The sequence below is a fragment of the Macaca thibetana genome, chromosome 1 (assembly GCF_024542745.1).
Source record: "Macaca thibetana thibetana isolate TM-01 chromosome 1, ASM2454274v1, whole genome shotgun sequence".
NCBI classification, from domain to species: domain Eukaryota; kingdom Metazoa; phylum Chordata; class Mammalia; order Primates; family Cercopithecidae; genus Macaca; species Macaca thibetana.
In genome coordinates, this window is record NC_065578.1 from 19,389,744 (window position 1) to 19,451,132 (window position 61,389).

A 61,389-nucleotide genomic window follows, 5' to 3' on the forward strand; every position below is an offset into this window, starting at 1 on the left:
GCTAACAAATAAAAATTCCTCCAACCAACAACGAGGCAGCTGCAGTTGCCAGGGAGATGATGAGGAAAGCAGACAGTGCTGCCTCCCACTTGGCACAGCCCCTGCCTCCACCCCAGCCCAGGAGAGCATTCTCCTGGTGTCATCCTGGGGGCAAGAGGCCAGGCCAGGAAATAGGAGCCCGAAGATCACATTTCTCCATTGTCACCCATTGTCCCCAGAGCAGAGGGCATGGACCAAACAATGGGCTGATGAACAATAGGGAACAGCAGATGGTCTCTCCCCCAACCTGCTCACCCCCCACCCGGAACCCCACCCCCCTCTCCCCAGCTGGTGCCGCTGGGCTTGCCAGGCCTGCCTGGGATGTCGGGGTGGGGGGCCCAGGCTCAGCTGGCTGCAGACCCCAGCATTGCACCTGCCCACAGTGGGTTTTCGGAAAGAGGCTCTGACTGGGAATTAAGACCCCTGAATGATGGAAAATCAAAGGAAGAATAATAAAAACTAACATTCATTTGTGTCTAAAATAAATCTGCTCTTTGTATAAAATCCGAACTCCTAAAAGGCACAGCACAAGCCAACCCCAGCCCACCGCTCTCTATGACTCTCCCTAGATGGCTGTCGCAGGGTGGCACTGCCCTTCTTTCTGCCCTGAAATACAGTAAGTCCTTTCCAACCTCCTCACCTTTGCAGGTCCTGTTCTCCCACACCTGGAAATGCCTCTCCACGTGGTCAGCTCCTCCTCATCAACCAGGCCCCCTTCCAATATCACCTCTTCAGAGAGACTCTCCGAACACCCTGTCTAAAGTAAAGGGCAACTTGGCCCCTTCAAATGGCGCTTGTCACCAGTTATAATTGTTGATTGCATTTGTTTTCTTCTTTGTAATCTGCCTCCTCCACTGTGGATAGGCGCCACGAGCACAGGGACTGTGTTTATCTGTTTATCTTCTTCTCCTCTGTCTTCTCAGCACCAAGAACAGTGCCGGGCACACAGTAGGTGCTCGGTAAATATTTTAACTTCTGGACAAGCTCTGGACACTTAATCCTCCCAATGCACCCTTTGAGATTGTTTTTGTCTTCCTTTTATAGAAGGAGCAATGGTGGCTCAGAGAGAGGTTAGGAACTGGGCAAGCCAAGACTGATGGTAACAAGGATTTGGAGGGAACTTGGACTCTGCTGGTGTGGACGCAAAATAGTTGAGCCATTTTGCAAAACGTGTGCATGTATTTACCAATGACACAGCGATTTCATTCCTAGGCATTCACTCAAGATAAATGAAAACACATGTCCACACAAAGACTCATGAGTGACTGGTGACGCAGCTTTATTTGTAATAGCCAAAAACTGGAAGGAAGCCAAATGTCTATCAACTGGTGAGTGGATAACATGTGATACCTGTTACCGCTTTACAATGGAATACTATTTAGCAACGAAAAGAAATGAACTACTGATACAAGAGACAACATGGATGAATCTCAAAATGACTATGCGTGAAAGAAGCCAGACGTGAAAGACATAAACCACACAATTCCACTTATGTGAAATTCTAGAAAGGGCAAAATTATAGCGACAGAGATGGTGGAGAGGATTCACCACAAAGGTGCAGGAGGGGCAGGAGGGGGTTCCGTGAGCCGATGGACATGTTCTATATGATTGCAAGATTGTGATATGATAAGAAATATATATTTAGTTCTCCTCCCAGTTTCCTGGTGTAAAAGTTTTTTTAAATTCTTGCAATTTCCTAGGTTACAGGAAGGGGGTAGGCAACTTCTTATTATTATATTATTCATAACAAGCCCCTTTCAACCATACCTGAGTTTATTCTAATGAGGTGGCTCTTGCAGAATAGAGGCTGGATGCCGAGAAGACCAGTCCTGTGATTAGAAGGGTGGAATTTTCAGCCCCACCCCATGACCGCTGGAGAGAGGAGAGGGGCTGGAGGTTGAATTGATCACCAATGGCCAATGACCTAATCAATCATGCTTACATAATGGAGCTTCTGTAAAAACCCTAAACAACCAATTTCAGATAGCTTCCCGGTCTGTGAAAGTATCCACGTGCCACAAGAGTGGCACACCCCAAATTCCACAGGGACAGGAGGTCCAGAGCTTGGGACTCTTCCAGACCTTACGTTATGAACCCGTCCATCTGGCAGTTTATTTGTATCCTTTATAATATCGTTTATAATAAGCCAGTAAAGTCCAGGCAGGGTGGCTCACATCTGTAATCCCAGCACTTTGGGAGGCCAAGGCGGGCAGATCACTTGAGGTCAAGAGTTTGAGACCAGCCTGACCAACATGGCGAAACCCCATCTCTACTAAAAATACAAAAATTAGCTGAACATGGTCGTGCACACTGGTAATCCCAGCTACTCGGGAGGCCAAGGCAGAGGGATGGCTTGAACCCAGGAGGTTGCAGTGAACCGAGATCGCACCACTGCCCTCCAGCCTGGGCAACAGAGTGGGACTCTATCTCAAAAATAATCATAATAATAATTATAAGCCAGTAAAGTATTGTCCTGACTTCCGTGAGCCCTTATTGCAAATTATCGAAGCTGAGAAAGGGGCGTGGGAACCTCTGATGTGTAGCCAAGTCAGACGGAAGTGTGGGTTACCCCGGGACCCACTGCTTGAGATCAGCATCTGAAGTGGGGCACAGTCTTGTGGGACTGAGTCTTTAACCTGTGGGTTCTGTGCTAACCTCAAGTAGTTAGTATCAGAACTGAACTAAATGGTAGGACACCCAGTTGGTGTCCACAGAGAACTGGAGAATTGCCTGGTGTGGGGGGTGGCGGAACACACATTTGGTGCCAGAAGTGTTGAGGGAAAAACAGATCCTAGAAGTAGTAGACAAAGTTTTCCTTTCGTCATGACTGTGGCCGGTTGTGGTAATGAGACTGTACACATTTGTCAAAACTCATCAAACTGTAGATGTGAAATTGGCAAATTTTCTGTATATAAATTATACCTCAATAAAGTCACCAAAAAGGGGAGAGGAGGAGTCCTGAGTTTCAGTTCTAGCTCTGGCATTCTTCCCCTTGAGCAAGCCACTCCCCTCAGCAAAGTTGTGGAGTCAACCTGGGGGCTGAGTCTGGGCCTCCTCGACACTTGGCTCTTGCCAACCAGGTGAGTAAAGCCCATGCGGGAGTATTTGCAACCCAGCCAAGCCCATCGCTCAGGCTACTCCTGGTACCCCTCTCCAGCAACCCCTCAGCAGGCCTGGAGTTGAATGGAGGCCTGGGGGTCCCACTGTCCTGCTCTCCATCCCTTGGGCCTAAAGATGTGTGCACGGGAAGTGCAGTCTAACTCCAGGAGAAGAACCCAGGGAAGAGGCCCACAAGGCCCTGGAAACAGTCAGGTGCCATTCAAGCAGGTTGAATTGATCGCCAATGGCCAATGACCTAATCAATCATGCTTACATAATAGAGCTTCCGTAAAAACCCTAAACAGCTGAGTTCTGATAGCTTCCTGGTGTGTGAAAGTATCCACATGCCACAAGAGTGGCGCATCCCAAATTCCATAGGGACAAGAGTTCCAGAGCTTGGGACTCTTCCAGAATTTGGGGGCCCAGGCCCCAAAATATAGTCCAAAGAAGGAGGTGTGGCTTCCAGGGGGACCTGGGCCATTGGCCTTGCAGACTGCTTGCCCTGTAAGGATGGGACTCATCAGAGGAACTTCGGATCAGAGCCTTTTAAAGCACATGTAGGAGCCCCAGCTGCTGAGGTCTCACAGCTACAGGCAGTGCTGGCAGGTGGTGATTCTGGGCCGAGATCACAAGGAGTTTCAAATGCCGGGCTAAAGAGCCTACTCTTCTGAGGATGTGAAGCTCCATTGAAGACTCAGGGAGCGGATCTGTGTTTTGGAAAGATTCATTTCACACATTATTGATCATCTACTATGTCAAGGTGCCAGCCACACACAGTGGTGAGAAAGGAGTATTTGGTGGGAGGGTAAAAGGGAACACCATTGACTGAGTGTCTCCTCTGTGCCAGGCAGGCTCAGTGCTGGGCACTTTAGAGAAATTTTCTTGGTTAACCCTCCCCATCAACTAGAAGGGAAGCACTCCTCCCCATTTCACAGATGTGGATGTGAGGCTCAAAGAGGCAAAGTGAGTTGCTCAAGATGACACAGGCAGAAAGGGATTGAGCTTGATTTGGAACTGGGTCTGGCTCTAAACCCAAGGTCCTTTTCACTGTCCCCGAGAACGGGGTCCTAACTCTTCCTGCGGTGCAGGTGGAAGTGAGAAGGCGTGAAGCCTCCGCCCTCCACAGAAGGAGCCCCACAGCCCGGCCAACTGGAACATATATTGACTGCTTTTTATTATTCTTCTTTTATTATTTTTAGAGACAGAGTCTCATTCTGTCACCCAGGCTGGAGTGCAGTAGTGAGACCATAGTTCAACCTCTGGGCTCAAGCAACTCTCCCGCTTCAGCCTCCCAAGCAGCAAGGACCATCGGCACGTGCCACTGTACCAGCTAATACCTGCCTTTTTTAGAAGGAATTTAAAACTATGCAAAGCAATTAATTTCAGTGGGATTTGCATCCCAATTCCCAGTGATTTTATCACTCTCACCCTCCTCCAGTCCCTTTTCAGTTGGATTTTCCATCATCCTCGAAGAAAAGCTAGAAGGGGTTAGGGGAGGGGGATGTTTCCCCTCCAGGAAGCCTATTTCTTGTATTCCTTGGAAGGGTTGGACCGGAACCAGGGAACACCATTAAAGTTTCTCAGCTGGGCTTGGTGGCTCACGCCTGTAATCCCAGCATTTTGGGAGGCCGAGGTGGGTGGATCACTTGAGGTCAGAAGTTCAAGACCAGCCTGGCTAACATGGTGAAACCCCATCTGTACTAAAAATATAAAAATTAGCTGGGCGTGGTGGCGGGCGCCTGTAGTCCCAGCTACTTGAGAGGCTGAAGCAGGAGAATCCCTTGAACCCAGTAGGTGGAGGCTACAGTGAGCCAAGATCACGCCACTGCAATCCAGCCTGGGTGACAGAGCAGCTCTGTCTCAAAAACAAGAAAAAGAAAAAAAGAAGTTTCTCTAGGATTTACTCATGTGGAGACACCAGCCAAGGCATCAGCGATCCTTTTCCAAAGACCACAACTGCTGGGTGTGTGTCTGTGTGCCCACGTGTGTCTGTGTTTATCTGTGTGTATGTATGAGTCTGTGTGTCTGTGTGTACCTATGTGTCTGTCTGTAGCTCTGTGTCTGTGTATCTGTGTTTGCATACCAGTGCGACTATGTGCCTGTGTGTGTATCTTTGTGTGTGTATACCAGTGTGTCTGTGTATCTGTGTGTGTACCTATGTGTCTATGTGTATCTGTGTGTGCCTGTATGTCTGTGTGTCTGTGTGTATGTCTGTGTACCTGTGTATCTGTGTGTGTGTGTACCTGTATGTCTATGCATCTGTGTGTGTGTGTACTGATGTGTCTGTGTGTCTGTGTGTGTACTGGTGTGATTGTGTGTGTCTATGTGTCTGTGTGTATCTGTGTGTCTATGTGTTTGTGTGTGTAGCTGTGTGTGTGTCTTTGTGTATGTCTAGTGCCTGTGTATCTGTGTATGTGTGTACCGGTGTGTATGTGTGTGTGTCTGTGTGTATCTTTGTGTGTGTGTCTGTGTGTGTACCTATGTGTCTGTATATGTATCTGTGTGTCTGCACGTGTGTGTGTGTGTCTGTATCTGTCTGTGTCTGTGTGTGTATCTGTGTGTGCCTGTGTCTGTGTGTATGTCTGTGTACCTGTGTGTCTCTCTGTGTGTGTACCAGTGTATATGTGTATCTGTGTGTGTGTGTACTGGTATGTCCGTGTGTGTGTGTCTATGTGTATCTGTGCATATGTACCAGTGTGTATGTGTATCTGTGTGTGTGTACTGGTGTGTCTGTGTGTCTGTGTGTGTCTGTGTGTATCTGTGTGTGTGTGTACCACTGTGTATGTGTATCTGTGTGTGTGTGTACTGGTGTGTCTGTGTGTATCTGTGTGTGTACCTATGTGTCTGTATATGTATCTGTGTGTCTGTGTCTGTGTGTGTGTGTGTGTGTGTGTGTGTGTCTGTGTACCGGTGTGTCTGGGAGGGTATGTGACCATCTAGTGGCTTACAGTCAGTGCAGATGCTCTGTGTCAGACCAGGGCCCCAGTCCTGTCTGTGCCTCTCACAGGCTGTGGGTTCCCCACCAAGTCGCCTAATTCGTCAAGCCTCCTTTCCCTCCCCTGTGGAAAGGGGATGGTGATGCTCTTGCCAGCTAAATTGAAGTGACGATTGATTGGACGATGTATAGTGTGCATCATTCCAAATGCAAGAGGAGTGTTCAATATATGTAGGTTTTTGTGTTGTTAGCGCTTTTCTTTCCTACTTCTTGCTAATACCCCTTTCATTCACCCATTCTACACCTATTTATGGAATTCCCATTATGTGCCACGTGTTCCCGTTCTAGGCACTCAATATCCTTTCCTAGAGACTGTAGAATAGAAACCAGAGAGAGAGAGAGAGAGAGAGAGAAGACTCAAGGACACCTAGTTCAAATTCTTATTCATTCACTCACCTTTTATTGTGCCCCTTTCTAGCTATGTCACCTATGCAAGTCATTTTCCTCATGAAGCCTCCATTTCCTAATTTGGACAAAGGACACGGAAGTAATACCTGCCCGCCTGCCTTGTTTCCACTGGAGGGATGGATTAAAAACAATAAAATATGAAGAAATTTTTTTCGTTTAAAACATTGTAAAATAGTAGTCGTTACTAATGCAAGGGGTTGCAACTCCATGTAGGGTATGGTGCTGTATGACTGCAGCCAGAGGATATCTCAGACTATAAATGGGAAAGATGGCCAGGCACAGTGGCTCATGCCTGTAATCCCAGCATTTTGGGAGGCCAAGGCAGGCGGATCACCTGAGGTCAGGAGTTCAAGAACAGCCTGGCCAACACGGTGAAACTCCGTCTCTACTAAAAATACAAAAATTAGGCAGGTATGGTGGCACATGCCTGTAATCCCAGTGCTACTCAGGAGGCTGAGACAAGAGAATCGCTTGAACCCAGGAGGTGGAGGTTGAAGTGAGCCAAGAGCGTGCCACTGCGCTCCAGCCTGGACGACAGAGCAAGACTCTGTCTCAAAATAAATAAAATAAATAAATGGGAAAGGCGGTGGAAGTTTCCAGGTGCCCAGCTGAGCCACAGCACCCATCTTGCCAGAACTTAGTATGAGGTCCTCACTTTAGCAGGTGCCTCCTGTCTCCATGCCCACCCTGGCCCGGGGAGCTCCACTTTCTCTGCAACTCTGTGCTCTTCTTTCCTTGAGACAGTCTCTTCTTGGATTGTTCTCAGTTCTCGAAACTTTCTAATTGGTCAGCCTCGGGCTACATTACACCCCAGAGCGCACCAGTGGCCTCTACCACGAGGATGCAATCACTTCTCTTCCCCAGCTCCACATTTCTAAATAGTTGTCCCCCCAACCCGTTACCCTCAGGGGTAACCAACAACACGTCCCTCTCAACAGGAACTCTTCGAGAACCAAGGTCAAGCATACTCACTTTCAAAAATGTTTTGGGTTTGCCAGTTGTCCCAGCCTGGAATACTCCCTCCTCCTCCTCCCTTCACCTACAAAATGGGGAAATGATAGTACCTATCTTGTTGAATTTTTGTGAGCATTCAATTAGAATGTGTAAAGTCCTTAGAAGACTGCTTGATGCATAGTTCATGCTCAACAAATGTTAGTTTATGATTCCATCCTGCAAGACCCAAATCCAGAAGTCTCCCCGGCCAGCTGATTTCTCCCTCTGAGCTATTGCAGCGCTTGAGTGGGTCTTGACTTTTGCCTGACTTCATCCATTTTGTAAGCATTCATTGGATTCCCATAGAGATCAATAAAGCAGGGTGCTGGCCCCAAGGAGCTCCAGCCCAGTGGGGAAGACAAAGAAGCGGATCACAGAATCCAAGGTAAATAGGGCAGGGGTGGAACGAACACAGAGGACCAGAGAAGCCCAGGGCCTGGCAGGACTTACTCTGGAAGGCTTCCTAGAAGGACCATTGCTCTAACAGAGTTTTTGTTGTTGTTGTTGTTTTGTTTTGGGTTTTTGTTGTTGGTGGTTTTTTTTTTTTTTTTTTTTTTTTTTTTTTTTTTTGACGGAGTCTCGCTCTGTCGCCCAGGCTGGAGTGCAGCGGCCGGATCTCAGCTCACTGCAAGCTCCGCCTCCCAGGTTTATGCCGTTCTCCTGCCTCAGCCTCCCGAGTAGCTGGGACTACAAGTGCCCGCCACCTCGCCCGGCTAGTTTTTTGTGTTTTTTAGTAGAGACGGGGTTTCACCGCGTTAGCCAGGATGGTCTCGATCTCCTGACCTCGTGATCCGCCCACCTCAGCCTCCCAAAGTGCTGGGATTACAGGCGTGAGCCACCACGCCCAGCCTGTTGTTGTTTTTTGAGACAGAGTTTCGCTCTTGTCGCCCAGGCTGGAGTACAATGGTGCAATCTCAGCTCACTGCAACCTCCGCCTCCCAGGTTCAAGCGATTCTCGTGCCTCAGCCTCCTGAGTAGCTGGGACTACAGGTGCATGCCACCATGCCTGGCTAATTTTTTGTATATTTAGTAGAGACAAGGTTTCACTGTGTTAGCCAGGAAGGTCTCGATCTCCTGACCTCGTGATCTGCTCCCCTTGGCCTTCCAGAGTGCTGGGATTACCGGCGTGAGCCACCGCGCCCGGCCAAAACGTAAGAATTCTAAATGTAACCTGGCGTCCTGGATCAGAGCCTACAACAGAAAAAAGGACAATACTAGGAAACCTGGTAAAATCTGAATAACATCTGTAATTTAGTTAATAATGTACCAGTGTTCATTTCTCAGTTTTCCCAGCATACCATGGTTATGTAAGAAGTTAACATCAGGGGCCAGGCACGGTGGCTCACGCCTGTAATCCCAGCACTTTGGGAGGCCAAGGCGGGCAGCTCATGAGGTCAGGAGATAGAGACCATCCTGGCTAACACAGTAAAACCCCGTCTCTACTAAAAATGCAAAAACAAAAAATTAGCCGGGCATGGCGGCGGGTGCCTGTAGTCCCAGCTACTTGGGAGGCTGAGGCAGGAGAATGTTGTGAACCTGGGAGGCGGAGCTTGTAGTGAGCCGAGATCACGCCACTGCACTCCAGCCTGGGCGACTGAGCGAGACTCCGTCTCAAAAAAAAAAAACAAAAAACAAAAAACAAAAAGAAAGAAGTTAACATCAGGGGAAGTGGGTAAAGGGAATACAGAAATTCTGTAATATCTTCATAACTCTTCTATAAATCTAAAATGATTTCAAAGTTCAAGGCTTTCTTAAAAAGCTAGGTTTATCATGAGGTAATGGGGAGCCATTGAAGGTTTTATAGCCATGGTATAACCAGATCAGATTTGTGTGCTCTAAAGATTACTCTGGCTAAAGTGAGAGATTGGAGGGGGTAAGCCACGACCCAGAAAGGGAGCTGCCCTGATCCCGAAGGCTGCAGGGATGGGGACAAGTAAGCAGAGCTGAGAGCTCACTAGAAGGTAGAGTTTAAGAAATTTGGCTTTGATTGGATAAGGAGGTGAAGGAGAGGGCTAAGCCAAAGAAGACACTTGAGTTGCTGGTTTGAGCAACATAATCAACAGCATTCTTTGATTGCAAGTGACAGAAACCCAATCAAACCATAAAGGAAAGGGAAAATTGATTACCCATCCATCAGTCTCTGTCCCGAAACAAACTGAGAGAAGTCAGAGGTGGAGTTGACTCGGGGGTGCTTAGGACCTGGGCCTCAGGCGCCTTCTTCAGGGTGCCCTCTCTCCCTCTCTTCTTTTTTTTTTTTTTTTTTTTTTTTGATGGAGTCTCACTCTGTCACCCAGGCTGGAGTACAGTGGCAAAATCTCGGCTTACTGCAACCTCCACCTCCCAGGTTCAAATGATTCTCCTACCTCAGCCTCCCAAGTAGCTGGGATCACAGGCACCTGCCACCATCACTGGCTAATTTTTGTATTTTTAGCAGAGATGGGGTTTTGCCATGTTACCCAGACTGGTCCCCAACTCCTGGCCTCAAGTAATCCACCTACCTCGGCCTCCCCAAAGTACAGGGATTACAGGCATGAGCCATGGTGCCTGGCCCCCTCTCTCCTCTTAATGTTGTGGTGTCATTCTTTCTGTCTAATTGCAAAAAGCTCAGTAGTCTTGTCTTTAAAGCCTTGTAATCACCCAGGAAAACACATTTTCCTATCAGCTCCAGCTAGAAAAATCCTAAGGAAGACCTCTCACTGGTCAGGGTTGGTCATGTGTCCATCTCTATACCTGGCCCTGTGTCATGGCCTGGAGAACTATGATTGGCCCGATTTGGATGTTTCCCACCCCCATGGCCACAGGGTAGAATGCTGATGGGCAGGTCCCTTTCGAACTAGAATGGGAGAGGAGCAATCGTGCCAAGAAAGAGGGTGCTGGTCCCAAAGAAAGAGGGAAAGAAAAGTGCAACAGACAGGCAAAAGATATGATGTCATTTCCAGGGAGAGAAGAGCAGGGGAGAGGCAAGTGGAGGAGATGGAGCAAAAGAAATTGGGTTTAGCTCTGGAGCTGAGGAATTTCAGGTGCCTGGAGGACATCGAGTGGAGAAGCCCCACAGGCTCAGGTGCAGTCCTCTGTGTGAACTCCGTTTGACTGCCTGTGACCTTGGAACAGTAGAACATCCTTCTCTTGAAGCCTCCAGGGCTTCTGGAGCCAATGCTTTTGTCATTGGCTGGGCCTCCCCGGCCCTCCCCAGCACACTAACTCGTCACTGCTCACTCACAGCAGACCTACATGCTTTGTGAGGCTCTGACCCTCCCCAGGGGAGGAGAAGGGAGAAAGGGTATTGGGCTGCCTGTGGAGAGTTTTGTCTCCTTCCTCACCCAAGACCTGCATGGAAAGCTCACTCAGGCCTTTCTCAAGGCCTCTCTTCTTCTTCTTGTTCTCTCCCCAGAGGTTAAGATCAGGAACCACCCTCCTTATTAGGAGGGAGCTGGAGATGGGAGTATGAGGGCAGGGTCAGAGCTGGAGGAGATTGAAGGTTGGGTGTGGGAAAGTTTATGTTGTTAGGGGGAAGATGTGCAGGTCAGTGTAAATCACTGCCCCAAAAATATTTCCCACTACAGTGAAGCAAAAGATGTGCTCTGGAGTCAGACGCCTGGCTTTAAAGCTCAGCCTGTCATTTGCCGACCATGTGACCTTGGGCAAGGCATTGAAACTCTCTTCATCTCACTTTTGTCATCTGCAATATGAGGATAATATCCCACTTCATGGAGTGTTTGGAAGATTTTAACTTCACTTACTTGATTAGTTCATGTATGTACTACGTTTAGCATAGTGCTTGGAACAAAGTGAGCACTGGATTAAGGATAACTAACCATCCTTTGTGGCTTCAGTTGTGCAGCTTTCTGGGGTTTTGAAAGAATGGATGGATGGTTGCACGGAGGCATGGATGGATGAATGAATGGATGATGGAGAGATGGGTGGTTGCATAAATGGATAGTTGTTCACATGGATAGTTGAATGGATGTCTGGTGGGACACAAATATGGATGGATGGATGGATGGATGGATGGATGGATGGATGGATGGATGGGTGGATGGATGGAACAATAGACTGATGTATCAACTGACGGACTGTTGTTGGTTGGACACATATATAGATGGATGGATGGTTGGATGGATAGCTAGATGGATGGATTATGGGCTGTGTTATGGTTTGAGTGTGTCTTTCAAAGCTCATGTGTTGGAAACTTAATCCCCAATGCAACAGTGTTGAGATGTGGGATCTTTAAGAGTTGATTAGGTCATGAGGGCTCTGCCCCAATGGATAAATCAATGCTATTATTGTGGTAGTGGATTTATTATCACAAGAATAGGTTTATTATAAAAATGAATTTGGGCCCCTCTCATGCTCACACTGTCTCACCATGTGATGCCTTTCACCATATTATGAAACAGCAAGAAGGCACTCAATGTGGCCCCTCAATCTTGAACTTCCCAGTCTCCAGAACCTTGAGCCAAATAAATTTCTGTTCACTATAAATTACCTAGTCTCAGCTATTCTGTTGCAGCAGCATGAAACAGACTAGGACAGGTGGTTGGATAGATATGTGGTGTGTTGGTTGGATAAATGATTGAATGAATTGAATGGATTGTTGCTGGATGGATGGATAGGTGGATGGATGAGACAGTGAGATATGTAATAAGTCCTGTTACTATTGAGATAAGTCCAGTGAGATAAGTCCTGTCCTCACTTAGTTCACAGTTCAAGGGAGATCCAAGATACTGAAAGGGATTATTATAAGAGAGAGAGGTAGAAAATCCAGCTAGAGGAGGCCAGGGGGTAGGGGCAAGCAGGAGTTAGCTTGTCAGAAGAGGAGGAGAGATAATGAAGGTAGTTCTGCCCTCAAGGAGCTCACAATCTGATTAAATAATTAGCCATTTCAGATTTCTTTTGAAATGGAGTCAGGTATAAATAAATCTGTAAACAGAACAGTTAAGGAAGCAAGGTGTTCTTCAAAAGGCAGTGAGCTCAGATGCATAATAACTCCTGATTCAAAATATCATTTTCTCCCTGGAACAACCTCAGAGTTAATTTCCCAAATTTGCCAGAACACACACATTGATTTGTCTCTGCTGCTCAGCCTTACCTCCTCCCTAGGCTGCCTATGCCACTGTGATAGAAAAATAAGAGCACAGACCCATCTCCGCTGTGAACACCCACAGCTGGTGAGTTACAGGGTGAGACAAGCCCAAGCATCTCTGTTAGAGCTCTGCTCCCCTCCCCAAAACAGGCCATCAGAAGCCGGGGACCAAATGTCCACAAGCTTGTGCAGCATTTGCCTACCTATAACTGGTTTAGGTTTTAGTCTTAAATGGGACAAAATTCATGATATGAAATTTGAAAAACACCTAAACAAGAGTCACTGAGTGAACCGCAGACTTGGCCCTGGCCCCAGCTCTGCCACTGGTCATTGTGCAGTCTTGGGAAAAGAGGACTCTTAGGGTCTCAGCTCCCTATCAATCAATCAAATGGATAGGTTGGGATGATTTCTGAGCTGTCTCTGAATTCTGATACTCAGCATCATATATATTTTTATTTGTAAGTTAAAAATGAAAGGATTACAAGGGTGTCCCAAAGATTGCATGACTTGAAGCAAGCTCCTTCCACTCTCTGAGTCTCTAATTACCATCTGACACAGGATAGTGGTCATGCAAACCTCACAGCCTTGTGGTGGAGTTCAAATGAGGCTATGCCTGTGAAGATGCTTAACAATCTGTAACACTCCAAACCAGTGAATAAGGGGATGGCTTTCTGGACATTCTGAGGGTATAAGGAAGGAAGAAGCAAAAGTCCTATGAGGCATCCACGTGCATGTGAGCTCCACACTGGCTCTGGAAGGCCACTGCCCAGTTTTGGGTGGGGAACTAAAGCCCAGAGAAGTACAGGGACCCCTCCCAAATCAATGGGAGCATTAGGACTGGAACCTAGATCCCATCACAACCAGTGCACCGCTTGTCACAGTCCAGATCCCACTGACCAGAGCCTTGGTCCTGCTGGGATCTCAGTTCTTCCAAGGTCTTAGATGTCAGAATAAAGTGAGATCAGATTCCAAATCTCTTCTCCCAGCAGTTTTTGCAGCTGCACCATCCACATGTGAGGAGGCACACAGGCGGAGACACCCACCCTGGCAGCAGTGACAATGGTGTTATGTCGGCAGCTGGGAAGTGGGTGGCCAAGGGAGGTGTTGTTTTCCACTGTGAGATGCTGGCACACTGGGAGGCTCATCAAGACTGCTGCTGCTGCTGCTGCTGCTGCTGCTACTATCATGGCTGCTGCACAATGGGGAGAGAGAGGGATGTGAGGCCTCAGAGCAAATGGCAATGGGACCAAAGTCTCCAGACAGGAAGGGGTTACTTAGTGCCCTTTGATAACTGCCTGCCACAGGCGAGGCTCCAGATCATGGCTCAGAGCTGGGGTCCTGGAGTCAGGTGCCCTCCATTCAAATCCAAGTTCTGCCACTTACTACCTGTGTGGCTGCAAGCAGGGATTTAATCTCTTTACTCTAGTTTCTGTGTATGTAAAAATGGTTTAATCATAGAGCCCCTTTCAAAGGGATGTTGGGAGGATTACGTGAGATCATATGGGCAAAGGGCTGTCAGATTCTTAGGTCAGATTCCTAAGAAACAGCTTCTAAGATGAATATTTGCATGCAAGAGGTTTGTCTGGGAGGGCTCTTGAGAAAGCACCTGATGAGGTGAAGGAAGCAGGACTGCGCAGAAGGAGACACTGAATGATCTGTAGCAACCACAAACTGGAGCTCTAAGGCAGGATTCCCCTTCAAATTCTCCTGCACTGAGGCCATGGGGCTACACCCAGAGAAAGAGGGTGGCCTTGATTTAGGCCGAAGGCAATTCCAGGGAGGCACTCAGCAGTGTGCTTTCAGCAGGCAACACTCTTGGAAACTGGGGTATGAATGCCTCAGTCCTGAAGGGGGACTTCAGCAGTGTATGGCATCATCCACCAATAGGGCTTAGGATTCAATAAATATTCACTGCTAATCATCATCATCATTGTCACCATCACCACTACCACCGCCATCATCATCATCACCACCACCAACATCATCACCACCATCACCATCATCATCATTACCACCACCATCACCATCACCATCACCATCATCACCACCACCATCACCATCACCACCACCACCACCATCACCATCACCATCATCACCAACATTATTATCACCACCATCACCATCATCAGCATTACTGCTACTATCACCTTCATAGCCACCACCAACACCATCATCATCATCACCATCACCACTACCATCATCATCATTACCATAATTATCACCATCATCGCCATCACCACCACCAGCCTCATCGCCATTACCACCAATATCATCATCACCACCACCACCACCATCAACATCACCACCGTCACCACCATCACCATCACCACCACTACCACCAACATCATCATCACCATCAACATCATCACCACCATCACATCACCACCACCATCACCACCACTACCACCAACAGCATCATCACCAACATCATCATCATCACCATCAACAGCAGCAGAATCACCATTACTATCACCATCATAATCACCACCACCATCATCACGACCACCACCATCACTACCATCATCATCATTACCATGATTATCACCATCACTACCATCACCACCACGACCACCATCATCATCATCACCACCATCACCATCACCAACATCATCATCATCAGCAGCATCACTGCTACTATCACCATCATAGCCACCACCATCACCACCACTATCATCATCATCATTACCATAATTATCACCATCATCACCATCACCCATCACCACCATCATCACCACTACTACCAATATTGTCATCATCACCACCATCACCATCATCATCACCAGCACCATCACCACCACCATCAACAGCATCATCACCAACATCATCATCACAACCATCACCATTATCAGCATCACCATTACTATCACCATGATAACCACCACCACCATCATCACCACCACCACCACTACCATAATCATTATTATCATCATAATCACCATCACCACCACCACTACCATTATCACCACCACCATCACCACCACCACCACCACCACCACCATCATCATCATCATCATCTTGTTTAGCCCCAAAACCACCTTGGAAAGTGAATGCTATTAATGCCATTTTACAAATACAGAAACTAGGACAGAGAGAGGTTAATTGACTTGCCCAAGGATGCACACTTGTGCATGGCAGAGCCAACACCAGGACACCAGATCTGTCTTCATTCCAGTGCTCATGCTTCTTCATTACAATGTGAAATTCTGTCCATCCCAATCACTTTTGCTTCCAGAACTGGATAGATGGCCACCCACCCACTCCATGGACAGGAGCTCACTCCCACTCCGGCATCCAGCTCCAACACTGAAAGTCTTTGTTATGGAGTCACGAAAAGTCTGTTTCTCCAAAGCTTTTTACCCATTGAAGCCCTAGATCTATGCTAAAGAAATCTAGCTCCCCCTCACACCTTTCATCCATGACTATGTCCACCTCCAGGGCAAGAGAATAATGGGGCTCCAAGGCCTTAAAATATCTGAGTGTCACATAAACACCCAAAGCCCTGAAATTCTCTTGGCCAGACACCTTCCTGGAGAGCTGCTGCTCTAAGCCCTTGATGAACGCACGGCGACAAGATGAAATCTGAACCCACCCACTTAGCTAAACCCACCACTGCCCTATCTCACCTTCCATCCTGGGCCTCCTTTCCATCACACTGCCAAGTTTCAATCCCTTCACACACCCTGACCGCTCTCACTCTGCACCTTTGAAGAGACCCTTCTCTCTTCTGGGTGCTCCCTTCTATCTCCTCTCCTGATTTCCCCCTACTCACTCCTTGTGTCTCAGCTTAGACATCAGCTTCCCCAGGAAGCCTTCTCTACCCTCCAAAGCCCAGTCCAGGGGCCTCTTCTCAGTGTCCTCTGTACCCAGAGCTTGTTCCTCCCCCACCACACTGAGAGCTTCATGAAGGCAGGGACTGTGTCCTCACTGCACTTGGCACAGTATCGGGCATGCAGCCTGTGATTAATAAAGTGAACAAATGAATGAATCACTAAATGAGTGGATGATGGAGCGATGAAAGAAGGAGAGGCATTTGGTTTTATTTACCCAAGTCCCCTAGAGATTATCCAAAAGGAGAGAGTCCTTGACCCCAAGTCTGGATACTCCAGCTTGTCCTGGTCCCCTTCTGCCTTACCTCACTCCCCAATCTGACATCTAGGGGCCCTCGCCCAACCCAACCCAACCCAGTGAGAACTGAATCTGCTCTTAGACAGGGATGTTGCAGTTGTTCTAAAAGCATAGCCTCGAAGGGTCCTTAAAAGCTTGTTGAGGCCAGAGGAGAAAACTGGCCTCAGAGAAGACTCAGAGAGGGTGCAGGAGCTACACAAGATCACACAGCAAGCTATTAGCCAAGCTTGACTAGCTGCTCAGTCAACCATCCCTCCCCGACCCCAGTGAATCCAGCTGGCTCTTTTTCACAGTCGTACTGCAATGGCAGCCCCATTGGCCTCTGTGGGAGCAGCAAGTGGACAATACATCTCTTCTCCCTGTCCTGCCCATCAAGAGGACACTTCAAAGTTCTTGGGGAGCTCCAGATCCCTCTGTCTCCCCACTTCCCTCCTCCCTCCTTTCGTCACCTCCTTTTCCCTCTTGCCTTGCCTCTCTGGCCGCCAAGCTCTGCAGGGGTGGCAAGCGTAGGAGGCTGGCACCAGGGAGGCTGCAGGTTGGAAATAAATTCTAATCAAACAGAATCATTCCATCTTCTCCCTCTGCTCTGAGGACAGCATTTTTGCCAGGTATTACTCATATGTGTGGAGAGAAATCTTCTGAGACTTCTCAGAGCCAGAGGGGAACTTGCAGGGTTGGGAGGATAAAAATCTCTTTTCCCCCCAGACTGGTTCTTGCTTTTATTATCTTCTCTCTCTGCCTCTCATTATGGCAGGACTTTGAGGAAATAGATTTCACTTGGACCTTCTCTGTTCATCTTAAAGGCACAGGAGCTTGGGGTGCTGACTGCTGGCAGGAGCCCAAAAGCAGGGGACAGCCAAGGGTCTAGAGAGTGGAGGAGAGGATGTCATGGGGGCCAGCCTTGAATGTCAGAGGGGAAGGGATGGATTCTCATAACCATTGAGCACAGGGGCCACTAGCAAGAAAGCCACTAGGGAAGGGACGGGCTTTCCCATAAGCAAGGATCAAAGGAGCTCAGGGTAACTCTGTTATTCTTAAGGACCTTAATACCTCTCTATCCTTCATCACACAAACCCGCCTCAATCCAATCTCTATCCCCAAAATGAATCCAAAATCCAATCACTTCTCTCTCCTCATAGCTACCACATGCATTCTAGTGGCCACCATCTCTTTAGACCACTGTAATAGTGCCCCCCAAAATGTGGGCCCCCTCGATTCCAGCCTCTTCCACTCCCACGGTCCCTCATCCACCCCGCACCACAAGTGAGCTTTCAAAAGCTTAGATCATGCCACGTCCCTGCCCTGCTTAGAACTCTTCCCACTGCAAGCAGAATCAGATCCAATGCCGCCCCCCATGGCCAGTGAGGTGCAACCCCCCGTAGCTCCTGCTGCCTGGCCGGCTTCATCTCCTCTTCTCCCCCGCGTCTCCCACCTCTGTGCCCCAGCCACCTGCCCTTCTTCCTGTCCCTGGAACTTGCCCAACTATAGCTTCCAGGCTCTTGTTGCAAATGCCACATCCTCCAAGGGGCTTTCCCCACCCACCTGAGCTAAAGCAACACTCCAACCCTGTCACTCAGGACCACGTTGCCTACTGCGTCAGCACAGCTAACACCGTGCAACTAACTAAACTGGTATGACGGCTCCCGAAATACCCTTCCCTGGATGGTGCTGGGGTGGTGTGGGGAGCAGGAGACATCTCGCATACAGCTCGGAAGGTGGGAGTGAAGCAGCAGCAGCTATGTGTTTGGAATATGCTCTGAAGGTCGGGGCAGAGTGCACCATTGTCACTGTCGTGGCCCATCTTTTGACGAGGGGCAGCTCCTGGGACTGCAGGAGCTCCACTCCACAAGACCCCCCACTTCCACCTCTCCAAGTCCTGGGCCAAGTGTGTGTGCAGCTCCATGGAAAAGGGTGCCAGCCCCTGTGGCAGCTCACCCCAGCAGCATCGACGTTGGAGGTCACTAGAGACAGACACGGGTTCCAGTTTGCCCTCACACCGACTCCATCCAGCTCTTCCTCCTGAAGGCCAGTTGGCTGACCTACAGTGACTCAGGCCTAACCCCAGAGGCAGAGACAGCGGCCTGCACAGACTGCCCATATGTTCCCACTGCCGAATAAGGTCTAACCCCTATAACGAAGCCTTGGTTCTTCACCATCAGTAGCAGTGCAGCTTCTCCTGCTGAAGCCCGATGGATTAGTCTCAGGCTTAGCCCTCACTGGTACCCAGCCTTCTTAGTACTGGCTCTTGCCATTTCTCACCACATGACATGGGAAGAGCCTCGATGGCAAGGACCCTGTCTGTCTTTTCTCAGCAGCATCCCTAGAATGCAAAGCAGAATCTGGTATTCCAGCAGGTGCCCAGGGCTGACTAGAATGATTAACTGGCAAGATTTGGTGACCAAGAAGTCACTGGAGATATGAAAAAGTGACCAATCAACGTATACTGTGTGTATACCTAGTATATGGGCAGGACCAAAGAGGCCCTTTCCTTCTGCCTCCAACTGCATCCTCCCCATAGCTGTCTCCAGCCCCAAGAGCACCCTCTCCTTCTCACGTCCCACCTCCTCCAAAGAATGGCCAAGGCCCTCATCTCCTTCTAATCCCTACATTCTGGTTTCTGCTTCATGGTCACAGAGGAGGCCATGTTAAGGTCACCAATGCTCAGCCGGCCCCCAGCCCTGGGTCTCCTTGGACTCTGCTGACCCCTGCCTTTTCTGAAGCTCTCTCCTCCCACCCAGTGTTCCTCCCATCTCTCAGAACGCACCTCCTCTGGCATCCCCATCTTTAACTGGTTGTTCCCAGAGTTCCTCCCTCATCCCATCCTCTCTGCTTCTCTTCCTCTCACTTCTCCCTATATATTCCCCATTCCCCACCCTCAGCCCAGGCAATAACACACACCCCCATCATTTGACCCACTGCCTACAAATTTAGAATCTCAGATCTATCTCCAGTCCCAACAATTCTCCTGATTCCCCCATTTCCAACAGTCTGAGAGAGTTGTGACATTTTGACACTTTTTAGACACAGAAGCATCAAGGTGGGCATGCCCATTGTAAGTTTATGCTTTTTATTCTCAAGGACCACTTTCAACCCCATTGCTCAGCCTGAGCCCATTGCATCATGTCAGCAGACCCTTGGGAAGGGCAGGGGAGTGTCTGAGACCACTCGTCAGAGACTCTTCCAAAGCTCGGCACCAGTCACCCACAATACCCTGTTTCACATGCAGGGCTCAACACATGGTAAGACTTAACACATGTTTGCTGAGTGCATGCGTGAATGAATTTGTGTATGAGGGATGAGGCCTCTCCAGAGGGATCTCGCAGAAGGAGAACCATCCTTTTTGCCAATTCAAAATCCAAGGAAGGATGTGGGAGGCCAAAGCACTCTTGCTCTGCAGGCAAGGAACGCAGAGGTCCAGGCAGTGGAAGACAAGGATCCCCAGGGGAGCAGGTAAGGGAGAGCACCCAGCAATGGTGCCAGAGATCCCAGAGGACACTGGCATGGGAGCAATCTTGTAAGACTTCCTGCAAGGACCTGCAAAATCAGGTCCAGGAGAGGACAATCAGATGCCAATCACTTAGGCCACTCTGTGGTGATACCACATCCCTGGAAACTGGTCACAGCCAGCCCGGTCTACATCCCTAGAGGACCCAACCTGCTCCAAAAGCCCCCTGCATCCCCAGCCACCTGGGTCTCTGCCTCTGTAGGAGGAGCATCTGCCCAGCACGTAAAGCTCCTGGGATGACTCTCACACTAACATGGTGCTTGACAGTTCGCAAAGACCCTTTACACATTGTCCAGTAACCCTCCCCACCGCCCTGCCAGGTAGGCACAGTATTACTATCGCAGAGGCTCAGAGATGGTAAGTGACTTGTCCGCGGACATAAAGCTAGCAAGAGGTTTGGTGAGATTTCAACCCAGGCCTGTCTGACTGGGATCTCACCTCTCCACTCCAGCATGCTGTCTTTTGAAGAAAGTTAAAGCCTAGACCCGATTGAAAATTCATAGTTAAAGGTACACATTATGTGTTCAATGATGCAGTCAATGCACATAGTCAATGCTCAAAATACTTAAAAATTGCACACAAACTGTGCTGGGTAATGCACAATGTTCAGAGTAGGTGGTTTCATTATGCACAGTAAATGCACTTACTAGGTACATGGCAATGATAGTGCTGGGAGGAGGACGCACGCCAGGGACAAGGCTGAGGCTCTCAGGCCAGTTTTGTGAATGACTGCACTTGATCTTGGCCCCACCATGGGTCAAAGAAATCCCCCTGATGATAATAATGGTGACAATGGGTCCCCCTCCAGCAGCCTCCTCTGAGGTTCCAACTGGATGTCAGGCCCCTCTTCTCTGCACCCACTCACCCTGAACTTGCCCGGTGGCCTCAGTGTCTGTTTATCTGTCTGCCTCTCACACCAGAAAAGATTTTAAACCAGACAGTCTAGCTTTAGAGTCTAATTATCTATCCACCATTATACTGTTTCACCTTGGATGCACAGATAGAATGGATGGTTGGGTGGTGGCTCAGTTTGTTTTTGCTGCTATAACAGAACACCTGAGACTGGGTAATTTATAAAGAACAGAGATTTATTTCTTACAGTTCTGGAGTCTGGGAAGTCCAAGGTTTGAGAGACTAGCATCTGTCAGGGGCCTTCTTGCTGCACCATCATCCCATGGCACAAGGTGGAAGGGCAAGAGGGCACAAGAGGAGGCCAAACTCACTTTTATAACAAACTCACTCCCTTGATAATGGCATTAATCCATTCATGGGGGCAGAACCTTTGTGTCTGAATCACCTCTTAAAGGTCCCACCTCTCAATACTGTTGTATTTGGGCTTAAGTCTCCAACACATGAGCTTTAGGGGACATAAAGCTTTAGCTCCATAACAGATGGAGCAAATGGATGGATAGATGGATAGATGGATAGATGGATAGATGGACAGATGGATGGATCAATGGATGGATGGATGGATGGATGGATGGATGGAAGAATGGTTGGATGGATGGACAGACGGACGGACAGATGGATGGATAAGTGGGTGGATAAATGGATGGATGGATGGATGGATGGATAGATGGATGGATGGATGGATGGATGGATGGATGGATGGATGGATGGATGGATAGATGGATGAAAAATAGGGGAATGGAAAAGTGAGAGACAGTAAGCTCTTAACAATGATAGTTGGTATGGTCATTTAAACCCATATCCCAAGAAGGTTCCGGAAAAAAATTAAGTCAAGATCTAACGTAAACCCCTAGCCCAGAAACCACCATCCCAAAAGCCTAGAACTCATGAAACTCTCAGTAAAAAGGTCTGAAAAGATCTATTGGTCTTTGCTCCTTAAAGGTGAAGACCATCCTCCAGCATCTTCCTGTCCTTGCCATGACATGCACACACTGCCCAGGATACAGTTGCACACATTGGCCAGAACTAACAAAATTCTCATCAGATAGGATAGGAGGTTATTGAACACCTACTATGTGCTTGGCACAGTCCTTTGCTGAGCAGCTGGCTGGCCGGCTGGCTTTCTCTGGCAGGCTGCCAGCCTGGCCAGCTGACTGACAGGGCCCGTATCAGCTCACAGAGCAGCTGGCATTTCCTTCACTGTAAATGCCCTTGTCTCACTGGATAGAGGGAGAGTGTGATGATGACAGGGCTGGTCAGAATGATTTAGTTTCATTTCTGATGTGCCCTGCCTAGGGAATTCTCATTGTCATCAGGTGGTGACAGTTTATGGCTATGGGTATTTAAACAGCTTGGTTATTCGTTTCAATAGGCATCATATAAAAATATTAAACAGGCAGAGGAGATGGTAGGCATAGCCTGATCTGTTTGGAGAAAGATTACCTGGGAGCTGACCTTCCAGGTAAAGAAATATTGGCACGGGTGTGTTCGCAGGGTGTCCCAGGTGTTAATTATGGAGGCGACTCCCTGCAGTCACCCCCTTATGTCCAAAAGGAAAGTGCTGCTGCATTTATCTCCAGTTGTTTGGGGGAAAATAAAGTTTATTCTTTCATGATCATAAAAGTAAAACATCCCCATTGTAAAATATTTAGAGAATTCAGGGAAGTAGAAAAAAAGAAAGCAAAAATCATCCGTTAACCCACATCCCAAAGAAAACACTGAACATTCTCCTCCATCTTTTTAATTTTTCTTATACAGGTTTGACATAGCTGAGATGACAATAATGATTAATAATAGTAACTAAACCTTAACAATATATGCGAGGCAATGTTTTAAGTGTTTTCTAAGTATTAACTCATTTAATTCTACCAATGGCTCTCTGAGGCAGGACTATTATTTTGTCTATTTTACAGATGAGGAAACTGAGGCACAGAGAGGTTAGTTAGCTTGCCTGCGTTCACAGCCAGTAAGTGGCAGACAGAGCTAGGATGCAAACCACTCCATGATACCGTCTCTCCTACCATCACACAATTTATATTTTCCTCTCTGCCTTAAGCTTCATGCAGACACATGTGCACTTTCCTTTGTCCTTGCATGAGCTGCAGAAACATTATTATTATTGTTGTTATTGTTATTAACATGGAGTTTCACTCTTGTTGGCCAAGCTGGAGTGCAATAGCATGACCTCGGCTCACTGCAACCTCCGCCTCCTGGGTTCAAGTGATTCTCCTGCCTCAGCCTCCTGAGTAACTGGGACTACAGGCGCATGCCGCCACGCCTGGACAATTTTTCGTATTTTTAGTAGAGATGGGGTTTCACCATGTTGGCCAGGCTGGTCTCGAACTCCTGACCTCAGGTGTTCCACCTGCCTCAGTCGCCCAAAGTGCTGGGATTCCAGGCATGAGCCACCGTGCCTGGCAGAAACATTATTATTAATGGCCATCAAATATCGTAAGTTTCTGGACTACAATTTACGTAGTCATTCCTCTGTTTGGGATATTTTTTTTCCTGAATTTTCAGTATTCTGTACCATCAATAGCATCGTGGTGAACAAATCTTCACAGAAGAAAACCACTGCCTCCTATAGTTTCCTCTCCCAAGAATATAACCACCCTATCACCACCACACAAAGCTGGCCCCAGTTCTTCACTAGGCCTTGAAAGCAACAAGCTCTGGCCCCCTACTCTTCACTGGCCCCCAGGCAGGATCAGAACTCTGAAACGACTCCCACTGTGGACCAGATACCTCTCAAATGCATCCAGGCCTGCTCAGGCAAGACCATGTGGGCATCACGCCTGTCCCACCAGCCACCTGGCACTGCACCTCATTTCTTCCAGCCTCAGGTTCTTCCCTTTAAAATGAAAACACCAATTCAAACCCTACCTACCTTAAATGACGAGTTTTCTGTGAGACTCAGATGACACAGTTGTGTAAAAAAGGCTTTTGAAACTGGAAAAGAGCTCTGTTTATGCTAGACATTGTTATTATCATAACATTAATTCACTAACATTCCCTGAGGAGCTGCTGTGTGCCAGGCATTTGTGCAAAGCCCTGGGGACATGGATACCAAGGAGGGAGCTCCAGCGCCTGCCCAAGAGGGAGCATGGTCTGATGGAGGAGGCCCGATCAGCAATGACACATGAGGCTTGGACAGAAGGAAGCGTCGGCACTGCAGGAGCCTAAGTGAGGGAGCTCATTCCATTCAGGTTAAAGGGTGTCAGGGAAGGCTTCCTGGAGAAGGTGACATCTCAGCTGAAACCTGGAGGACTTAGCTAAATGGAAAGGGTAAGAGGCTAAAAGAAGAGCATGTGCAAAAGTGCAGAGGCATAACAAGTATGGCACTCTGGAAACAACAGAGTGGCCAGGGCATTGAAGCGGGCTTATGGAGAAGTGGAGGAAGATGAGGCTTGCAGTGTAGACCACACCCCATCTGCTCTTTTAACTGCCAGTGATCCCCAGAACTGTTTAGAGAATGGGAAAGGTGCTGTGCAATCCATCCCCAGAAAAACAGCCTCCCCGGGCTCACCTGTGGGTGACGGGGCAGCAAGACCCACTGTATAGCCTAAGGGTAGCACAGCATCATGGGAAGGGACCCACCGAGATAGTCAGGACCCTGCTTTATAGAGCGGGGCAGAGCAGTCATTAGAGACCTTCCCCTTCCTTCTGCCACCCCTGGGCCCCACCTTTCTCTAATATCAACTCCACAACAGCGCCTCCCCAAGGACTGCTCCAAAGCTCAGACCTGAGGATGGAGCCCCAGGAGACTCAGGGAAAGAATCTGCTATTTATTGAGCACCTACTAGGTGCTGGGTAATAGATCATTTTATCACCTTTCCAGCAATCCTCTGAGGCCTTGATACGTGGCCCCATTTCACAGATGAGGGTCAGAGAAGTAAAGGAATCATGCTCTGAGCATTCAGGTTAACGTAGCCATCAGAGAGACCAGGCTGAATCACTGGTCTGCAGCTTCCCCGTTGGTGCCCTTGGACAAAATGACCGCTTCTCTAGACCCCGATGGGATAACAACAGTGCTGTTGCTTCTGCAGGCAGCTGTGGGGCCTCACCGAGATGGGTACTCAGAGCATGACGCATGCGTATGCAGACCACACAGCAGCTGCAATGGCTGGCTTAGACTACGCCCACCTCTCCCATGTGCCCTGCACAGTCCCACCTTCCTGAGGTCAAGACCAGGATTGAGTTAAATCTGAAATCTCTCCGCATTCATCCAGGGAGTGGACCAGTCCAGTCCCAAGCACTAGTGACGTTGTTGTGCTGTCTTAACTCCCCAGTTTCGTCACTTCAAGATGCTAATGCTTTCCACCTCGGCTAGGACTGAGGGGAAATCCAGGGCCCGCCCCCAACCCCCACCCCCACCCCCACCCCCACCCTCTGGCCGTCTCAGAAATGCCCACACACACATCAGCTTCTCTCTGCCAGTGATAGGAACACAGCCAGGCTCCAGTGGACCAAAGAAACCTGCCAGGAGCTTTCCCGAGACCGCCTCCCGAAAGCAAGGGGAGAAGACCCTGCTGTGCGACTCCAGTCAAGACCCTCAAGCTTTCTGTGCCCCACTTTCTTCTCAACTCCCCGAGATTGGTGGGCCCACTGAAGTCCATGGAGGGTTTATTTCCTTCTTGACAAATATTTATTTACACACTGTTCTAGAGAGAGTAGCAAGCAAGGCATTGCCCTTAGGAAGCTTCTGGCCTTTTGTGCCTATTTCCCCATCTGTTAAATGGAGATTATGATAGTGCCTACCTCATAGAGTTGTTGTGAAGATTAAATAAATTAATATGTATAAGAGCTTAGAGCGGCGCTGCATGTGGTGGCTCACGCCTGTGACCCCAGCACTTGTGGGAGGTGGTGGCAAGAGGACTGATTGAGTCCAGGAGTTGGAGACCAGGCTGGGCAACATAGTGGGACCCCCATCTCTACATAAATATTTTAACAATTAACTAGGTGTGGTGGTATCCACCTGTAGTCCCAGCTACTTGGGAGGCTGAAGTGGAAGGATTGCTTGAGCCTAGGAAGTTGAGGCTACAGTGAACTGTGATCATGCCAATACACTCCAGCCTGGGCAACACAGTGAGACCCTGACTCTCAAAAAAAAAAAAAGAGCTTAGTGCATGGCCTCGCACTTCATAAGTGCCCACAGAGACTTGGTAGTGGTGGCAGTAGCAGCATTCCTCGGTGGACTGTAAGGAGTGGATGAGATAATACACATAAAGCATTTAGGGTTGTAACTGGCACACAGTACACGTGAAATATATGACAGTGATTTCCTTACATGTTAACTGTTACATCAGCCCATTTTAGAGAGGAGAGAACTGAGGTATGATAAGTTAAGTGACTTGCCCTAAATCTCACTTTAAAGGCTCTTAAACAGGCTCTAAACTAGTATTTGCTAACCTCAGCACATTGCTGTTTGAGGCTGGATCATTCTTTCTGGTGGGGCTGTCCTGTGCGCTGCAGGATGTTTAGCAGCATCCCTGGCCTCCACCCACCAGGTGCCAGTAGCACTAGCCCTCTCCCCAGCATTGTGACAACCAAAAATGTCTCCAGATGTTGCCAAAGCCCCCTGGGGGGCCGAATCAGCCCCAGCTGAGAAGCACTGCTGTAAACTGAGCCTTGAGCTCCTACGTCAAAAACCTCCTGATCTAGCCCTAACCTCCTTTCCCCCAGTCCCAACACCACTACAAATGCCTTGTTCCAACCAGACCCTAAAGGACTGCCCTTTCTCAAGCAAACCCCAAACTTACCAACATCTGTCCCTCCACTCAAGAGTGCCCTTGCCACCCCGATCCACTTCTCCAAGGCCCCACTGAAATCCCGCCCACTCATTAAATGGTCTCCTCACCCCCTAGAACACATTGTTTGTCAGTGCCCAGCCCTCATCATGATGGGCATTTCAATCTGTATCATATCTGATCGTGAACATGTCCATGCTTCCTTGTTCCCTGTCCCTGACACCCACCCCCAACTCCAGGGGAGGGCTGTGCCTGACTCACCCCTGGTGTCCCCGGCACCCTGCATGGAGCCAGGCACACAGACTGAGTCATCACTCTGGGCAGATGGTTGTTATAGATAAGACTGGTGCCCAAGCAGCCTCTTCGGTGCTGGTGAAGGGTCCCCAGGTTAGAAGGCAACATGGCATGGAATTTAGCAGTGGTTAAGAGTTCAGAGTGGGCCAGGCGCGGTGGCTCACGCCTGTAATCCCAGCACTTTGGGAGGTCGAGGTGGGCGGATCACCTGAGGTCAGGAGTTCAAGACCAGCCCGGCCAACATGGTGAAACCCCATCTCTACTAAAAATACAAAAATTAGCTGGGTGTGGTGGCGCATGCCTGTAGTCCCAGCTACTTGGGAGGCTGAGGCAGGAGAATGGCTTGAACTCATGAGGCGGAAGTTCATTTCATTGCACTCCAGCCTGGGGCACAAGAGTAAGACTTCACCTCTAAAGAAAAAAAACAAAAAACAAAAAAAGAGTTCAGAATGGAAGCCAGATTCAGACTCAGTTTCCACTCCTGGCTCCTTCCTGACTGAGGACAAGTTACCCAGACCCTCTGGGCCTCAGTTTCTTTGTATGTGAAATGGGCATGATATATAGTTGTAACTGGCACACACAATAAACATGATTCCTAGGGCTGCTGTGAGAATTAAATAAGAAAATGTACATGGAACACTTAGCACTGTGGCACGTGATAAGAAGGCTATTAAGAAAATTAAAATAACGGAAAAAATTAAAATGCTGATAGTTAATAGCTGTGCACTCATACAATGCCTTGGCTGCAGAGGTCATTCCCCTACATTACCTTGTGGGGTTTGATCAGCAGTTCTGGAAGCACCTAGGGCAGGAATCACCACTCCAGGGTCACAGATGAGACTGCTGAGGTTCACAGGGGAACCGAGCAGAGCAGCAGGTACCCTGGCTCCCAACTCAGGGCTCTCTGGTTCCGGAAAAGAATTCTAGGTGAAGGCGGGAGGGGGTGGGAAGGTCCTTCCCCCTAGGTGCCCCTGAGGTCTAACTCTGGAACTCCTTGGATAATGAGAAAAGGGGGGCTTCGGAACCCTGGATGTGGGTTCCACATCCTGCGGGGGCAGGGAGGCCGCCTGGGAGTCCGCCAGACGCAGTAAATAATTCACACAGATGAACTGGAGATAAGGGCGGCTTCGTGGAGGATCGAGTTCAGGTCGGAGGAGGCTCAGACGGCTAGGGGGACTTGTGGTCTCCCCTGTCTGAGAGGGGAAAATTCGTGGGACTCTGGCTGCCAGGAAAACACAGTCCCCAGGTGCCGGCTCGGTGCCACTCCCTGCCATTGGCGGGAGGGAGCTCCCCGGAACTGCCCCGCGGGGCAACATGCCTGGCCAGCCGCCTCCGCCCAGCCGTCCCCATGGCAACCGGCTGGCCTGGTCCAGGGTTCACGGCCAACCGGATCCTCGGTCTCCCCTCCCCCACGGGAGGCTGAGCGTCTTAGACTCCCAACTCTGTTCTCTGGGAGCTTCCAGCTGCAGGAGGCTACAGAATCATCCTGTCTGACCCCCTCGTTTTATGGGAGGTCCGTCGAGACCACGGACTCTGGGGGCCTGCCCGTCCTGGATGCAAGCCTTGCTCCACCATTTTCCAGCTGTGGGATCCTAGGAAGGGGACTTGGCCACCCTGCGCCTCGGTGTTCATTATCTGTAAAATGGGGATGATAACAATAGTGGCTATCTTATAGGGTTGTGAAAATTGAATGGACTAAATGCAAAGAGGGCAGAGGGGTTACGTCTGTAGCCAGCACTGAGGAAGCATTATTTTCCATGTTGGGAAACGGAGTCTCAAAGGACCAAAATACTTGTCCAAGGTGACGGTCACACAGCATGCTATTGGCAGATTTGGAATTGGAATGCAGTTGTCATTCTTCCTAAAACACCCAGGGTGGACACACTGGGATTCCCCAAGGGTTACCTGTGCTTCCTGCAGACCCACCCAAGCCCCCTCTCTGACCTCTTGACAGTCACAGTCATTGAATTGTCCTTGACCAGGCAGTAAGGTCCCTGAACCAGAAAAGGTCTTGCTTTAGCCAGCCCGGTCTCCCCACTGCCAAGCACAAACCCGCTTCCTGCACCTCTGCTTTCCCCCCCGTGCCTGGCAGAGGAGCTATCCAATGAGTATAGATTTAATAAATTAATTAGTTCATCTCTTCTACCCAAACACCCTCCCAGAGCAAGCTCCTGAAGCCCCTGGTCACCCAGCTGTCTGCCTTACAGGACACCCCTTACCCTGACCGCTTCCTGTCATCAGCCCCCACTCCACCCCACTGCCATCACCATGCTGTTTGGATTTCCCATGGCACATTGCCTGGGTCCTCCTCCTCCCTTCAGCTTGCCCTCCCTGACTTCCCTCCCCGCTTAGTGACCCTTTGTCCTCAAAATGGCTGTTTTGGGGTCAAGGACCTTCCTCCAAGTCCAGAGGTGTTCCTTTCCCCTGTGTTAAGGACAAACCCTCCAACGTGAGAGGCAACAAAGTAAACCGTCCTCATCCCCGATCCTGGGGGAAACAGATGGGGACCTGGTACTGCCACGATGTGGGTAGGGGCGATCCAGTGGCTTTCTGGGACTCTCAATCCCACTACGGAGGTGGCAGGGGCTTTGGGACGCAGAATCTCTGTCCTTAGGGGCCACCCCACAAGCTCCAGCCCAGCTGCCAGGTTTCCTCGGATACGGCCCAGTCGCCTCTGATTTATTTTTGCATATGGTTTGGGAGAATCTCTGTTGCTGGAATAACGACAACCTTTTTTTTTTTTTCTCTTTTCCTTCCCTCCAATAGGCAGACTTTATAAACCAGAGCAGCTGCCTGAAGGTTTCCAAGAAAAAATTCTGCACAGTTTCTAACCAGGGTGACAGTTCCCCTCCACAGGAAGTTCTTTTATTAATTTTTTTATCTCTTCTTTTGTAAGACTATCGGTCATCAGGGAGCACCTGTGGGCATTTTTTTGTTTCCCCCCACTGCTCCCATTTGCCTGGAATTCATTATTAAATCTAAACCACAGTGGCCTTGCCCAACACAGGGGCGAAGTTCGAACTACTGAAAAATGGGTCACTCAAATCGCCTGTGCAGAAGAATCCCAAATAATTTATGGAGATACTCCTTCCTCAAGGAGGTGAAACATAAATCCCTGTCCCTGAAGTGTGGGCTGTGCATAATGATTTCCTTCTATGGAGTACAGTATGGAAAGCAGGGAGAAAGAGTAATTTTGCAGGAGAGAAACCTGACAAACACTAGCTCAGCCAGATGGCCAAGGTCAACATCAGCAGCGGTCAGTCGTGTCTATAGCATGGACACTTGATATGATGTGATGAGAACAGCACATCACCCCCAAACCCATAACCACAGTTGAACCACAAGAAAAACAGCAGACAGACCCCACTTGAGGGACAGTCTACAAAGTACCTGACCAACAGTCTATCAAAAACAAGGAAAGTCTGAGAAACTACCACAGCCAAGAGCAGCCTAGGGAAATATGATGGCTACATGCAATGTGGGAGACCCTGTGGAACAGAAAAAGGATGGTGGGTAAAAACTAATAAAATCCAAATAAACTACAGAGTTTAGTTAACAGTAACATACCAGTGTTGTGGAAAATGTACCGCAGTAATGTCAGGTGTTAACAATAGGAGAAACTGGGTCGGGGTATGTGGCAATTCTGTAATATCTGCATAACTTTCCGTAAATCTAAAACTATTCTAAAAGTTTACTTTTTAAACAGCGAGCCATCTGTCTGGGCTTCAGGTAATCCTCAAAACCTAGCTATCTTTGATTCCCCATTTTTGCCATTTATGAAGGATTTGAGCATCTGATGTGGGGAGTATCCAAGCCCCTAGATCCCAACCTCATTTCCATAGGAACAATCATCATTTTCAAGCCCAGGAAAAACATCCATTTTGTTCACCATTTTATACCCAGATAGCCTAGCACAGTACCAAGCACATAGTAGGTGCTAAATTGATATTTGTCAAATGAAAGAAACTTGAGGAGGTCTTCATGAAGGAAGTGATCCAAGCAGAAAGTCAAGATCTTCCCTTTCCAGGGCCGGAAGTCAGTACCTCTTAGTCTCCATCCGGAGAAGGAAGACTTCTGGCAGTCTGGTTAGAAGTGGGTAGAGACTCCTCTTGACTCTGCCTTTGGAAGGCAAGCATGTGGATTTACTTAGGACTGTATTTATTGGGGCATTTTGGGAGCTGGATGAAGATCATGAGAGGCAGGCTGATCCCCCGAAACCACTCCCCACCTCCTCACCCAAGGCCCCACCCTTCAAACCCCCAAGATGCCTCCACTGACCCTCAGGGCAACTGCCAAAACTATAGGCAAAGAAGCTTCGTGCAACAAAAACGGTTGGCTAGATCTTAAAAGTTCATTTCCTGGCATGTGGTAGTCACTTCATATATGTTCTTATTGATGGCTGCCATTTGTTCTGCACCAGGCCCTGTGCTAGGGAGAAGGGAGGGGTTCCCATCTAATGATATGTGAGAATTGTCATTATCCCTATTTAATAGAAGGCAAAACAGAGGCCCAAAGAACCTGAGAAATGTCCAAGTCACAGCTAGAAAGTATAGAAGAGAGGTTTCAAATCCAAGACATCTGTGTCCCAAGCCCATGCACCAGCCACCCTAATGTCTGACCCCTCCCTCTAGGCCAGAGCTTCCCACCAGGCCCCCAGACCCTGGGAATTCCCTCTCGGCTCTCTGCAGAGGCACCCCTTACTCATTCCTTCATCTGTGGCCTCTAGACAGTAGTAATTTTCAAGTCTCTTTCTTTCAAAACTTAATTTGCCAATTTCCCCCTTAGAGGTGCTTTTTGATATTCCTTCAGGCTGTCAGCCTGGACAGGCCACGGAAGCAGAATCCAGGGAGATGGATGCTTATTACAACCATTCAATTAATTAAGTTTGAATAATGCAGCGCTGGCATGCTCCCATCGATGCGTGGAGGCCTATAGACCTCCCCCACCTTAGACTTTAGCCTTTTCCATATTTATTGCTACCTAACCGGACACTTCAAACATATCCTGCACTCAGTATGATTTGATATCTGCCCAGTCCCCAAAATGCCCTCTCGACAAATGTTTACCTGATGCTATACTATATTTAAAACATTTATATTCCTTTTTACTGAATGGAGTCCTTGGGAAAGGAGGACTCTGTCTTCCCACGCAGAGGATCCGGCATTCGCTGGCGGGGTGGCCTCCAGCAGCAACGTTTTAATACATCACTTATTAAAATGGACCTGGAGCCTTGGCCAAGGGCTCCCATACTCCCTGCTTCCCAACAGAGGACAGCCCCAAGGCCTTAGCTGACCACATCCAAGCCCTGCCCCCTTCTAAACCCTTACACAGTGACTGTCAGAGCCAACAGGGCCTCAAACCAACAAAGGACCTTTAAGGCTGAAGGACAGTGACTACAGCTGGGACTGAGCCTGGGCCTGGGGTCAGATGACCCTGCATCCTCCTCCTGAAGCGTGGGCCCTGGGTTCCGGTCCTGTCTCTGTGACTTACTAGCTGAGTCACCTTATACAAGTTACTTCACCCTTCTGAGCCCCAGTTTCTCCTGTACAATCAGGATAATAATAGTGCCTATTTCATATGGCTTTGTGAGTCTGGTATACAGTAAGAGCTCAATTAATGCAGAAGCTGTGCAATCCTTTTGGCCTCTCTGGGGCCTCGATTTTCTTACCTACTGAAGAGAGCAACTCGTGGGTTTCTAGGGGTGCTGGGACGATTGCACGGGAAAACAGGAGAGAAAACACGTTGTAATTACACAGTGCTTTGATCACGTCAGTGGCAATTACTCCTGGGTGCAGACACAAACCGTGCCTTCCGAAAGAATCTTTTCACATGGCTTCTGCCCCTCGGCAGATTGATGCCTTGTCCCCCTCAGTCTATCAGAGGGAAAGCACAGGGGATGGCTGAGCTCCATGGTGCCCATCAGCTCCGAGGTGCTGGGAGTCCCCGGGTGAGCAGGGAGGAGAACAGGTTCTGGAGGAGGGTCAGGCACCTGGGAAAATCATTCTGGCATTTGCACTCCTGCTGGCCCCACCAGCCCCAGCTTGCTCACCACTCCCAATAATAACTGCTTGCATGGAGAGCTCTCTGCTGGGACCTCCTGAGCCCTTGGGCCTCCACTGCCTGGGAAGGAGGTTGAGACATCACCCCCTCTGGGCCCTCTGGAGCCCCTCTTCCTCCTGCCCATCCCCCTTCCCTCGCCTCTTACCTGATGTCTGAGTCACACTTAGGCTCCTGTCACCGTGAGCTGTGTTGTGACGCCTGGCTGACAGCTTTCCCACAAACACATTAAAACCTCCCAGCACTTCTGGGTGTGTGATAGCCCAGGAGAAAAAAACCTCTCCCAGTTTTCTTCAGCCAAAATCCTTCTCCCAAACCCTCCTCCCCCGGGACCCTGCTCCCCCACCTTTGACTGCCCCAAGCCTAACAAGGGGCTGAGATTTGTCTACCTATCAAGCCTTCCTAATTGATGATTAGAGGAAGGCTGGTAAGTGCAGGTGCCTGAGATCTCTCAGGCCGTGCACCCCCAGGAGCAGCGCATCCCTCGACCTGCGAGCCCTGGAAGGTGAAGATGCAGAGAACACAACTCCTCTTCAGCCCTGCCTCTGAGGACAGGGGGCCCTTGGCGAAGTATGAAATGTGCATAGAGTGGCCTGATACTGAGTGTTCCCACGTGCTGGCATTGTGTTCATCCTCCTAATAACCCTGTGAGGCCGGGGCTGAGTTATCCTCACTTTACAGATTAGGAAATGGAGGCTTAAAGAAGGTCAGGCTCAAGTCCAAAGACCTAGGAAGTCAGGGAGCTGGGACTTGCATCCAACTCTGCCAGCCTGCAAAGTCGCTCTTAACAGGATTGGCTGCTTCCCTGCACAGTATCCCTTTCTCCCCTCACCCCACCAGAGATGGCAGAAACCTCAGGGATGCAGTGAGAGCTCAAACTGCAAATCCAAAATGGAATAAATTCACCTTAGGGGGATAGCCTTGCCAGTCCAGCCCATCTTTCCTCTCATCTGAGCCCACCCATAGGGGCCCCCAACATTGCCGTTTTGCCTCGCAGACCAAAGGCACCATCCCTCCTTCCTGTCTGCAGCCAGCCCACAAACAGCAAGTCATGTCCCCCCCACCTCACCCCCTAGCCAAAACAGAGGAAAGAGAGGAGTGAGACACAGGAACAATTCTTTTATTGTACATTGGAGAAATAGCCCTGTGTGCTGGTTCAAGGTGCAACATACAGAATATTGAATTAAGAAAAGAGGGAACGGGGAAGGGAAGGGAAACCTCTTGAGGTCCAAAGTTGCAAACAAAAAATGGTAAAAGATTTCCTCACGCAAGAGGCATTTTTGCAAATACCATGCAAAACAGGCAGCTGGTGTGCCTTAAGAGAATCCCTATAAATAACAGAAAAGACACTCCAAGCATTCCTGTACGTGGACTCAGAGCACAGAGAAAAGAAACTAAAATGCCTTTTGGCATTTCAAGATATTTGGCACTCTTGTGATTACATTTTTTTACAGTCCATTAAAGAGAATAAACTGACATAATATTAGAGAAATAAACAGGCTGCTCACACAACAGACTGCAAGGGGAGGTTAGAAAAAGCTCAAGCATTTTTTTCTTTGTTTTTCGTGTGTGCGTGTGTGTGTGTGTGTGTGTGTGTGTGTGTGTTTCTGACATAAAAAATGTGTCCATTTGCATTAACTTGGGCAAATAGCTTGCAGCAACAAAGAAACACAAGCTTTACAACTCATTTTAAAATAAAACAAGGATCTTTTCTATGTATCATTCCTTAGAAAAGTTCTCTTCTTGTTTTAAACACATTCCTGATAACTTCTAAAGATGACCAAAATAAAACAGAATATCTACAGAGATCATATTCTGAATTTTTTGTACATCCAAGGATAACAACATAAAAAAAATAAAACTGGACAGCATTTCACATCCAAGTGCACAGAACCATTTTTGCAAGATTAAATAATGTAAACATTGGGAACAGCCAAATCAGCGAAGAATGCCAACACCTCAAAATACCTGGTGTTGCCGCTTCATTAAGTGGTTCAAAATCCAGATCTATAATTGCGCAATATTCACCGTATATAAAAAGAAATGGATATTAATTTTGACAAATAGCTGCAACTGAGACTTCTTTTTATTTCTTTATATGTGTGTATATAGTGATTTTTTATTATTTTTAAAATTTTATTTATTTATTTATTTTTATTTTTGCAGAGAAGCCCAGAGCCTTCTCCTCCTCCTCCTTCTCACGCCTCATCTGTCTCCCGGCCTGATACCAGATACAGGTTGTTGATTTCATCGTGGGTAGCAAGCTAGTAATAAATTTCAAAGTGCTTTCTGTTTTCATGCTTTTTGCCAGTAACTGTTATCGCCGTTCTTATTCTCTCCCTTAACTCATTGTCTTTGGGGGAGTTAGACACCAGGAGGTGCCTTGTCGGTCATATTTTTCAGCACGTCATCAATCCTATCATCTTCAATAACAACTGCAAAAAAAGGGGGGAAAAGAGAGGTGAGCGCACTTGGGCCTAGCCAGAGGTCTCTGACATTTCCCGTTTTGCCCAGAGTGGGAGGTCGGGAGAGGAGAGGGGGAGGGAGCAGGGCTCACTGCGCGGTGAAACAGCTCCATCCTCCTCCGCCCCTGCCAGGGGTCCCTTCCCTGCTTTCCTCTGACCACACCAACATCCCCTATCCTCCAGCCTGCGTCCCAGCTCCATTCTGAGAAAAGGAAACAGAGAGGGCGCCAATCCAGCCGCTCCTGCTGCAGCCGGGGCGCGCACTGGCCGAGTTCTCCCTGCACCAGGTGCACTAATTTAGACAGAAATGTCTGGAGCTGTGATAGGAGAGAGAGCCAAAGTCTTTGGGTCTCGGGACCCCCGGGGAGTCCCGAGCGCAGCTCCGCTGGGCAAGGCTAGGTGTGGAGATGCGCGGAGCCAAGAGGGGACGCCAAAACCGGTTCCCACGACGCGCAGCGGGTGGGAGTTAGGGCCTGGCCTGGGCGGGCGCCCCCTCCTGCGCGCCCTCTCCAAATCGCCGGCCGACGGACTCCGCCGCCCGCGCTCCCCGCTGCGGCAGGGACACTCGCGGTAACTTCCGCCTCTCTCACCGTCTCGACCTAGCCTCGTCTTTCTCAGTCCCTCCATCAGTCCCTCGGCGCGACGGCCGCCGATCGAGGTCTCTGGGTCTCCCTGTCTAAGGCGTCGGTCGCCTTTATTGTTTCGGCGGCTTCTGCGTTCTCCCCATACGCGCGTCCTCGGCTCTGTCTCTCCCGCTTCAGCTCCCCTCTCGGGAGCTTTGTCTCGGTTTCTGCCACCCTCGGTCTCCCGCGTACCCCCTCCCCTCCATCCCTGCGTCTCAGTCTCTCTTGGCAGACGTCGGTCCCCCTCATTGTCCCCGCGCCTCTGGAGCTCCTCTCGGAGCCTCTCTGCCTCTCCGCCTCTCTGGGGCTTTTCCAGCTCTCGCGCGGATCGCCCAGGCCTGGCAAACCCCCACCCAGGCCAAGTAACAATGAAAACCCCGTGAGACCCAAACGCCCTAGCCTTCCCTGCAGGAATGGGATCCTCCCCACGCAGGTCCCCACGCCGTCCCCTGGGGGACCCTGGGACCCCCTCCCCCCAGGGTTGTGGAGCGAGCGCAGCTGCGACTACACTGCGCAAAAGGCGGGGGTGGGGGGCGCAAATCAAAAAGCAAACTTTGCCGCGGGTGAGGACCCCCAGCTGCAGCTAGAAGCCGCCACGCCCCCGGGGTGACCCAGCCGGGGATCGGGCTTAGGAGGACGCGTTCCTGGAACCCGCTTCAGCCGGACCCGCAGTGCGGGATCCCCCAATTCTGCAGGAGGGGATTCCGTCGGGTCTGAACCGGTTCCAGCGGGTGGGAGACCTCCGCAACCCTTGTTCAGGCCGCCGCGCGGGAAAAAGGGGATGTCAGGGAAGGGGGCCGAGAACTCACCCCGCTTGCTCCGGCCGATCTGGCCCAGCTTGGGCGGCCGCTTGTTCTGCCCGGCGCCGAAGAAGTTGTTGGTGTCCTGCAGGCGGCAGGAGAAGATCTGGCCCACGTCGCCGCCGTCGCCGTAGGGGCTCAGCTTCTCGTCGCCGTAGGGCAGCACCTCCGACATGGTCGCGTCCGGGGGCTCCGCCGCGGCGCCTCCTCCGCCCGCGTCCCCGCCCGCGGCGGACAGGGTCAGCGGCGCTGGGGCCGGGGGCGGCCGGCCGGGGACGGCCCGCGGGCTGCTGCGGCGGTGGCGCCGGCGAGAGGCCGGGGGACGCCGCTAGGGCAAGAGCGCGGCACCCGCGCGAGCGGCCCGGAGAGCGCCCGCGGCTGCGCTGCGCTGCGCTCCGGCTCCGCGCGCGAGTGGCTGCTGCTCCGCCAGAGGCGAGCAGGACTCACATCCTCGGCGCGCTGGGGCTCTGGGCGGGGGCCGGGCCGGGCGGGGCCGCGAGCCGGGAGGGAGGAGGCGTCCCTGCGAGCCCAGAGGGCGCGGGACCGAGGAGGGCGCACCCCGGGAGCCGGGCGGGCCGGTCCTGCGGCGAGTGCGGGCGGCGGCGCCGGTTCGGGGAGGCAGACTGGGAGCTGCGAGCCGCGGGGCTGCGAGGGGCGGAGGGGGAGGGGAGGGAGAGAGGAGGGAGGGCACCGGGGGAGGAAACCCAGAGGGAGGGTGGGGGAGAGAAACCGAGAGGGAGACGGGGAGAAAAACAGGGACTGAAAGACAGGGAGGCAGGGGAAACGGTGGAAGGAGACAGAGGAGAGGGGGAGAGGAAGGAGAGGAGGAGAAAGAAGAAAAGGTGGTGGGGGACGAGCTAGAACGGAGAGACAGGGGAAAGATGAGAGGAGGAGGGAAAGGATCGGGAGGGAGAGGAAGAGGGTCGGAGAGGGAAGGAAGGGAGAAAGACAGAGGGGGGAGAGGGAGGCAGGGATAGAGGAGGCAGCGAGCTGCGAGGAGAAATGCCGGCCGCGGCGCCGAGGCGAGGCGCGGGGAGGAGGGCGGGAGGAGGCGGGGAGGAGGGGACCCGCGGGCCTCGGGGAGAGATCCCTGCGAGCGGAGCGACGTCACGGGGCCGCGCCGGCCGGCCCGGGCAGCCGCTAGCTTCCTGCCCCCGCCCCCAGCCCCCGCCGTCCCGCTCGCGGGTGTTTACGGGGCCCGGAGCTGGTGCGCGCCCGCCCCGCAGCCGGCTCTGCATCCTGAGGGGACCTCGGGGGGAGTGGGGGTTGCGGGAGCCGGAAGGGGAGCGGACCGACGACGCACACGCGGGGAAGGGCGGAAGCATGCTGACCTCCCTGGGGGCAGATGCTGCGGGGCAAAGATCGGAGGGCTCCAGGGCGACCCACGAACACAGCCTCCCCCGCCAGCTGCAAACCAGGGAGCCCCTCCTCCCCACCGCACTTGCTACCCAATTCAGACCCCGAGGGCCCAGCCACTGGGGCCTCACACTCTCCTCCCGCCCTGGCTCAGTCCGACCTGGAAGGCCTCACTCCCCACCGCCCCCGCCCAACGGCGCTGGACTCCGGCTCCCGCGGGGCCTCCAGGAGGAGGAGGGGGAGAGAGAAGGGGCAGCCCCGCCTCCCGCAGGAGAAGGGAGCGCCTCATTACGCCGGGCTCGCCCGGGATGCCTGGCTCCCGGCGTCCTCTGCCTCCGCTGGGGACGTCCCGGGCCTGCCGCCCTCTGCCCTCGGGGCCTCCCTTCCAGCAACAGCCGTGCGCCCTGTGGAGAGACTACGGCCTCTGAGATGAGAAGCGGGCTTCTCGATGCCGGGAGGGAGACTGGGGCAGCCCCAGAGGCCTGGGAGGCGCATCTGCCAAGCAGATGGTAACTCCGAGGGGGCAAGGTGCATGAGGAGCGCTCATTATCTTCGCCGGAGCCAACAGCACCTGCCCTCCGCTGGAGACCGTCTTTACTTAGCAGAGCCGCCTGACCACGGGGAGGGGCAATGACCCCAAGGTCATGCCAGCTGCTGGAGGCAGGGCTGGGAAACACATCCAGGTGGCCCAGGTGTATCTCACCTGGCTCATCCTGCTGCCCTGCAAGGGGTCCCATCAACAGTGAAAGGAGCTCTCCCCTCCCATCTAGAACTCCGGCGGGTGGGAGCTGGAGGCAGAAGGGGGAGGTTTTTTCCTGGTATAACATCTGGTGGAGGGGGGAGTCAGTCCAGCCCCCTCTCCAAACTGTGTAAAAGGATTGGCTGGCCTCGGGAAGCCAGATCCCATGCGGGGAGGAGGAAGGGAGCAGAGAAAACGGAGACTGAAGCTATGTGGCAGGTGGAATAAAGATGTCCCTTGGGTTTAGGTCTGGGTTTGAATCCCAGCCCCGTGGTTTGCTGACTGTGCGACCCTGAGCGGGTCATCTCTCTTCTCTGAGCTTCCATGGTCTCAGCTGTCCAATGGGTATATGGTTAGCTACTACCTGTGTACCCTGAAGGACAGTTATGAAAACAAAAATAAAATCAGGCTCTGATGCCTGGCTGAGAGTGGATGTGCAATAGACTTTTGAGAGATGACTTAATGAGTGAGAAAGAACGGTAGCACTTCATTCGCGCCATTTCAGGACCACAGGAGCTGGGAGAATCCTTAGAGATGAGCGGGGCCTAGCCCTCATTTCCATATGGGGAAACGGAAGCCCAGAGGGCCAGGGGCTAACCCCAAATCCCACAGCTTGTCTACGACAGAAGCCTCAGGTCCCCAGACTGACCTTGTTCCTCTCCACAAGCCACCTGGCTCATTCATTAGGGCTTTCCCGAGTGACTGCTTTGAGGTTAGCGCCAAGGCGAAGTGTTAAGAGAGAAAACAAGAGCATAACAAGCAGGATGATAAAGTTCCAAGAAGCGCTGACATTTGTCTCCTGCTTTCTTATTTTCCCCCAAAGCATTTTCACATCTATTATTGACCTTGCTTCTCAAAATAAATACCTTTTGAGGTAGAAAGAGGAGACGTTGCATCCCTGTTTAACTGACGTAGCAGAAAGAGGATAAGTGACTTGCCCAAGGTCACAGCCTAGCGATAGAGCCAGGAGAAGCCACTGTGGCCAGCCCTGATTCCGTAGGGGACTCCCTGCAGTGCAGGGCTGGGACCACCCCATTCATCTCACATCCACCTGGCTCTTTCCTTGCTGCTGAGAAGCACAAAGCAATTTACACGCGGAGCACCTAGGACAGTCCCACTGCACAGAAGGTAAGCAGAACGACTTAGTGAGGGCTGACGAATCCCTGCGCGCACAGCAAGTGAGAGCAAGAAGAGAAGTCCCTTTTCCACCCCATCTGTTTTTATGTTTACCTTGCCTTGTTCCAAATAAGGTTAAAGGTGACAGCATCCCACTTTCCCAACTCAGTACCCACCCCCTTCAGGAAGCACACGCGCCTCCCAGCACATGGCACTTGACAGCTTGAAAAGCATCTCCATGACTATTCGCTCATTAATTGCCCAGCTTCGGAAGCCAAGAGGCTGGCTCTGAACCAGAGGCCCAGAGCTGTGTTGAAGAGGCCAGACCCAGGTGACGGAACCTAATGAGGCAGGAATGAAGACTTCTCTCCCCACCTCCCCACAAGGAAGCCTGACAGTACATGGTCTGGGGCAGTAGTCTAGGATGAAGAGCCCACTGAGGCAGTCAAGTTCAAAGCCCTGGTTGGGCGCGGTGGCTCATGCCTATAATCCCTCCTACTTTGGGAGGCTGAGGCAGTCGGATTGCTTGAGTCTAGGAGTTCAAGACCAGCCTGGGCAACATAGCAAGACCCTCATCTCTACAAAAAATTTAAAAATGAATGGACATGGTGGGGCACGCTTGTGGTCCCACCTACTTGGAAGGCTGATCGGGGAGGATTGTTTGAGCCAGGGATGTTGAGGCTGCAGTGAGCCATGATTGCACCACTGCATCCCAGCATGGGCAACACAGTGAGATGCCATCTCAAAAAAAAAAAAAAAAAAAAAGTTCAAAGCCCTGCTCTGTCATTTCCTAGGTCTGTAATCCTTTCACTCTCGTGCCTAAGTTTTTTCATCTGTCAAATGGGCATAAAAATCATTATTACTTGGTGGTTATTGGGGGAAAGAGAGCATACACACACCACGCCTAGCAGAGTCCGTCCTCAATAAAGGTGGTTGTTATTATTTGCTATGGGCTGTCTTTGTGGCTTTGAGAAAGCTGCCTCTGACTCTACATCACACAATGGGAAACCTGGAGAAGATCACATCTTTTCAGTGGCAAAACCAGTTTTCCCAAATCCAAAGCAGATAAAACCTGATTGAAGCAAAGGGCGGGGGGTGTCCCAGGGCCTTACTCCAACCTCCCCCTGAAACTTCATCTGAAACTCCTTCACCAAATCCCGGGACTCTAGAAATAAGAACCACAGGACCAGGCCATTTCCATGGGGCCTTTCAGCACAGACATTCCAGGATTGAAAATACGTATTTGATAGTCCAGACTGGGCACCAAGCCCCACACTCAAGCAGGTGGGATAAGAAAGGGGAAGGTCAGCCCCAGCAGCACCCAGCACAGAAGAGAGGCTCAGCACACATCAGTCTCCCCTTGATCTAATCTTCTCCCTCCAATCCAGACAGGGAAACTGAAGCACAGGCAGCGACATCAGACAGTGATGACAAGACGTAGGGAAGAACATGGCTGTGGTACAGCCCAGTCCAGGCCTCTGTGCCTGCCTTCTGGGGTCCGTTCCTTCACCTGGGCATTGGATGGCAGGCCAAGCCCAGGCTCCTGTGGAGAAGGGGTGCTGGGAATGCTGAGGTTTGCCAGGGTCGGCTCAGACCCTAGACAGTCAGGAAGAGAGGCCAGGGGACAATGCCCTGTCAATAGCCAGCTGGTCACCTCGGGAGAGGTTAAGTGACCACCCAGCAGGGAATCACCACTCTGAGCCAGAGTTGGATAAAAACCCAAGTCCCCACTAACCCTCTCAGCTCAGTGACTGGAACCTGGGTTGCAGCAACTTCCCTTCCCTACCCTCCTTGAAAGGCAGGGCCTCTGCCCCCATCCCCGCCTCGTGACCACACACACACACGCACACATGCACGGTGAGAGACAAGCACACGGACTGACTGGAGGTGGCTTAGATCCAGAATCAAGGAATGTTAAGAGAAGAATTCATTCACTCAGCAAACACTTGTTGAGGACTTCTGTGGCAGACACAACCCTGTCCCCAGTACAACTCAAATGGTGTTAACTTATTTGTCTGTCTAATCACTAAGACCCCTTCTCCAAATAATATCTTACAAGGAAATTCAGTAGATGAAACTTAGACAAAGGGTAAGCTGATGGGGTCACAGGGGTCGGAACTCCACCTTCTGGGCCCTCCATCCCCCAGCTGGTCTCCAACAGTCTCCAAAGGGCACCCAAAGCCCTGCCAGGCTCGGTGTGAAACCACCCCTAGAGCTGATCTAGTCTAACTCCTCACATGACAGCTGGGGAAACTGAGGCCCAGCCAGGGAACGGGAAAACACAGGTTTCCCCACTACATTTCACATTCCTGCCACCCTGACATGACATGTGTCACACTTGGAGTCACAAAAGGGAGGGAAATTCCAGCAATGAGCGATCAGTCACAAAATAAAAGCTCATTTTTTCTGACAATGAAGTTTGGGGTGTTTCTTTAAAATAAAATACAAAGATCACAGGGTCATTGTTTAAAGTTTTTATTGCACCAACAACCCACAGAATGAGAGTCTCATGGGCTCTTCAGGAAATTGTAAAATACCACGAGGAAAGCTTGGAGGGGTTTAGGAGCCAAGCCTCACCAGGGCATGGGAGGAGGTAGGCCACCCAGGTGCCCGATCCTGCCCCCTGCCTGTCCGCCCCCCCCATCCCCATCCCCATCATTCCATGTCAGCAGTGCGTGAGGACTGGGTGAGGACCAAGGGCGTGGGGCCGGGCAGGGGACTCTGGGCTTGGAGCTCTGAGGGAGAAATTCTGTCTGAAACTCCCAGCCCAGACCAAGCTGGTGGGAGGTGCTGGGGCTACAGGCGCCCTGGAAAACTCTCGCTGCCTCTCAAGCCAGGACAGGGAGGACAGAACAGCAGACAGACCTGGCACAATCAGACTTTTACAACCACAGGAAAGTATATCCTCAAGACCCTGGGGTGCAGGCAAGGGCAGGTACGACTTTAGCCCCAATGGACAGATGGTGAAACTGAGGCTCAGGAGGTTGGAAACATGGCCTGGCTCCAAAGTCCAGGCTCTGAAAACGTCAGATGGCCTACCAGGTTTCTCCTGCCCAGGGGTCCCAAGAGGCTAGAAGTCCCCCTAACTAAGCAGCCCCTGACTTCAGCAGAGCAACGAACTGAGCCAAACTGTGGCTACTAAAGGGGGCTAAGGAGGAGCTGACCTCACCCCAGTTCAGAAGGGGCAGCCACTGCCCTCTGATCCCAAATTCAGTACCCACTCCCAGTCATTACTGAGAGCTTGCCATAGAAGGTAGCTTGTGACTGTCACATCCATACCACGAAGGAGGGGCTTCGAGGCCAGAAAAGTTCACAGATTAGTCCAAAACCACACAACCAATGGAAGGCAGCAGGTTGGACGCCAGAGGCCAGGCTCGCCACTGTTGGATGGTACTGCCTCCCTGAGCAGGCCTGGGGCCAGGAAAGCCGGGCAAACCTCTTCCAGTCTCTACACCTCAGCCTAGCCACAGAAACAGAGTGGGCGTAGATTAGAGTCCAAAGCTCTCACAGGCTGAGGACCCCTTTGGGAATCTGATGAAAGACACAATTCTCTTTCCCAGAGGCAGAACATTGCGTAAACAATTTCCAGGGGATTTGCTGAACCTCAAAGACCCCTCCATGAAAAAGTCAGGGCTGGATCCTCAAGTGGCATTACAGGATCCCCCACCCGTGTTCTGTGATGACAGAAGAGCTTTAACTCCTTCAGCTAAGAGGAGCCAGGACTGACTGAGGAGGTCCCCAGATCTGGGTCAGACTTGTGACGGCTCCATTCTGATCAGAGGGATGCAGCCCCTCACTGCTGAGCCCAGGATCCCACCGAGAAGCCTGGCTGTGCAGGTCTCTGGACCCTCAGTTCCCAAGCACTGCATTCAGGCACTTTTGCACTCGATGGACATGAGGTATTTAAGGTCCATGATAGCCCTGTAAAGTGGGCAGGGCGCAGCAGGGATACTTCCCCACTGTGTGGTGGGAAAAGTGAGTCCCACATAATGAAGATGAGCTGCTCAACTGCAGACAGAGTCACCAGCACTGAGACCAGGTCTCCCAAGAACCAATGCAGCACCTTGCTCACTGAATCCCAGGAAAAGCCTGTTAAATGAGGGTAGACGCAGAAGCCTGGGTTTCATCCCAGCTCCACCCCCTCCAACCTGTGTGGTCTTGAGGTAGTTACTCCACTCTGAGCCAGAATGCCTCTGTGCCATAAAACGAGGGGGACAAGATCCGCCTCAAAGGGAGATTGTGTGGCTCAAATGAGGCATTAAGGTGAGAGCAAGGGACAGCTCCAGCAGTGAGTCCCACGGCCCAGAGCCTCCTACAGCCTTCAGGGGAGGAGAAAAAGGTCTCTTCTTCCTAGGAAGCGACTTCCCATGTAATAGGGAAAATAGGATACTACAGAGCCACCGATGCGTGGTCACAGAGGCCCTCCCCATCCAGCCCTGTCAGACCCTGGGCTGGACATGGCAGAGGACAATCTGATCGGGGAGGCAGGTGCTAGGGACAGGTGAAAACGAGACTCACAGAAAGTGGCAGAAAAAGAATCCAAGAAACTAAAAACAACCTCAGAGAAGCAGGCAGGTCCCCACACAGAGGAAGAAACTCTTCCACAGGCTCAGAGGCAGGAGATAAACTGGGCAGACAAGAAGCAGAACTTCCAAGTAAAGTAGAGGACAGAGGAAGAGAGGAAGCAGAAGATGGGGAAGTGAGGAGGCAGAGAGAAGCCGGAAGCACAGGAGAAAGGACGAGGCAGTGAGGAGAGCTGGCCAGGCTGGAGAAGCAGAATTTCTCCACAGAGGAAAATCTTCTGGGGAGAAAAATCAAAATCTGTGCCATACAATTTTTTTTCAAGCATCCTCTCCCAGTGTGAAGTCATTTGCATATTTTAAGAACATGCAGTGCATTATGCATATCTCGTTTTTGTTTAAAGAAATTATGGTTAGTATATTTAAAGATGTGAATGCCTGGGAAATTACAGAGGGAGAAATGTGGGATTTTTGGTCCCCCCTGAATTTTCTGGGTTTCTCAAAACTTTCACATCTGCAGCCAGCTCCCTGAAACTGAAGAGACTGCTTCGCCCTATCCAGGCTGTTCCCAGTTGGCCCTGGGATCAGGAGGCCAGCGTCCTCCTCAGATTCTGCTGACTTCCAAGGCCTGTTCCCCACCCCTTGGGGAAGGGAAAATTGCACAGGCCTTTGGAAGCACAACCTCAGTTTGTCCTCCAAGTCCTCCAAGTCCTCCTCGACCATAGAGACATAGCGCCACCTGGAGGGCATTATGGAGACTGCAGCATTAGGAGGGGCTGGGGAAGGAAGGAAATGAGGAAATGAAGATGAGCGATTTGTTGCAAGCACGTGTGGAGCACAGCCCAATAACTAGGAATGCAGGAATCACCTTTAATAGCTAGGGAAGACCGTGAGGGGATGGAAGCCTGCAATTATGGTCATCTGGACATTAGCATTAGTATCACCTCGTTTGTACCCCCCCAGGCCTAGGGAGCATTCAGGTTACAGATGCAAGGTGCCTGGCCCACTAAGTGCTTAATAAATGTTGAGTTCGGCTGTGTCCCCCCAGAGTCACGGCCCAATGGCAGCAGCAGCAGCATGTGGTCACAAAATGTGGATGTGAGGTCCCTAATGAGGAGCAATGGCTCCAGCAGGGACTAAGGGTTAAGAGCGGGAGATGAGGGTACTCACCCAGACCGGCTCAGCGCCCTCTGCCCCACACCAGTGGCACTGGCTCAGCCTCACGTGCTCCAGTCTCAGGGAAGGGAAATGCCAAGTCCCTTGCTGGCATCTGGAAAACAATAAGGCAGCTGCAGGGGAAGTGACTAATGAGCACTTCAGGGAGCAATTCAGGACAGCACACATGGAAACTGATCTCATTCAAAATTGATCAGTTAACACTATCTAATTAGACAGAAAATGTGCTGAGCACCCGGCTTTCTGGGAGCACGGTCTGGAGGCTGTGGCACCCAGCTAGCCTGTAGAGGAACGACATCTCATCTCTCAGACCAGCCCCAGGACTGCCCTCCCTAGTCCCTCACCCATGCTGCATCTCATAGACAAGCAAAATAGAGCTGAACAGAGGAGAGCTTCTAATCCAGCTTGCTCCTTTCATAGACAGGACTAAGGCCCAGAGAGGTTAAATCACTTGATCCAGATCACACAGCAATGGAGCAGAACCAGAGAGAAAGCCAGACTTTGGGCTCCCAGTCAAGACCATTTATCTCTATCTGGTGACAGTGCCCTGACTTTCCTGGGTGGAGTCCTCAAAGCTCTGGACAGGTCACTGGACATAGCATTCTTCCTGTACAATTCATCCATCCTGGCTCCCAGGTCCTAAAAGGGGGGCTGTCCTCACTCCTTACAATCACCACTTTCATCTATGGTCCAAAACCCAGCTCCTCTAGGCAGTCTTCCAGGATTGTTTCGCCCACACCTACTATTTCATTCATGGGTTGACTCATTCATTCCATGTACACTCTGTAGTTAAGAACTTGGGCTCTGGAGTCAGACTGCCTGGGTTTAAGTCCCATCCCTCTTGTGCACTTGGGCAAGACACTTGACCTCTCTGGGCCTGTTTCCTTTTGTTTAAGAATAATACAATCACATTCGTCCATACCTCTCAAGTGAGGACCGGAAGGGTTCATTTTGTACTGCACTTCTCAGGGTACCTAGCAAATAGTGAGCCCTGATGTGAGTTCTAATTAGTCTGCACTGACAACCCAGAATTTGTGGAAAAGGAAAAGAAATGAGACAGTCCCAGCCATATTGTCCATGTCTTGGGCGAACAGCAGGAATCGAGATTTGAGACTCTTATTATGGAATCTCAGAGGAGGAATACCTAACCCAGCCTAGGTGGGGAGGGACAGGGAAGATTTTCCCTGGAGGACACCCCTAAAGCTGAGTGTTAAAGGGTGAATCCGTGTTAGCAAGGTGAAGAAAGGACCAGCATTCCAGAGACAGGAATTCATGTGAGCAAAGACAGACAACGGCATGGCATGGGGTTCTGTTTTTGTTTTTTGTTGTTTTTTGGAGTTGGGGTCTCACTCTGTTGCCCAGGCTGGAGTGCTGTGGCGTGATCACAGCTCACTGCAGCCTCAATCTCCTGGGCTCAAGCCATCCTCCCACCTCAGTCTCCTGAGTGGCTGGGACTACAGGTGTGCACCACCATGGTCAGCTTTTTTAGTTTTTATCTTTTGTAGAGAAAGTGTCCTGCTATGTTGTCCAGGCTCATCTCAAATTCTAATTCCTGGCCTCAAGTGATCCTCCTGCCTTGGCCTCCCAAAGTGCTGGGATTACAGGCATGAGCCACTCCCTGGCCAGCATGGCATGTTTAAGGAAACTCAACAGTTCAGTGTTGTTGGAGTCACAAGGAGGAGACTGAAAGGGACGCGGACAACCGTGGGGAGGTGGCCAGGGACGGGGTCATGCAGGGCTTCTCAGGCCGTGGAAGAGCCAGGACACGATGTTGCAGGTGGCAGAGAACCTGGAGGCGAACTTGAAGCAGAGGCAGGACGTGGCGAGGTTGGTGGTTTAAACAGATCATCCTCGACTCTGTGCGGTATGTTTTCTCTGCTTCCCTTCAGCAGTGATACCAGCCTTGATTGGTTGATCTCTAATGGTCACAGAATGTGCTCTAACCAGGCCTGTCACAAAGGCTCCTTTCAAGTCCTATATTCTGTGAACCACAAATGTTCCCAACAACTGAGTCACCATACCTGTTGATATGGTTTGGATCTGAGTCGCCATACCTGCTGATATGGTTTCGATTTCATGTCGAACTGTAATCCCCAGTGTCAGAGGTGGGGCCTGGTATGAGGTGATGGGATAGTCGGGGCAAAGTTCTCATGAATGGGTTAGCACCACCCCCTCAGTGCTGTTCTCATGATAGTGAGTGATGTGAGAGCTGGTTGTTTAAGAGTATAGCGTCTCCCTCCACTTCCTCCTGCTCTGGCCATACGAAGTGCTTCTACCCCTTGCCTTCTGCCACGACTGAAAGCTCCCTGAGGCCTCCCCAGAAGCGGAGGAGCAGCTGCTATGCTTCCCGTACAGCCGGCGGAACCGTGAACCAATTAAAGCTCTTTTCTCTATGAATTACCCAGTCTCAGGTATTTCTTTTTTTTTTTTTTTTTTTTTTTTTTTTTTTTTTTTGAGAGACGGAGTCTCACGCTGTTGCCCAGGCTGGAGTGCAGTGGCGCGATCTCGGCTCACTGCAAGCTCCGCCTCCCGGGTTTCCGCCATTCTCCTGCCTCAGCCTCCTGAGTAGCTGGGACTACAGGCGCCCGCCACCGCGCCCGGCTAATTTTTTGTATTTTTAGTAGAGACGGGGTTTCACTGTGGTCTCGATCTCCTGACCTTGTGATCCGCCCGCCTCAGCCTCCCAAAGTGCTGGGATTACAGGCTTGAGCCACCGCGCCCGGCCTAGTCTCAGGTATTTCTTTCTAGCAGTGTGAGAAGGGAGTAATACACCTGTCAAACAGGGTTTACTCCTGTTCAGTTACGATCCTTTGAAACAACTCTGAGCCCTTTGCGGGCAGGGACTGTCTTAATCATCTTGTATTTCCAGGCACAAAATACACATTCAGCAAATGTTTGTTGGGTGAATAAATGCCCATCCATGAGCGGGCCGCGGTGAGGCATGCCTGTAATCCCAGCACTTTGAGAGGCTTAGGCGGGCAGATCACAAGGTCAGGAGTTCGAGACCAGCTGACTAACACGGTGAAACCCCGTCTCTACTAAACACAAAAAATTAGCCAGGCACGGTGGTGCATGCCTGTAATCCCAGCTACTTGGGAAGCTGAGGCAGGAGAATTGCTTGAACCTGGGAGGTGGAGGTTGCAGTGAGCCGAGATCATGCCATTGCACTCCACCCTGGGCAACAAGAGTGAAACTCCATGTCAAAAAATAAATGCCCATCCATAATACCAACTTTGAGCATTCCAGAGGCCCTGTGGGACCATCAGCATCCATCCCCCAACTGGAGCTGTCATGGCCTACGATCAGGGCTGCAGAGGGTGTCAGAGAGCGGCTAGTTTGTCATGTTATTGTTTGCTTTTTAATTTTCCCACAGGTTGTTCCTTTTTAGATTTTCCATTAGAATTCTGAATGAATTTGGATTCCAAAGACTGCCTTCCAGCCCCCATCCACTAGATCCGCTGGGGATGTGATTGGTTCTTCCCGAGGTGCTGCTCGGCTTGTAAAATGCTGTGTATTTATGATAACACTCAGTTGTCTCATGGACAACTTCTTTTTAGCCTCCTAGGCCTCATGTGATAAAAAGCAAAGATTGCAGGTTTTAGAGTCAGATTGTGGTAGCCTTGAACAAATCACACAACCTGTAAAAGGGTGATGTAGCCTCCCCTGCTGGTTTGCTATATTAGAAACAATACCTGTGAAGAGCCCAACATTGCTGGGCTTGTGATTACGTGTGGATGCAGCAAACTGTAACCCCACTGAGCCCCACTAATTGGAGGTAACAATATCCACTGCATAGGGCCACATTAATGCAAATGAAGTGCCTGGCACAGACAGTCAGAACGCCAGCAGCAATTATTCAAGATTCCTGCCCACTACTGGCTGCCTGGGAGTAAAGAGACTGAGCACAGGGCTGATGCAGGGGACACTCAAAATTCACCATCATCCCATGATCAGTGTAGAACTGACCTCCTGCTTCCCCTTTTCCCTGTCATCCTTCCTGCCAGCCTTGGTTCCACACATCCATTTAGGACCCATGCAACTCTCCTGGAGATCAGGCTCCTCAAATAGGTGGGAACGGCCAATGATAGCTGAAGTAGAGTATGGGACAGTTTCAGTCCCCAGCAGGCCAGGACCAAGCAGGGCCCTCGCACCCAGGGGGTCCAGGCACAAGCCAGCTTCCCGAGGCACGGGCTGTGTGCCGGTCCTTGGTCCCCCACGACAGGGAGCTCAGTTGGGAAGCTCAGTGGGGAAGAACACTCGGGATGAAGAACTGGAGTCTGTCCAACATTGAGGTAGGCTGGGGAAAGTAGCCTGCCTGCTCCTTTTTAATGTCTTTGATCACATTTACCCACGAAAGCTATGCCAAGGGCTGAACTCAGACAGCTTACCATGCAAATCCCCCTGGGCCAGTTCATTCACCTTCCATTACAGGCTAAGTGCCAGAAGGACGATGAAAAGGGGACGGAGACTTTCAAGGTGCACAAAGAGGCCATTCCCGTCAGGGGCCTTTCACCCTGCCCCGCCCTCCAGCACCTTGTGTAAAACCAGGGTCTTCGTACTTCACTGGACGGACTCAATATTGGCAAGTGGATTCTTACCCCAACTTTCACCTGCTGCTCTAGTGTGGCCACCAGTTCGCCTCTATGGACTTGGGCAACACGTCTCTTTTGAGTGTTCCTGTTAGCACTGAGGAATTTACTGGCCGCACATTTAGTGAGCAGGAAGATGAGGACTTTAGAAACAGCTTGGGGTTTAAATTCAGACCCGTGACTTGCTATATCTGTGCCCTCAGCCCAGTGAACGCACCCTCTCCAGGCCTCCTTCCTCTCCCGTACAGCAGACACACCAGGACTCGGCCTGCAGGGGTTTTGTGAGGATGCACTCACTCTGAAATGAGTGTGAAACAGCACGCAGCACAGGACCTCGTGCACAGCGGTATTGCTAAATGCTCATGTCCTCTCTGCTGTCCCCCAGGGCCCCATCTCCATCCCATTCTCCCAGCAGGTGAAATCTCACTGCCCTGGTTTGTAGCCTGTTGGGACAGACTTCAAAGACGGTCAGCAAGTCCAGCTATAACCTGCGGGCGGGCTGTCCAGATTCCTCCCTGGGGGCAGGCATCCCTGCCTCCGCATCACACCATCTGGGGGAGGCCCAAACCACTACAGCCAAGGAACAGGACACAGAGGCCTCAAACTCCCCACCTTTCTCTCCACTGCGGCGGGGATTCAATCCCATCCTGAGAACGCTTAGGCTTAGCCATTTAACTCTTTTTAACAAGCAACAGGCTAGCACTTGGTTGCAACATGTTTAATTTGTGCTGTTCACACTGGACACTGCATCGTACTAGTGTCGGCCCCTGACGGCACCCCTTCCTCACCTGCACAAAGGAGGACGAGATATGAATATTCAAAGGCAGAAAAGGGCTATAAAAAAAGCTGTGTATGTGACCTCCGACTACTCAGAGGCAGGGGAAGACAGCCCCATTGGTCTTGCACTCAAAGGCTCACCAAGGACAGGTGAGGGGCAAATGGTAATACAGGGAGGGGGTAACAAAAGGAGAAGCAACATGAGTACACCAAGATGTCAACACTGCGACAGGCTGGATGAGGGAGCCCTGAAAGGCCGTATGCTCAGGGTGCCAGCCGGCTGCTTTTCCTTGTGACAGCCTTGCAAGGAAGCTGTGAGGCCAGGACACTAGGCCAGCGGCATCCACACTGTGTCCTTCGGGAGGCGAAGCCTCTGCGCCTCATTCTCCAGGAGGGAAAACCAGGGACCACCCCTGAGCTTTCCCAAGTGGTAGCACTTCAAATCAGGGCCAGCGGCGAAACCAGGAGGGCTGCCTGACCAACTGCCCTTCACGCGATCTCTCTCCAATCTGTTGCCCAGGGCCCCAACCATTTGGGCAGAAGCAGATGTGCTGACTTCACTTTCTTTTGTCCTCTACACACATGTGCAGGCGTTTAAGAGGCAAGCCGGTGAGGGAAAAGGAACACAAGTTGACCCGCCCAGCCTGACAATTCTGAAGAAAGACTATTTCCCGGGGCATGAGGAAAAAGAAGAAAAGCTGCGGCAGAACCTCTTCGGAGGCAGCATCCAAGGCATCCGTTGTACTCAGGGCCCAGCCTTTCCTCCCCTCTGACTGAGTCCTCCACCAAGTCCACAGCAAGCAACAATTCACCAGAAAAAAACAGAAGACACAGGAACAGAAGGGCTGCTGATCACTGACTTTGGTGCCTAAGCGATGAGGCGTTTTCAGTCACACTCGCACGGATCTGGCTCCTGGGAGGAGACGCCACGGCAGCCTCCCAGGGCGAGGCTCTGATTCTCAGGCCCCACGTGGACAGGGTCCCCATTCAGGCGGGAAAGGCAGCATCTTGCCACTGGAGGCGTGGGTCCCTCAATCATACCTGGAGGTGACAGCTACCCCCGCCACTGCTCCTTCAAAGGCCTTCAGATAAAAATCCCTGAAAAGGGGGCAGGGGAGCTACCATGCCAAGCTGTGCAGCTTCCAAACCATTAGCTGTTGTACAGGGGGATCACCCGGGTGATCGCCTGTCTGCAGATAGGGCACTTCTTGGGCTCTGGCAAGGCGCGGTAGCACTCGGTGCAGGAACAAACGTGCCCACACTCCAGAAAGACGCAGGACTTGAAGCTGCTCAGACACACGACACAGGCGCTCTTCAGACTCTCCCTGTCCTCGGGCTTGGCCCGGCTCAGCAGCTGGGCCTCATGCTCCTGGAACTCCTCCTGCATCTGCTTGAGGCGCAGACGCTCCTGCCGCTGCAGATACTGCTTCCGGAGGATGAAGAAGAGGGTGGCACATGTGGCAAAGCCAAAAACCAGCGCCAACACCTTCCAGAGCCTGACGCTCGACTCTTGCCTCTGCAGCAGGCTGTCGAAGTCCTGGCTGCTTAGATAGTACTGCATGCCTTGTTTGGGTGGCTGCAGGCGGACAGAGTTGTTGTCCAGGACCAGTTCGCCAACCCCCGTGAGGGTGGCCCCCACCTTCAGCATCTCCTCGGTCTCCTGGATGCCTTTGGGCCGCTCACCGCTGATGTAGTGGCCGATGACATCGGTGAAGGACTGAATCGAGGGGTGGAACTTCTCATACACAGTCTCTAGGCCCAGATCCACTGAGTCCAGGGGCTTCAGCACTCGCACGGCCACATCCACACCATCCTCGTGGGGCACCAGGTCAAAGGGCACTGTGTTGGTCCTCTGATGAATGATCTTTGAGCAATCATTCCTAGAAGAATAAGAGAACTAAAGATACAGGGTAGCAAACAGCAAACACCCAGGCAGAGCTGGAGATCAACTAAATGCAGAAGACAGCATAGAGTCTGAAGTAACCAGAACAAGACAGTAAGATCACTATCTACAGGTGCCTCCTAACAAGGAGGCTCCATTTTTAGGTCCTGGGGCGATCTCAGTGGGCAACAAACACCGCCACAGACTACGGAAACCATTCATTTCCCTTTCCACTGTAAAACAAACATCTAAAACAGAACCCACTAGGACCAGCTGGAAAACTGGTATTTCATGTGATGGCACAAAAGCATTTTAGGAAATACTGAAATCACTGATTCAGTGGTTCTCAAACTTCAGTGTAACTAACAACAGATTCCAGGTGCCTGATCCTGGAAATTCTGGTTGGATAAGTCTGGAAGGGAGCCCAGAAATCTGCATTTCAACAAGATGCCTAGGTGATTCTGATGTAGGAGGCCCACAGGCTACACACAAGAATATGACCTGCATTAAGAGACTGGTCTTCAACCTCTCTCAGGAGAAGCTGAAGACAACGCAACAGCACCCAGGACCCCGGCATTTGAATAGACCAACTATAAGGGTTTTGGCCAGTGGAGAAGTGATACATACCAAAGGTGGGTGGTTCGATTCCACACCATCTTGTGCTCCTGAAGTGTCAGGCGCTGAATTACCCCCTTGCAGTTTTCCACAAACTGGCTGTTAAGCGTTTCTTTAACAGACCGTACAGCTCCTAAGTGGACACAAATTCTATTATTTCTAAAGAATTTTTCTGCCCTCTCCTTTCAGATAGTTTAAAATGTGTTTTCTGGTCTGGCACAGTAGTTCACAACTATAATCCCAACACTTTGGGAAGCCAAGGCAGAAGGATCACTTGGGGCCACGAGTTTGAGACCAGCCTGGTCAACACAGTGAGATTCCATCTTTACAAAAAATTAAAGTTAGCAGGGCATGTGCCTGTAGTCCCAGGTACTTGGGAGGCTGAGGCAGGAGAATCACTTGAGCTCAGGAGTTTGAGGCTGCAGTGAGCTATGATCACACCACCATACTACAGCTACCTGGGTGACAGAGTCAAGACTCTATTTGAAACGGAGTCTCACTCTGTCACCCAGGCTGGAGTGCAGTGGCACAATCTTGGCTCACTGCAACCGCCCCCCGGGTTCAAGTGATTCTCCTGCCTCACCTCCCAAGTAGCTGGGATTACAGGTATGTGCCATGACACCACATCCAGTTGATTTTTGTATTTTTAGTAGAGACGGGGTTTCACCATGTTGGCCAGGATGGTCTCAAACTCCTGAGCTCAAGTGATCAGCCCACCTCAGCTTCCCAAAGTGCTGGGATTACAGGCGTGAGCTACCACGACTGGCCTCAAAAAAAATTTTTTTTTTAATTTAAAAAATGTTAAAAATTAAATGTTTTCAGTTGACTTTTGCTAATTAATCAAAACAATGACATTCTGATCACCGTAAGTCACATTTTAGAAGCACTCTCCCAAGCACTTTGCAGGGATCACATAATTTGTCTTATAACAACCCTATAAAGGTTAAGTATTATTTTCGAGATCAGGCAACAGTGGTTCAGGGAGGTCTGGTAATCTTCGCGATCACAAAGCAATAACCCACGTCTTTCTGACCCCAAAGTATGTTCTGGACCATGGACCCAACACCACAAAAGGCACTTAACATGAGCCAAGATGATCTTTATCAATCTTTTGGAAAAAGGAAGTTGTTTTCCATTGCCCTATAAGCAAACATACCTTCTATAACAGCATAAGGCACACATTTTCCTGGAGCTTCTGAAAGAATACTCTTTAAATCTTCACCCAAGTGAACTTTTTTAGCTCCCTAAATACAAAAAAAAAAATTAAATAAATTGGCCATTGAACACTGACACGCTCAGTCAAACTTACAGGCAAAAAAAGAAAAAGATTCTATTTTTTTCATGTCAAGAGAATACGGAAATTGGACAGGAAGGTGACTACAGAGAATCAGATTTCAAAGCTGTGTACATCAACAGGAACGGAGCCATGCCTGTGCCCTCTTCCATCACTGCAGAATGCGGGTGCCACGCACATTCTTTTTCCAGTTAACCAAAACCTACACTCCTTTTCATGTTAAGACTTTTTAGTGAAAACATAAAAGGTACTAGTCAATTTACATACCAGAGACTGATCATCATTCAATCTCTTCTTGACAACACAGAGCTATGGTCCAAAGGATTCAGGTATAAAGTACCTAACCTACTGCCTAGTGCATGGCAGTGGTCTGAGAACTGGTAGGTGTTGTTATTAACATTACCACATCTTTACGAACCAATGCCCTGCATTGTGTGTTATTAAAAAAACAAAGCAGGGGGGTTGCCTTTGCTTCAACAGGGCAAGACTGTTAACTGGTGCCAAATGCCATTTTACATTTATTTATTTATTTATTTATTTATTTATTTATTTATTTATTTTTGAGCTGGGGTCTCACTGTTATACCCAGGCTGGAGTATAGTAGGGCAATCATGGCTCACTGCAGCCTCAACCTCCCAGGTTCAAGTGATCCTCCCACCTCAGGTCCCCAAGTTGCTGAGACCACAGGCATGCACCACCACACCTGGCTAATTTTTTTATTTTGCAGAGACAGAGTCTCCCAATGTTGCCTAGGCTGGTCTTGAGCTCCTGGGCTCAAGTGATCCTCCTCCCTTGGCCTCCCAAAGTGCTAGGATTACAGGTGTGAGCCACTGCACCCAGTCTGTTCTACTTTTTGCCTTTTTCACGGTCATAATTAAATGAGCACGGTTCCTTCTGCTGCTGTCTTCCTCTAACAATCCCTAATTCTCCTCTGCCTTCCAACTCAGAGCGTCCAACCCACTGCATTTGGGAAACCAATCCTGTTACTGCTGTTTCAAAAATAAGAGAAAAGGAATAAAACCAACAATTATTTCCTGAGCATCTATGTGCCGGGCACCGTGCTGGGTGTCAGAGATTCAGGGACGAATAAACGACCACCTCTGCTTTCAGGGTATACCCAAAAACAGCTCTTAAGGATGCCAGATTCAGTAACCTCTAAAGATGAGACACCAGATGTATATGAAGGTCACTCGGAGTTTTAGCTACTGCTACACAGTAAATGACAGGAGCAAGGTCAGTCAAAATTTCTTAGCCACTTACACTGTGAAGATCCGAAATGACAGCAATAACAACTAACAATGTACTCATTTATTATCTGTCTCCTTCCACTAGAATGTTAAACCCTAGGAGCGCTTGGACATGGTTTGTCTCGTTCACTGTTATCCCCCTAGTGCTGAGAACTGTGCCTGACACACAGCAAGCATTTAATACATTATTTGATGAATAAATTAATGAATAAATAAGCATTTTAAATATACTGTGTACCAGGCAATATGCTAGGCACTTTAAATGCATAAACCACTTAATGCCCACACCATCCCTTTACAGCAGACATTATTATCACCAATTACAGATAAGGAAACAGGCTCAGAGAGATGAAGTGATTTGCCCAAAGTCAGACAGCTAGCAAAGTATCCATCACAGGATGGCCAATTCGAATTTTAAAGGGGGAAGAGGGAGAATATGATCAGAAAGACCTGGAGTTTAATCAAGCGCCAATGGATCCACTGTGGCTTGGGACAACTTCATTTATCTGAGTCTCAGGTTCCAAAACTGTAAAGGACAGGGAAAATGCAATTTCACAGGATTTTTATGTGGGTTAAATGAACTCTAAGGTGTGAAAGAATCCAGTCCAGGGGCTGGCACACAGGAGGCACGCAATAAATATGCATTCTCCTATGAGAGATATACAGGATAGGACACAAGCCCCACTCTGGAAGTTTTGTCATCTGATCAAGAAAACAGAATCTAGGACGGGCATGGTAGCTCACACCTGTAATCCCAGCACTTTGGGAGTCTAAAGTGGGATGGCTGCTTGAGGCCAGCAGTGCAAAACTAGCATGGGCAACTTGCAAGACCCCATCTCTATGAAAAATAAAAAATTAGCTGGACGTGGTGGTGTGCACCTGTGGTCCTAGCTACTTAGGAGGCTGAGGCAGGAGACTAGCTTGGGCCTGGGAGCTCGAGGCTGCAGTGAGCTATGTTTGTGCCACTGTGCTCCAGCCTGGGCAACACAGTAAGACCATGCCTCAAAAAAAACAGAGCAAAAAAGAAGAAAGAAATAAACGACAGGAAGGCAGGCCAAGGAGAAAGAAAAGGAAGGAAAGGAGGGAGAAAGAGAGGAAGGAAATAGAAAATAGAATATAAGATATTAAGAGTCCCAACTCTTTTTCCAGGAAGGGGCTATTTCATCCTCATTTAGGAACTGGTTGGCAAAGGTTGTTGTGTTTTTGGTTTTTGGTTTTTTTTTTGAGAAGGAGTCTCGCTCTGTCGCCCAGGTTGGAGTGCAGTGGCACGATCTCGGCTCACTGCAACCTCCGCCTCCCAGGTTCACACTCCTCCCGAGTAGCTGGGACTACAGGCGTCTGCCATCACACCCGGCTAATTTTTTTTTTTTTTTTTTTGTATTTTTAGTAGAGACAGGGTTTCACGTGTTAGGCAGGATGGTCTCGAACTCCTGGCCTTGTGATCCGCCCACCTCAGCCTCCCAAAGCGCTGGGATTACAGGCATGAGCCACCACGCCCGGCCCGGCAAAGGTTTTACGGTCACCCAAAGATGGGACCTAAAGAGTTCACCGCTTCAAAGAATCCCACTACCAGCCAACTTGAGGCCAAAGTGATCTGGAGTCAGAAAGTGAAGTATCAGTTACACAGAGCTAATCACTTCAGGATTAACTTGATTATTTAATCAGGTGACACACAGGGCAGCTGGAATCTCATTATAATGCCACTGCACAGCAAATCCAATTGTCTCCTAACTTAGCTCTTTCCAGATTCCAAAACTCCCTTCATATCATAGCAGGGATTTCACACACTGGTTTCTTTTTTTTCTGAGATGGAGTCTTGCTCTTGTCACCCAGGCAGGGGGAGTAGCCCGGCCCACCCATTAGTTTCTAAACCCTTACTGAAAACAATCTGATAATGAAGTTAGTCAGGTTTAGGAATCCATCTTTCATATAAACATCAAATTAGGTTAGGCCCTCAGCTCTCGTATTGTGAAACTTCAGCCAAAAAGAACCCACAAACATTTACTGAGTATCTTCCACTTGCCAAGTACTGTGTCAGAAGCTAGAGGAAAGAGAATGGATGAATAAGAGCCTGTCTCTGACCTAAAGAGGCCCATCTCTCTGGACCAGTCAGAGAGTCACAATAAAGCAATGCCAATCAGATTAAAATCCTACCCTTGGAATCAAAATACCTAAATTTAAGTTTCAAGCTAACTAGTTGTATGGCCTTTCCTCCCAATCTCAACTTTCTGATTTGCAATGCGGTGGTAACTGCCATTTTATCTACTTCAAAAAATTATTGTGGGCCGGGGGCAGTGGCTCACGCCTGTAATCCCAGCACTTTGGGAGGCTGAGGCAGAGGGATCACCTGAGGTCAGGAGTTGGAGACCAGCTTGGCCAACATGGCAAAATCCCCTCTCTACTAAAAATACAAAAAATAACCAGGCGTGGTGGCAGGCGCCCTTAATCCCAGCTACTCAGGAGGGTGAGGCAGGAGAATCGCTTGAACCCGGGAGGCTGAGGTTGCAGTGAGCCAAGATGGTGCCACTGCACTCCAGCCTGGGCAACAGAGCGAGACTCCATCTGAAGAAAAAAGAAAGAAAGGAAAAAATATGTATATATTGTGAAGAAAAAAATAAAATCAAGATGAAAATGTGGCTGGGCGCAGTGGCTCACGCCTTTAATCCGAACACTTCGGAGGGCCAAGGCGGGGAGATAATCCGAGGTCAGGAGCTGGAGACCAGTCTGGCCAACACGGTGAAACCCTGTGTCTACTAAAAATACAAAAAAAAAAAAAAAAAAAAAAAAAAAAAAAAATTAGCTGCGTGTAGTAATCCCAGCTACTCAGGAGGCTGAAGCAGGAGAATCACTTGAACCCGGGAGGCGGGGGCTGCAGTGAGCCCAGATCGCACCACTGCACTCCAGCCTGGGTGACAGAGCAAGACTCTATCTCAAAAAAATAAAAATAAAAATAAAAATAAATGCAAATGTGTTGTGTAAACCGTAAAGCACAGTTCAAAAAAGAGCACCATTTATTTAAAAAAACAAACAAACAAAAAAAAGCTGTAATATAAAAAGGAAGCGTCTGTAAATCAAGGAGTGGAGTGGTTCAGTAAATGGATGTCTGCACTTGCTGTTCCCTCCATCACCCGCTAGATATCCGCATGACTTCCCTCGTCTCTTCCTGGGCTCTGCTCAAATGTCACCTTATTTAAGATAGGAGATCCCCCTTTTTCCAGCATTCCATGTCCTCTCCCCTACCTTACTCTAAAGCATTGCTCACCATCTGTTACACTGCCTGATTCACATGTTTGCTGTCTAGCCGTATTGAAAAGGAATTTCCACGAGGGGAGGGACTTTCATCTGTTCTACTCACTGCCTGGCGCATCGCAGGTGTTCAATAAATACTTTTCGAGTAAAGTAATGAAGTCAAAATTCATTCTGAGTCATAAGAGGGACTTGGGAAAAAAGGAGCGGAGCAACCGTCATCCCGAGCCCGAATCCTTCCCCGCGCTCCTCCATTTACTGGCTGCTTGACATCCTTCAGAGGCTGTTTCCTTTTCTGCACAGTTTCCGACGGTGGGGCGGCCAAGGTGTTTCGTGGGCTCCCCAGGACCTGGGACAGAGATGACCCGGCTGAGGCCGGGCCGGCTCCAGCACTGACCTTGAGCTCTTGGGAGACCCGGGCCTTCTGCCGGTACACGGAGTACAGGGCGGCGGTGACCACAGAGGTGGTGCCCAGGAGGATGAACTGGCACAGCGAGGGCCGCCCCCCGTTCTCCATGACGGCGCCAAGCCCCGGTGGCCGACTGTGACGCAGAGGATACGCCTGGTGGCCCCCTACTCTCCACCTCCTTCCGACCAGGACCGCACCCCCTGGACAAACCGGACCGAAAACTGGAAATCAGTCGCCCAACGATGACGCACGACGCCGGAACCGGAAGCGGGGGCCAGGGGGTTGTAGAGTGAACCGGAAGGTGGGGTTGCCCGGGTGACAGTCAAGCTGCTGCGGCCTACGATGAGATCCTGTCTCCCTAGCCGGGTGTCGGAGAGTGATTGGGGAGCTGAGCGACCACCCACAGCTCCATGGCCATCCCCTTCGAAACGCGGCGCACTACTAGCCATAACTGACTCGCCCATTGCCCTCGTCTCCGTCCCTCTGGTTTCCTGTGGTTACTGGACTGTTTGATGGGTTATTCCATATCTTCGCCATTAGATTGGCAGGAAATAAAATAATTGTGTATTAAACTCTTATGAGTAGTATACGTTTAAGTTTCAGAGCAAACCCTTAAGACTTGGAATTTATTCTAGCCACTTTACAGATGAGAAAACTGAGGCCATAGAGGTTAGGGAATGATGTGCTCGAAGTCTAGTGAGTGCTAGAGAGGAATTTACGCAACTCCAAAGCCCTCAACTCTACCCCAAGAGGGCAGATTATATCACCAAAGTAGCCCCTTAATCTGCCATCACCACATAGAACAACATATTTATTAAATAATTACAACTATGTTGAGTGCCTGTTATCTGTCAGGTTCGGGGAGGGGTGGGAAGTTTTGCAGGCACCATCCCATTGAACCTTTACAACACAACTATAATGCAGATTACAGATGAGGAAACTGAGGCTCAGGTAAGTAACTTGCTCAAGGTTATACAGCTGAAAGCAATAGGGATGGGCATCAAACCCAGGGGATCCTTCTTCAGAAACTGTTCCCTGATCTCTGTAATGCATCTCCTTTCTAAAATTATCGGAGATAACCCAAATCCTTCTTCTAAACATCAGCATTCATTGAGCTATCTCCTACAGGTTATGCTTTAATTTTTTTATTTGTTTGAGACAGGGTCTCGCTGTGTCGCCCAGGCTGGAGTACGGTGGTGCAATCACAGCTCTCTGCAGCCTCCCACCCTGGGATCCTCCCACCTCAGCCTCCCCAGTAGTTAGGACTAGACATGCATGCCA

At 50.2% G+C, this 61,389-nt stretch overlaps 2 protein-coding genes across 3 annotated transcripts; both read right to left on the minus strand.

Moving 5' to 3' along the window:
* Nucleotides 1-34,353: 34,353 nt before the first annotated feature.
* CAMK2N1 (calcium/calmodulin dependent protein kinase II inhibitor 1) lies at nt 34,354-37,687 on the minus strand. The gene is made up of 2 exons (XM_050793892.1): nt 37,152-37,687; nt 34,354-35,689 (listed from the first exon to the last, which is right to left on the minus strand). The coding sequence occupies exons 1-2, from the start codon at nt 37,315-37,317 to the stop codon at nt 35,619-35,621; spliced, it is 237 nt and encodes a 78-aa protein (XP_050649849.1). The 5' UTR covers nt 37,318-37,687; the 3' UTR covers nt 34,354-35,618.
* Nucleotides 37,688-51,341: 13,654 nt separating this feature from the next.
* On the minus strand, nt 51,342-60,679 carry MUL1 (mitochondrial E3 ubiquitin protein ligase 1). Of its 2 annotated transcripts, none has more exons than XM_050792047.1 (4): nt 60,097-60,679; nt 55,069-55,156; nt 53,925-54,045; nt 51,342-53,295 (listed from the first exon to the last, which is right to left on the minus strand). In XM_050792047.1, exons 1-4 carry the CDS (start codon nt 60,214-60,216, stop codon nt 52,566-52,568), a joined length of 1,059 nt encoding a protein of 352 aa, XP_050648004.1. In that variant the 5' UTR covers nt 60,217-60,679; the 3' UTR covers nt 51,342-52,565. The 2 variants fall into 2 exon arrangements, with proteins under 2 accessions (XP_050648004.1, XP_050648014.1); XM_050792057.1 differs by having other exon boundaries at nt 59,809-60,679.
* Between the last annotated feature and the right edge of the window lie 710 nt (nt 60,680-61,389).

Excerpts from the sequence above, each read along its gene's own strand:
- CAMK2N1 (XM_050793892.1), bottom strand. The coding sequence starts at position 37,317 with ATGTCGGAGGTGCTGCCCTACGGCGACGAGAAGCTGAGCCCCTACGGC. Across the intron at positions 35,690-37,151 it reads GATCGGCCGGAGCAAGCGGG|TTGTTATTGAAGATGATAGG; the intron begins GTGAGTTCTCGG and ends CTTTTTTTGCAG.
- MUL1 (XM_050792047.1), bottom strand. The coding sequence starts at position 60,216 with ATGGAGAACGGGGGGCGGCCCTCGCTGTGCCAGTTCATCCTCCTGGGC. Across the intron at positions 55,157-60,096 it reads GGGTCTCCCAAGAGCTCAAG|GGAGCTAAAAAAGTTCACTT; the intron begins GTCAGTGCTGGA and ends TTTTGTATTTAG. Across the intron at positions 53,296-53,924 it reads AATCGAACCACCCACCTTTG|GAATGATTGCTCAAAGATCA; the intron begins GTATGTATCACT and ends TTATTCTTCTAG.